Below are 72,089 nucleotides of genomic sequence, written 5' to 3'. Positions count from 1 at the left end.
GCTCAGTCATGTTTGGCTGTTTGTAATACATCACCAACTCCCGGAGTCCACCCAAACCCATGTCCGTTGAGTTGGTGATGCCATCCAGCCATCTCATCCTCTGTCGTCCCCTTCTCCTCCTTCCCTCAATCTTTCCCAGCATCAGGGTCTTCTCCAATGAGTCAGCCCTTTGCATCAGGTGGCCAAAGTACTGGAGCTTCAGCTTCAGCATCAGTCCTTCAGTGAACACCCAGGACTGATCTCCTTTAGGATGGACTGGTTGGATCTCCTTGCAGTCCAAGGGACTCTCAAGAGTCTTCTCCAGCACCACAGTTCAAAAGCATCTGTTCTTCGGCGCTCAGCTTTCTTTATAGTCCAGCTCTCAATGGCTGTCCATTTTTGTACGCCTGAACCGTGAGGACTGCACTGTGATTTCCATTTGTGATCATTCAGATAGAATACCTTCAAGATGATGGAATTCCTCCAGGTAGAATGAAGTGGAAAGAGGGGCAGCGAGAATCACAACCTCTTGAAGAGGACTGGTGGGAAGACAGGATGAGGCAACAAGCCTGCATGAGGCCTAAGAGCAAAGACAGTTAGTCTAACTGTCTTCATGGTGGCCCCTAAAATGGAAAAGCCCAGGGAAGCGATGGATGTGGGGCCCGTGGCAGAGAATAAGCAATAGCTCATCAGACACCACCTTGTCTCTGGGCAACAGAATCATCAGAGATGCAGGGACCCTGGGGACAGGAGCATCTCTGTAGGGATCATGTAGGCAGATGGCAGAGCCCCAGTGTATTGCTTCTCATCCTGCTCACAGCACCGACTGTGTTGCTGTTCACATTGCCTCCTCTGCTTGCTGAACCCCGCGTAGGCAAGGCTCGAGCTAAGAGGCTGAAGAAGACGTGAGGAGTCATAGGAACCATGGGCACGTTTATTCTCTCCTGGCTGATGCAGCAGCCATAACAGTAGACATGCTGTATTCCATCCTCTTGTGTTCACAGAGGGCAGACACAGCTGCGACGCAGCAGTAATGCCACTGCTTCCTAGGTTCCACTCATGTGTGCACACTGCACACAGCCCAGCGACCCAGCGGGAACCCTGCGATGCCCAAGCACAGTGCTATAAATTATCTCAGCTGTTTAAAAAATGTGGGGCAGAGAGTCTGAACATGCCATCTTGGCAAATTTGCTCTCTCCCCACATCCAGGATGGAGGATGGGCAGCTGGTAGATCCTTGTAAAGACAAGTGGCATAAGATCAGATAGAACAGGATTGTTGTTCCAGTCACCAAGTTGTGTCCAGTCCCATGGAATGCAGCACACCACGCTTGTCTGTCCCTCACCATCTCCTGGAGTTTGCTGAGTTCATGTCCACTGAATTGGCGATGCCATCCAACCATCTCATCCTCTGTTGCCCCTTCTGCCCTCAATCCTTCCCAGCATCAGGGTCTTTCCCAATGAGTCATTCTTCCCATCAGGTGGCCAAAGTAATGGAGTTTTAGCTGCAGCATCAGTCCTTCCAATGGGTATTCAGGGTTGATTTCCTTTAAGACTGGTTTGATCTCCTTGCTGTATAAGGAACTCTCAAGAGTCTTCTTCAGCTCCACACTTCAAAAGCATCAGTTCTTTAGCACTCTGCCTTCTTTATGGTCTCTCTCTCACACCTGTATATGACTACTAGCAAGACCATAGTCTTGACTGTATGGACCTTTGTTGGCAAAGTGATGTCTTTGCTTTTTTTAGTACACTGTCTAGGTTTGTCATAGCTTTCCTGCCCAGAAACAATAGTCTTCTAATTCTGTGGCTGCAGTCACCATCTGCAGTGATTTTAGAGCCTAAGAAGGGGAAATCTGTTACTGCTTCCACTTTTCCCCTTCTATTTGTGATGGGACTGGATGCCATAATCCTAGTTTGTTTAATACTGAGTTTTAAGCAGGCTTTTTCAGTCTCCTCTTTCACTCTCATCAAGAGTCTCTTTATTTCCTTTTTGCCTCTTCCATTAAGGTGGTATCATTGGCATATCTTAAGGTGCCCTCTAAGATCTTTGGAGACACTGTTAATGTGATCTACTTTTGGTAGAAGTAAAAGATAAAAATACATCATGACAAGTAAACATTGCCAGACACTGACTGTGACAAGCAGAATTCTATGGAGTGTTTTTTAAAATTTATTTTTATTTATCTGGCTGCACAAGGTCTCAGATGCTGCACACACGATCCTTGATCTTTGTTGAGGCAGGTGAATTCTTAGCTGTGGCTTGTGGGATCTAGTTCTCTGATTAGGAATCAAACCCAGGCACCCTGCATAGGAAGCTCTGAGACTTAGCAACTAGACCGCTACCGAAGTCCCATTAAATATCCTCCCATTTAGAATAAGGCCTCCCTCTGCACAGAGAATTCTGTTGCTTTAAATGAAAGGCAAGCAGGTAGAGAAACAGACCTCTAAGAGATAATTCCATTTGCAAGAGATGGCGTCTAATCTATTTTCATGCCAAAGTGTAAAGGACTTTTCACTTTATTCATCACTTCATTAATCTAATTTCAAAAGGGAAAGCCTGCACTGAAAACAGAGGTTATTCACATTTCAAACAAACTCCTTAGGCATAAAGAGTGAGCAAAGCACTCAACCATTAGACTCGGTTGCTTTTCTACCAGCTGGAGATGAGTACAGTGAAGGTCACGCTATTGAAACTTATATCTGGAGAGATATATGAGGTTGGCATTGAAGAAGGAATTGTTTTGCAGAATGGCAAATAATAGATCTGTTATGCACTGTGTATCACAGTGGAGTTTGGAATAACATGAGCAGTTCAATGGCATCTATTTCCATTTTGTTTTACTTTACAGAATAAATGAAAAAATTCCACGGTAACTGTGAGAAAGAAGTAGAGTCATATATAGCAAACCCCATTCTGCAAAGTAAAGGAGGGTTTGGAACCACTGGAAACATTCCCACCCCAGGAATTTCCAGGACATCTGGTAAGTCAGCAACATTATCACAAACATTATGGACAACCATGTCAGCTCTTGCAACAATGTATTCATTTTCCAAATGTTCCAGCTGAGAAAGCCACATAGAACATTCCCCCCATCTAGCAGATGGCTAACGGCGAAGCCAGTATTTTCTGTGGAAACCAGTTTCTTTTAACATTAGATGTTTTCAGCAGAGAGAACAAATATTCATTTGTTTTTCTATTCTATTCCATCACATCCATAAACAGAATGTATTTCAAACTATTAATTTTAAAAGTGCATAAGAAAGGGAGGTTTTCCTTAGGCATACAGAGCTAAGAGGTTTTTAGATCTTGAAATGCTGGTGGTGGGGTTAAGTCTGAGATGGAAGAATCAGGGAAAACTTGAGCTTTTCTGTATTATTATTATTTTTGTTAATTTTTTGGGGGAAATCTTCTAAAGTATGTGGGTGGAAATGAGTTTGCTTCTGCTTACCTCAGATTTACAACTGATTTGTAGGTTGAAGAGATTATGAATAGGGTTTTATTTTTATAAGAGATGAAACAAAATGAGCAAGGTGCCACTGCCAAGTTTATTTTCAGGAAGAGTTGGGAGAAGCAGCAAACAAAAGATAAAACGTTTGAATAACACTGAGTTACTACATCCAGTTTCTCACAGACTACATTTACTGTACTAGGAAAGTGGGTTGATGTGCCTTAAAATATTCCACCTTCACGTGTTATCGTCAAGCATTCAAGTAAATATATATGGAACACGTTAACATTTGTCACCCATACGTTAACAGGTAGGAACTTATAAATGGATGGTTTCATTTGTTTGTTTTTGTTTTGTTTTCTAAGCCCTTCAGTGGGCTAAGTGGAAATTTCCACTTTTCCAGTAATGAGTGTGTTTACGTCCCTGCTATCTGACTAAAGCCCTTTCATTTTGTAATTAATTTCACGCTGCCATGCAAAAATATTGGCATGTGAAATTACACCTATTTTTATAAGAGGCTCGTTCACTCTTTCCATTAATATTAAAATTACTATATACCTATTATGTATGAGAATATATGCTGGGCTCTGCTGGAGACACGACACATACATGAAAGTTAATGGTGCAAAGATATGCTTAATTTCAGTAACATATCAAAAACACTGACTTCCCTCCTTTAAAGGCATGGGTATCTTAGCTGAAACATCCGTTGGCCAGTTGTCAGTGTTAGGGACCAAATGACGGGCTCTAGGACCTGAGTCATGTTTACCAGAAAGAGACAGGACATACGCTCATCCTGCCTGGCCAATCATGTAACGCCAGCTACTCCTGTAACTGAGACAAAGAACTGCCTGTATATAAGCCGCCATACTCCTTTGTTCAGGGCTCTTGTCGGATTCTGCTGTGCCGGATGAGACTTGGGCCCTAGCGCACTAGAAATAAACTCCCTTCTTGCCCTTGCATTACCGTGGTGGAGTTGCTCTCTCTCTCGGTCGGTTTGGAGATACTGGCTCGGAGCATAACATTTGGGGGCTCGTCCGGGATCTCCGTCCCGCCAGGGAGGACAACTCTCCTGGTAGAAGGGGGTAACCTCGTTAGGAGATAAGAGCTCTGAGCACCGGTGCTAATGTTGCAGAAGCCCTGATTAAGTCTGGGGCCCAGTATCGTACTGGGGAGGCATCTGGGTGTAAAGTGCAGAGGCAAGTCCAGCGTAAGGCTGGGGCCCGGTTTCGTGCTGGGGAGGCAGCTGGCTCTGGTTACTGGATTAAGTCCAGCGTAAGGCCGGGGCCTGGTTTCGTGCTGGGGAGGCAGCTGGCTCTGTGAACATCCTGCAGGTAAGATTGAGTGCATTGTCGGTGGCCACCTTGTGTTTGTTATCTGTTTGTCTATTTGTGGTGTTTGCGCTGCTCTTTGTGTGCTCTGTTGGCTCCCAGTGTACTTCTCTGTGATCATGGGACAAACAACTTCTACTCCTTTATCTCTTATGATTAACCACTTCTCTGATTTCAAGTCTAGAGCTCAGAATCTTTCGTTACTGGTGAAGAAGAGCAAACTGGTGACTTTCTGTTCCACCGAGTGGCCCACCTTTGACGTCGGATGGCCACAAGAGGGAACCTTCAATCCCCAAATTATCCAGGCAGTTAAAGAGAGGGTGCTTACTCCTAGTCCTGCCGGGCACCCAGATCAGACTCCCTACATTCTGGTCTGGCGGGATCTAGTGAGGAACCCGCCAAAATGGCTTAAACCCTTTGTTCTCACTCCTCCTAAACCTCCCCGTCCCTCTTCCCCAACTCCAACCTCGCCAAGCCCACAGGTGCTAGTCATGAAGGCTTCCGAAGAAAAAGAAGAAAAAAAGGATGAGAATCGACCAAAGCCGGTCTTCCAGGAATCTTCTCTGTATCCTAATCTGATAGATCTGGAGACCGAATTGTTCCCACCCCTGTATGCGGATCCACATCCGCCCTTGCTCCCACAGGTTCCACAGGTTTCATCGGGAGAAGCCAGGAGGAGAACCGAACCTTCGGCTCATCCCAGAGAAGGGGGCCCCGCCCAGGGAACTCGGGGAAGAACAAGGGAAATGGCCGGCATAGCGGAAGAAGACCCAGAAGTCCCCTCCTCCACCGTTCATGCGTTTCCGGTCCGGGCGGGGCCAGCCAGAGAGGGTGGAGAGTGGACATACCAGTATTGGCCCTTCTCCACTAGTGATTTGTACAATTGGAAAACCCAGACTCCCTCCTCTGAAAAACCGCAGGGTCTTATTGATCTTTTAGAGTCTATCCTTTTTACTCACAATCCCACTTGGGATGATTGTCAGCAACTGTTACAGGTGCTTTTCATTACAGAGGAGCACGAGCGGATCTTGTCAGAAGCTCGGAAGAATGTGCCAGGGGTGGATGGGAGGCCCACAATACAGCCTAACCTCATTGAGGAGGGGTTCCCCTTGGTGCGACCCAACTGGGACTTCGAATGCGCTGAAGGTAGGGAGCGTCTCCGAGTGTACCGCCAGACTCTTATGGCCGGCCTTAGAGCGCCCGCCAGGAAGCCAACTAATTTGGCCAAAATAAATTCAGTGAGGCAGGAACCAAATGAGAGCCCAGCAGCCTTCCTTGAAAGGATAATGGAAGCTTTTAGACAGTATACCCCTATGGACCCACAGGCAGATGAGTCACGAGGGGCAGTTATGTTAGCATTTGTAAATCAAGCAGCCCCCTATATTAGAAAAAAGTTACAAAAGATAGAGAGGTTAAAAGAACAATCCTTGCAAGATCTAGTGAAGGCAGCTGAGAGAGTTTTTAATCATAGAGAGACCCCAGAAGAGAGAGAGGACCACATTGGAAGAGAAGAAAGATAATTTAGAGCTGAAGAAAACCATAAAAATCAAAAAGAGCTGGCCCAGATATTTTTTGCTGGGGTTGAAAACAAAAACAGGTTTCAGAAAGGGAAAAAATTGGACTCAAAAACTGAAGAAAAAACGACAAGGCGTAAACTTGAGAAAAACCAATGTGCGTTTTGTAAAGAGTTTGGACATTGGAAAGCTAAATGCCCCAAGAAAAATCTAAAAGAGGGGCCCAAGAACCCCAAGAACGAGACTCCCTCTCCAGACAGTCATATCCTCTACTCGGGTGAGGATAGCGACTAGGGGGGTCAGGGCTTGAAGCCCCTCCTCGAGTCCTGGGTAACTATAAATGTGGAGGGAAAACCGGTTGGCTTCATGGTGGACACGGGAGCCCAATACTCAGTCTTAAACCAAAAAGATGGACCCATGTCTAAGAAAAGTAGCTGGGTGCAGGAAGCAACCAGGACTAAATGATATGGATGGACTACAAAACGTCATGTGAACTTGGGGGCCCACCAGGTGACCCATTCTTTTCTGGTGATACCTGAGTGTCCAGCGCCCTTGTTGGGAAGGGATTTACTGTCTAAAGTGAATGCCCAAATTCATTTCGACCACGGACAACTGTCAGTTTTAGATGGGACCGGGCAACCTCTTCAGGTCTTGTCTCTGGCATTAAAAGATGAATACAGACTCTACTTGCCAGAGGCCCCAGTGACAATAAGCCCCGAAGTACAACCATGGGTTCAAAGATACCCTCAGGCCTGGGCTGAAACAGCAGAAATGGGACTAGCCAAACAGAGGCCCCCTATCATTGTGGAACTGAAAGCCAGTGCTTCCCCGGTAAGGGTACGACAGTATCCCATGAGTCAAGAGGCTCGACAAGGAATTACTCCTCATATACAACACCTCATAGATGCTGGGGTCCTGAAAAGGTGCCGGTCCCCATGGAACACTCCCCTGTTGCCTGTGAAAAAGCCTGGGGGAACTGATTTTAGACCGGTTCAAGATCTACGAGAAGTCAACAAACTGGTGAGTGATATTCATCCTATGGTTCCTAACCCTTATACATTGCTAAGCAACTTGCCTCCAAACTACATTTGGTACACTGTTTTAGATTTAAAAGATGCCTTTTTCAGTTTGCCTCTTGCCCCCGCAAGCCAAGAGATCTTTGCCTTCGAATGGCAGGAAGACGGTGGTCAGACCCCTGTGCAGCTGACATGGACTCGCTTACCACAGGGTTTCAAAAACTCGCCCACGTTATTTAATGAGGCCCTGGACGAAGACCTCTGTGAGTATCGGGTTGAACACCCTACCATTGTTTTATTACAATATGTTGATGACCTTATGCCGGCAGCGGCTACAGAGAAAGAGTGCCAAGAGGCAACAGGTGACCTTCTCCAAACCTTGGGGACTTTAGGTTAGAGGGCCAGTGCCAAAAAGGCCCAGATTGCCAAGCAAGAGGTTACATACCTCAGTTATAAGATAAAACAGGGCCAGAGGTGGCTAACACAGGCTATAAAAAAACCATCCTCCAGATCCCTGAGCCGGCTAACCCTAGACAAGTGAGAGAATTTCTGGGAACTGTGGGATATTGCCGGTTATGAATCTTGGGGTTTGCAGAAAAGGCCAGGCCCCTATATGAAGGGACCAAAGAAAACAAGGACTGGAAATGGACTGAGCCAATAAAAGAGGCCTTCCAAGAGCTCAGGCGAGCCTTGCTAGAAGCTCCTGCCCTTGCCCTCCCTAATCCATCTAAGCCTTTCCAATTATTTGCAGATGAAAAGTGGGGGATAGGAAAAGGGGTACTAACACAGAGATGGGGACCATGGAAGCGACCTGTAGCTTACCTTTCCAAGAGACTGGAGCCAGTGGCAGCCGGATGGCCACCTTGCCTCCGTATCATCGCGGCCACCGCGCTGTTAGTCCACAATGCTGATAAACTGACTTATGGACAGAGACTCTTGGTCTACACCCCTCATGCCATAGAGAGAGTTTTAAAGCAACCCCCAGGTAAATGGATTTCTAATGCCCACTTGACTCACTACCAGGCCTTGCTACTTGACACCCCACGGATTCATTTCCAAACACCCTGCACTCTAAATCCGGCCACTCTTTTGCCCAATCCGAAGGAAAATAGTCCCCTCCATGATTGTGATGAGATACTGGCCGGGGTAACAGCAATACGAAAGGACTTAACCGATACTCCACTGGATAACAGTGAGCTAAAATGGTTCACAGATGGCAGGAGTTATGTGAAAGGTGGACAAAGACGGGCAGGAGCCGCAGTAGTAGATGACTCTGGACAGACGATATGGGCAGAGGCCCTTCCCCCGGATACCTCAGCACAAAAGGCAGAGTTAATTGCCCTGATTCAAGCATTAGAGAGAGCCAAAGGAAAAAGAATAACTATTTTTACTGACAGTCGCTGTGCTTTTGGCACGGTACACATCCAGGGCCTGATATATCGGGAACGGGGGTTTTTGACAGCTGAAGGAAAAGAAATTAAAAATTTGCCTGAAATCCGTAGACTTTTAGAGGCTGTACAGATGCCTCGGGCTGTGTCAATAGTACACGTACCTGGACATCAGAAGGATGACAGCCCCACGGCACGAGGGAATCGTGCCGCAGACCTGGCAGCTCGAAAAGTAGCTGATGAAGATTTCATCACCCCTGTGTTGGCGATCGGACTTCCACTTCCAGGTATGGGAACTCTGCCCCCAACCCCTGAGTATTCATCCACAGACCTTGCTTGGATCCAAGAACACACCAACCTTCAAAAAGATAAAGATGGATGGTACCGAGACTCAGACGGCTACTCGATACTCCCTGCTCAGTTGGGACGGCAACTATGTGAGCATTTACACTTGTCTACTCATCTGGGAAAAAAGAAGACTCTGATGCTCTTTCAAACTGCACACCTGCGATTTCCCCGGCACCAGACAACTGTAAAGAACATAGTGCATGCCTGTAAGGCGTGTCAACAGATGAGGCCAGGAAAAGGACAACACGCAGGACTGAGGTGTCGGGGAGAAGGACCAGGGCAACATTGGGAAATAGATTTCACCGAGATAAGGCCAGGCAAGTATGGTTACCGGTACTTGTTAGTGTTGATGGATACCTTCTCAGGGTGGGTAGAAGCTTTTCCTACAAAGGGATAAACCGTGATGATAGTGGCAAAAAAAGATTTTAGAAGAAATAGTTTCCAGGTTTGGCCTGCCAGTGACCATCGGCTCTGATAATGGACCTGCTTTTGTGAGTCAAATAGTTCAGAGCCTTGCTCTAGCCCTGGGGACTAAATGGAAGTTACATTGTGAATACAGTCCACAGAGCTCAGGGCAAGTAGAAAGAATGAATCGGACCCTAAAAGAAACTTTAACTAAATTGGCTATAGAGACTGGCGGGGACTGGGTGACCCTCCTTCCCTTCGCCCTCTTCCGTGCACGTAATACTCCTTATCAACTTAATCTGACCCCATTTGAAATTCTGTATGGGAGACCTCCCCCTATATGTCCAATATTTGAAGGGAAGAAACTACCGCCTCCCACGTTGGGACAATTCCAAGAGGCCTTGATGGCCTTAAGCAAGGTGCACTCTCTTGTCTGGAAACTGCTCCGGGAAATACATGTGGGTCAAAATAAAAAAACTATTCCATCACATGACATTGGCCCAGGAGATTGGGTATGGGTCAAAAGGCACCAAACCAAGGCACTAGAACCCAAATGGAAGGGTCCTTATGTTGTTCTTCTTACCACCCCAACTGCCCTAAAGGTCGACGGTATCGGGCCTTGGGTGCATTGCAACCACGTACGCCCAGCTACTTCAGCAGAGCAGGAAGACGCTAAAAAAGAATGGGAAGCGTCTCTGCACCTGTCCAACCCCCTGAGGCTGAAGCTCCAGCGTCGTCGACAAGACCAAGACAACTTGTCTGGACCATCTTATGGATGACCATGTTACTCTGCTCCAAAGCTGCCAGTGTGAACCCGCACCAACCCGTCAGAATCACCTGGAAACTGCAAAATGGACTAACACGTGAGATGCTTAACTCCACCACCTCAATACATCCACCAAATACTTGGTGGCCAGACTTATACTTTGACCTTAAGCTGGTGGTAAATGTACCCTGGAAGAGGGGCAAGCTCTGGAATCATGCATTCTGGGCATGTCCAGGTGCGCCCAGGCATAACTGGAAGAGCTGTGGGGGGATACAGGACTCTTATTGTAAATCTTGGGACTGCGTAACTTCCAATGATGGGTCGGAGACTCCAGGGTATAGACGGTGGGATGCAGGAAATCGGGACTTGCTTAACTTCTCATTTGTAGGACCCGTGCCTCCATACTCCGATTGGGAAAAAGATCATAACTTTGCCCAAGTAAAAATAAGGTTTAACATTGACAAAGCAAAAAAAGAAAAGGCCTGGGTCAACGGGATATCATGGGGGCTTCAGACCAGAACTGACGGGTTCCCATACCGGGAGTATTATAATGGGATCATTGTTGTGAGTCAAGTTTTAGAACCAGTACAAATGTATAGTATCGGTCCAAACCCCGTTGAACAGGTCCATGCAACTCTCTACCCGACAACCTCCCTACCTACATCCCAGGGACCAACAAAAGATCCAGAGGCGGGCCCCCTTGCTAAACTCGGACAAACAGATCCACTATGGAAATTGGTAAAGGCAGCTTATGCTACCTTAAATCAAACCCATCCTGAGGCAACTAAATCCTGTTGGTTATGTTACAACTTAATTCCCCCTTATTACGAGGCAGTAGGCCTCAACGCCTCTTACGAATTGGCCAACGGCACCGATCCTCCTCAGTGTCAATGGGGAGACTGAAAAGTAGCCCTTACAATGAGAGAGGTATGGGGAAAAGGGTTATGTATGGGCAAGGTATTATCAGAGAGGTCTCCACTGTGTGCGCATGTCGTTGAGCCTACGGACTTGCCCATAGCCAGGTGGCTAATACCACGGATGGGAGGATGGTGGGTCTGTTCACACACAGGGCTGACTCCGTGCTTACACAGCTCAATCTTTGATCCCAAAGAAGAATACTGTGTTATGGTAGCAGTCATGCCAAAAATTCTGTACCGACCAGAGGAAACAATATATGATTACTGGGCCCAAAAATTGACCCTAAATCCTCACGAAAGAACTTACAAAGTCAAGAGGGAACCTCTTACTGCCATAACCATAGCAACTATGTTCGGTCTTGGAATAGCTGGGCCCGGAACAGGAATAACAGCTTTGTCCCTGCAAAGCCAAGGATTTAACTCCCTGAGAGCGGCCATAGATGAGGACATCACCCGTATAGAGCAATCTATTAGTCATTTAGACTCGTCTTTAACTTCCCTATCTGAAGTAGTTCTGCAAGAAGAGGGTTAGATCTGCTCTTTCTGCAACAGGGGGGACTCTGTGCTGCCCTAGGAGAAGAGTGTTGTTTTTATGCTGATCACACAGGAATAGTTAGAGAATCTATGGCCAAAGTAAGACAGGGACTAGCCCAACGTAAACGAAAATGTGAGGCTCAACAAGGATGGTTTGAGTCTTGGTTTCAACAATCCCCTTGGTTGACCACCCTAATCTCCACCTTGCTGGGACCCCTGCTAGTACTTCTACTGATGCTTACCTTTGGCCCATGTATTATCAATAGACTTGTAGCCTTTGTAAAGGAACGCATAAATACAGTACAGCTGTTTGTGCTTCGGCAACAATATCAAACTGTGTCTCAGGACCGAGAGGAAGATTCCTCTATATGATCTAAGGACAGGGGGGAATGTTAGGGACCAAACGACGGTCTAGGACCTGAGTCATGTTTACCAGAAAGAGACAGGACATGCGCTCATCCTGCCTGGCCCATCATGTAACGCCAGCTGCTCCTGTAACTGAGACAAAGAACTGCCTGTTTATAAGCCGCCATACTCCTTTGTTCGGGGCTCTTGTCGGATTCTGCTGTGCTGGATGAGACTTGGGCCCTAGCACGCTAGAAATAAACTCCTTTCTTGCCTTTGCATTACCGTGGTGGACTTGCTCTCTCTCTTGGTCGGTTTGAAGATATGGGCTCGGAGCATAACAGTCAGTAGTCCGGCTTTCTCAAGTCCATACAACTTGGAGTCGAAGATATTGTCCAGGGAGAACTAACAGACAAAGATGTGCTCTTCCTGGAGCAGAAGAAGGATTTCGGTTCAAGGATCAAGAGAACCCTGAATCTGTAAACAGCTCCTTAATCTGTGTGGTGGGTGAACAGTGCCGCCTTTCCTTTCTCAGAGACGCCCGTGTCCCTAACCCCCGTAAGCTATGAATATGGCTTAGCCAAAGGGCTTGCATGTGACCAGGTTAAGGATCTTGAGAGAGAAAGATTACCTGGACCATCTTGGGTGACCTCAGTGTAATCACAAAGATCCTTCGGAAAGGAAACTGTGAGAGTCTGACTCAGTAAAGATGTGATTCTGGAGGAAGAGATTGAAGTGATGTACTTTGAAAGTGAAGGGTACCGTAAACCAAGGCAAGGAGGTAGTGTCTAGAAGTTGAAAAATGCACGGAAAGGTACTCTTCACTGCAGTCTCCAGCGAGGAGCACAGCTGCCCAGCTACCATCTTGGTTTCAGCCCAGTGTGACTCCTGTGATATTTCTAGCCTACAGAACTGTAAGATAATAATCTGTGTTGTGATAAACCAATACATTTACGGTAATTTGTTAAAGCTACAATAGGAAACTGATACAATCAGAAATTCATAAGTACGTATTGTAACTTCTTCTGGAAGGAAGGTGTAAGCCCAAGCAGAACAGAGCTGTGATATAGCAAGAATTTCTCATCCTTCTCAGCCCCGGCAGGGTCATACCCAGCCAGACCAGCATCAGTTCTACACAGGAGGAACCCACGGGCAGCAGGCAACCGGGGTAAAGATGCTTCTTATCTTTCCCTTTACTGCCGCCTTGTATTGATGACATATTTAAGATCATGTAAAACTCAAAATGGAGTAGCTATGGTTCACATATCTGAAAGGGATGGCCATTGTGGATGTGGTTTCAGATCCTTCCTTCCTTCTGAATAGAGCACATTCAAAGAAAAGCGTTTAAAACATAGATGGTTCCAGAAGCTGTAGATACTTTCTGAGCATCCTTCTGTGATTGCCCCTCCTCTGGCACCACCTCAGTGTCTAGAGGCAACACTTTCTGATCATTGTGATGACAATATTCTTGTCATCACAATGTTATCATCAGTGATTATAACCCACAACAACCCTGTCATTTTTTTACCCTGCTTTCAAGGCTTTCCAATGCTCTCTCCAAATGCTCTCATTTCCTCTTATTTTCCTACTTGAACCCTCTTCTATAACTTCCAGTCGATTTATATTACGCTCAACATGTTACGTTATATATATTGCTTCTCCCTTTATATTGGTCCCATCAAATCCCTTCCTCCAAGCCTCCTGTCTCCAACTCACCCTTTTCTTATGGCCTTGGGGGTGGTTTTCTGATGGGCTTGTTTCTTCAGGATTCTGTCTCCCTTGAACTGCTCTAGTCCTTATATCTGTTAGGACCATTTTATTAAAAAAATAAAAAAAATTCCTTTGTTTATTTATTTGTCTGTTCCGGGCCTTGGTTGCGGCATGTGGGAGCTTGGTTGTGGCATGTGGGATGTTTGTTGCAAAGCGCAGGCTCAGTAGTCTCAGTGCAAGGGCTTGGTTGCTCCTGGGTATGTGAGATACTAGTTTCCTTGCCAGGGATTAAACCTGTGTCCCCTGCATTGCAAAGCAGACCCTTAACCACTGGGCCACCAAGGAATTCCCTATTCCACCCATTTTATATGTCCCTCACAGTGTTGTGCAATGTCATTCATTAATAATATAAAGCATTCATGGGTTTGTTACTGTTAATGACATTTTATTCACTATTAATTTGTTCACTCAACACACATCTGTTAAACACACAATGGGGTGGATGTCAGTTCTGTATATATGACAGAAAATAAGATGTACAAAGTCCCCGGCTTCATGGAGCTTACATTCTAGAATTGGAAGACAAATAATTAACAAGTAAAAAAGTAAGTACGTAAGATAATTTTAGTAAATAAGTAGACAAAATATCAAACTGATAAATCCTATGCTGGAAGCAGGGGTGGGAGTAATGGGGAGAATTGAGATGTTTTTACCATTAAGGGTAGCAAACTTCAAGTCAGAGAGCACAGCCAGTGCAAAGGCCCTGAGGCAGAAACAAATGTGAAGTGGAGGAGATGAGGAAAGGGAACAGGGGGAAAGAGGTAAAAGTGGTCGTGGATCAGTCATGTCGTCATTTACTTTTGAATGGTGACTAGTTATGGGAACTGTTAAGTAGTTTTGAATTTTTCTAGATGCCATGGGGAACCACGATGAAGTTTAAAGAATGGGAGGGATGTGCTTTCGTTTACTTATGAGCTTACCTCATCTTGTCCTCTGCTTTTTTTATATACATGTTTTCCCCATAGCTAGAGGGTTCACTTTTTGCAGTTTGAAATGTTTACTCTTGATACTGTATACATTGTTGCAAAATCTCAGTGGATGCCCTTTCAAATCTGTAATTATACTAACACTTTCCCATGTCAAACTTCCTGAGAGTCTCCAGGATACTCAAAAACCCATTCACTCAGTAAAGTTTCAGTTGGACAAGTGAAGTACTTTTGTGCAGTTATTACGTTGTCAACAAACATGACCCACCTTGCAGGCAACTTGAGGAGTGCCAAAGTCCTCGAGAGTTGTTCCATATCTAAAGCGTGCCTTCTTTCCTATTGGGGGTGACTTGATGAGACTTGAATTCCAGCTGACCTTCCGTGCACTCCTCAAAGCAAACTGTGCAGACCTGGGAAGAGGAGCTGAAGTTTGTAATAAACCTGGCAGACACAACCATTGCCTTTCCACTTACATTTCCCAGGGACTTTGTGTAGTTCATCTCCATACGGTATATGCTTCTCAGAATTTGAAACCAGCAAAGAAACTGTCAAGAAGTGAAAATGAGCCCTACCCAAACTTATCAACTTGTACAAAAACTGAGACAGGAACGTGTAAGGTGGGGGGAAGATCTGATAATAATAAAGAGATCTTTTTTTTTTTTTTTTTGACAGCCTAAGAGCATGCATGTAGCCCTGAACATACCATGTGACTGATGCTTAGACTGCTCTTTATTACCTAAACAAGCAACAGTGTGCTTCAAAATCAGAAAGAAAGCTGTGAAATTCTGTGAAATAAGGCAACCCAGGAGCAAGGCATCTGGCTGTTGGCCTCAGGCAGGGTTTCTCAGGGCCTAGGAGAAGGGGCTCTGGTGCTAGCAAGTCGAGATTAGTCATTAGACGGCAGCCCCAAAGCAAGATTGCCTCAGAGGGAAGAAATGATACTCTGACCACCCTCCAGTACTCCTCAATGTTGCTAATGAAACAATTTCCCAAAAAGGGGCACTCCCTTTCAGTACATGCTGTTTTATACTTGCTGAAATGACCTGAAAAAGTCCATATAGATCTATCCTGTTTAAATGGCTCAAATGAGTAGCCAGTCACATGATATTCCTGCTGGATAGATGAACACTTCACTACTCCCATAACTGTCCCCAAAAAGGATCAGAGATGCTTGAAAACAATATCACTTAAAAATGCTCCCCAGAGATGCAGTTTTGGGAGGAAACAGAACAGTTCCAGTCACCTGGGACCTACTCTTCAATTTTAAAATGGACAGATATTGATTAGACTGCTACCATTTTCCCAGCACAGTACCAGGTGCTAGGGGATGTGTGGTGAGCAGGATGGAAAGAGACCCTGCCTTCATAGGGTGGATGTTCCAATTCAGGAGACAGAAAGCACACACAGGACACACAGTCAGTAAGGCCATGCCCACAACATGGATTGTAAAGTTGTCTTGAAGGCTCACGGAGGAAACAAAAAAGAGGCTGAGATTATGAAATAGACAAATGCTCAAAAAATAATGTTTGGGTAGTATGAAAAGTTCTCAGTGAAGAAATGATCTCTGTCTTGGGATGCAAAAGAAAAGAAAAATTTAGTCGTGAAAATACTGAAACAGGAAAGGTGAATGTCTTCTAAAGAAAGGGCCTGGGATGTGCCTTTTGCTAAATGTGTTCCAAGAATGGAAATATACCAGAAAGTGCAAACTGCAGTATGAGGAGGAAAGAGAGACAACCATGGACCCAGGATCTGATCAGGTAGAGGCATCTTAGTCACAGATGTTTAGATTTATTCTGAATGTAGTGTGAAGCCACTGAAAGCCTTTAAGTAGGGGGAGATGGACTCAGACTTGTGTTTTGCAAAGCAGGAGTACTTTCTCTGCATTTTGATATATATATATATGCCAGGAGCCAGTGTGAGGAATCCCGCCCGTGACAAGGTCATGAGGAAGGAAGCTGACATACGCAAGGCGTGCTCAGACTTCAGGGGCCCCTCTGGAAATTCCTAAGCATGTACCCCAACAAAAAATCTGCCGGCTTTTGTGCTCTGCTTCTCCACTTTTCTGATATTCTCTGGAAAAAGTCAATTCAGGGCTTTAGTCTTCTGCATTTGAAAGGGATGTTTCAGTTAAACCCCTTCTGATTGCTCTCTAGCTTGCCTAACAGGTTCCCCGGGACCTCTTACAGCTTGTGAATTGCTTACAGCCCCCCAACCGCGGAAGGCACAAAGCTTAAAAGCATCCTAAAGATACAGAGCCTTTTCTAAACAGTTAAAAATTATATTGGTAGAGGCTTTCACTGTTGACTCAATGACTGCTGCCAGGCCTCCATATTCTTTATCTTTTAGGCACCTGGAAGGATGTTACTCAATGTAAGCAGGATGTAGAAAAAGATACATAGTAGTTTTGATGTTAGCAACGCTAGACTTTTGAGTTAATTGCTTCTCTTTTGCTGTAAATCACTGTACTCCCTCTACTTGTTATAAGTTGCTGTATCTTTGCTGTATAAGAATGTAACTTTATTTAGTGCTTTCTGAGAGTGGCACCAGACCTTGGGAAGATCAACACAAATAAGTCTTCTGGTTGACAAACCCTTATCAGAAAAAAGGCTGTAAAATGTTAATTGGCCCTTTTGGCTGGAGAATGATGTAAATTACCTAAGACTTGTGTATACAATTAGGTATGCAGAGAGAAAAGCCTGGTTTTGATAAGAGTCTGGACTGCTAACACTGCATAACTTTGTGTTACCCATTGATCTCCACGTTTTATCAAAAGTATAAAAGGCCTTCTGAACAATAGGGGCGAGAGCCAGTCGCTGGACTGGTTTCCCCCGTGTCTCTCTCTCTCTTCTTCTCTCCCTTTCCCTCCCTCTGCTCTTTACTTTAATTTCAGGCTGAATTTCCACCTGGGGTGCAGAGGCTCCCCGTCTACTGTCTACTTACTTGCCTGGCTGTTAAGACTCTCGAGAAAGGGAGCCTTAGGCGAGGCACCCTTAGATATTCAAGCAAGCGCCGGTGGCCCAACGTAGATGGTGCAAATTCCTTCTCTGGAATTTCATTGGTCTTCCGCATAATCCAAGCTCTTCAGCCCTCTTCCTCCACTTAATTCTCCTACCACACTATTGTTTCTTAATCTAATCTTATATTAATAAATAAACAAGTCTTTCCACGCCAACGCCGTCCACCTTTCGAATTCCCTGGATCCACCGGGGCTGGACCCCGGCATATATATACACCAGATATATTCATACAGCTTGGAGTCTAGAGAAAGCAGTACTAATTTAACACATTTCAATTTTTTCTTCCTCCCATACCATTCATTCTTATACATTTATTGTGTATACATGTATCCATATTATGTATACATGTGTACACATTATGGCTAGGGCTTCTCAGGTGGGGCTAATGGTAAAGAACCTGCCTGCTGCTGCCGGAGACTTAAGAGATGTGGGTTTGATTCTTACGTTGGAAGGATCCCCTGGAGAAGGACATGGTAACCCACTCCAGTATACTTGCCTGGAAAATCCCTTGGACAGGGGAGCGACCCAGCTTGCATACACTCTACTTACATAGTAACTATTGACACACAAGGAAGATAGAAGGTTGCTGTTTAGGGTGGAAGACCGTACAAAAAATGTAAAATCTTCACACCTGTGATGCATGATCCCCCCAGTCCAAAGTTCAGATATTCCAGGAGTTCAAAGAGAAGCAGGTCTTTGAACCTGGGGAGTCACAAGAGCTGTCCTTTGGCAAGTTGCTTTGCCTTGTTCTCATTTCTCTTCCAGGACTCTAGGTGTTTCAGCATATTTTAAACTTGAGTGCATGGCTACAAAACCTCCATGTAAGTAATGCAGAAGTTAGTATTTTGTGTGTGTGTGGTTAACGGAGGGTAGGTTCAGGGTAACAAAATTCAGATAATTTCATTAAGGGCCAGCCCTTACATTGCAGCATGATCCAGTTAAAACAGTGGAATAAACTAGTGTTTACCTTCAACAACGTTTAGAAATATCTTCACAGGAATGATGTCATCACATGTAACAGAGAGATGTTGAAGTATATAGCATTTAAAGAGTGAAACTATGGGCAAATTTTACAAGGAAGCCTAGGAGGAACCTGGTCTTACTTAAGGGGATTTGGGGTGTTATTTTTGATGACTTAAAATCTCTTTCTGTTACGTCAACTAGAAAACAGCTTTCTGAAAAGCTAATAGATGGGCTACCTGCTATCATCAGGTAAAACATATGTGCCAAGAGCATAAAGACTTATTTTCACCTTCATTCTTATCTTGGCGAAACAGTCCACTGACTGTATCTGCCTTTGTCTGGCCGAGGTTTAGCACTGCTGGAGTAGGCATTAAAGCCAGAAAAAAAGAGAGGGACACTCGAGCGAGTTCCACAGCCACAGGCATAAGCCATTATCTCCACCCTGTGAAAAACTGCCCGATTTCCTCTCTTGATAAAACCAGACGTGAGTTTAAAAACATTACTTGAAAACATACACCGCAAATACCTGAGTCCTTACTTGTCTTTCTTTATCACTCACCAGAGCCTTTGAGAATCAGAAAGGAAAAAAAAAAGAAAAGGTAACTACTTGCAATGAAAAGCACTTAAAGAGGGAAAAATGTTAAGATTTCATTTTTGATGTACCGTTGATAGAAGCGTTATCTCTGGAGGGTTTTATTCAATCATGGGCTCGAGGTGCTGAAACACACAGCGGGTAAGAGAAGGGAACAGGGTTTTACCAAAGCATCGGAGAAAGCCCTGCAGCTGGGTGTTCCGTTGTTGCCTCTGCCCTGGTCCTCTTAGAACCGGTCGTCTGGACTGATCGTCCCTGTCCGCGGAGATGAGCGCTCCCCGAGTGCTGAGTTTGGCCTGAGTGCCCTGGCAGTGCTGACCCCTCTGCCGTCAGTCCGCTGCACCTTCCCAGCCCCATTCCCAGCTGAAGGCCATGCTGCACCCCACACTGCCATCCTGGAAGCTCTCCATCACCCTACAGAACCCCTTGTGCACACCTCACTCTGCACCTTTGTCCCTGACATTCTTAGCACATTCGATGACCCCTTTTGAATTTCACCTTTTTTTCATTAAATCGTCTCCATAACCCTGATAAGATCATTTATTTATTTATTGTTTTGGCTGTGCTGCATCTTAATCGAGGCATGTGGGATCTTCAGTCTTGCTTAAGGTATGCTGGTTGAGTGTCTCAGTAAACTCTTAGATGTGACAGTGAATTCTTAGTTGTGGCGTGTAGGACTTGTTCTGTGACCAGGGCTCAAACCTGGGTCCCATGCGTTGGGAGAGCAGAGCCTTAGCCACTGGACTACAAGCGAAGTCCCTCACATTCCTCTCTTATTCTAGTTGTGTTTCTATCCTCTCTTCCCTTCAAACTCTAATGTTCTTTGAGAAAAATGAATCATTTTATCACTATATCTCTTTTAGAAAGTATCACATCTACAGAACATTTATTGAGCGTATTCTAATTGTACTGTTCTGGGTGCCAGGGAAACAAACAAGGAAACAAAATGCATAGAGTCCTGGTCCTCGTGGCATTTATATTCTGGAAGTAAGAAAATAACAGGAAACAGGAAACATAGACAAACAAAGTAATTGCAAACTGTGATGCATGCTATAGAGCGAATGACCAGGATGATGGGATTAAGAGAGCAGCCCTCCAGGTTGCGGGAACCTGGGGGATGTAAAAGGCCACCCTGGGGAGTGGTCTGAAGTCAATCTGTGTTAAGGGATAAAGTGGTAAGAAATAGACCTGGACAGGTGGGCAGGAGCCATATTGCGGAACCAGGAGCTGGGACTCTCTTTTGAATGCAATGGGAAGCCTCTGGACGATTTTAAGTAAGAATGTGATATTGTGTGATCTATATTTTTTCAAAGATTCTATAGACATTTGTTGAATTAAACTATTCCCTGTAGGACCAGTTCTTACTTACTCCAAGGGTTAATGGTCTTGGTTTTTTCACTTAAAACATTTGCCAAGCCTTCACGGACTCAATGAGTAAGACTGCTGCTGCTGCTAAGTCACTTCAGTCGTGTCCGACTCTGTGCAACCCCATAGATGGCAGCCCACCAGGCTCCCCCATCCCTGGGATTCTCCAGGCAAGAACACTGGAGTGGGTTGCCATTTCCTTTTCCAATGCATGAAAGTGAAAAGTGAAAGTGAAGTCGCTCAGTCGTGTCCAACCCTCAGTGACCCCATGGACAGCAGCCTTCCAGGCTCCTCCGTCCAGGGGTTTTCCAGGCAAGAGTGCTGGAGTGGGGTGCCATTGCCTGCTTCGGAGTAAGACTAGAAAACTGTTTAAAATAAAAGAATACTTAATTCAGAATACTCATGTTCATTGCCTTGACCAGCGAGTCTTAATGGTCTCATTTCCATTAGTATATGAAAAAGATTTCATAAAGCAAAATTCTAGTATAAATAGAAGACTGTGAGGATGGGGTGGTATGTGTCGGGGAGTATGGTACCCCTTTAGATGAATTCAGAGCAAATATCTTAAATTTAGCAAAAAAAAAAAAGAACTTGTCCTTGTAATTAAAATTTATTTTTCCTGGCAGCTAGAATCACTGCTCATAAATACAAGAAAAAATTTTTTTTCATTGTTCTAAGCAGGAATCTGCACATCCCTGATGGTGATTAACATTTCACCGACTTATTCATGGGGTGGGGAATCTCTCCTGGTCTTCCTGTTAGAATGAGTAAGTGAAGTGGTCTGCTTTCCCACAGAGCAGCTAGAAAGAGGGGACAAGAGACATGATAACAACTTTTCTACTCAAGGGTTGGAAAGACTGAAGGGCAGCTTTTGTGTTTGCAAAGATTCAATTCTATTGCTCTTAGAAAACTTTTCTGGTAATAATTCAACTTGGGGTAATTCAATAAGTTTATATTAGTAGCCACCTATTTGTAGCTGGAAATACGGGAAATAATTCACACAATGAAACCCAGCTATAAGGCAAATTGACATCAACCAAATGTTCGTGATTGATCCACCCACTCTTCATAAACAGAGTGGGGTCTGTGGCAGGGAGGGTCTGGCCCGTTTCTAATTTTATTCTCTTATGGGCATTCATCCTCATTAGATTGGAGATAGAGTAAATGTTTCAATTAACTTAAACATATAACTGCTCTAGGATGGATTTCTAGGTTCCAGGTCCTCTGGGAGAAAATGAACTGCTTAATTTAACAACTGTGATTGACAGTGACACTTATCATGCAATGGGTAGTGGAAATTTCTCAGCTCTTTGAAAGTAAGTTTTGGAATGATCATCTCTGTGAGAGGTGAAATTATGCTCTATTAATAGCCTTTAAAGCATTTCATGAAGTAATCCAGTAAAACTGACTTCTACCCAATCTCTGCTAGCCTCATTTTATTGGCAACATGTCATCCGTGGGTTGTTGTTGAGACATTTTTACTGTTTAGCCAGATGGGGCAAAATTTTACATAACTTAAAACATCTGCTCTCATTGCCGTCCAATATGATCATCTATTTATATTTTTGAATTATGTTATTCATTTCCTTTTAAATGATCATGAAAATGTTTTCAGAAGGACACGTTTACATGGTATTTGCCAAAGACATTTAACTTTTTCCTTTTTTCTTGTTTGTCTGCTATTAAGATAAGCCATATTGTGAGTCAAGAATGTAGTGAAATATTTAGATCTCTTTCCGACTTTTGAAATATTTGATTTCATACGTTAACTGTTGTTAATTCTGCTTTCTTATACACACCTGCATATAATAGTTTCAATATTAATATAAAATACAGGAAGCCACTTTAGATTGGATCAATGATCTGACACAAAGTAAAAGTCTTCAAAAAATATTGTGAAAATAATACTGATCTGGAGAGAATGGAAGAAGGGAAATCCATGCAAAATAAGACAAAAGAAATAGAATCATTCCCAGGTGGCTCAAATGCTAAAGAATCTGGCTGCAATTTGAGAGACCAGGGTTCGATCCCTGGGTTGGGAAGATCCCCTGGAGAAGGGAACGGCAGCCCGCTCCAGTATTCTTGCTTGGAAAATCCCATGGACAGAAGAGCCTGGTGGTCTATAGTCCATGGGGTTGCAAAGAGTTGTACATGACTGAGCAACTATTGCTTTCTTTTTCTTTTTTTAGCTTAGACATTAAACTGGCTAATAATAAAAACTACCATTGTATAACTTACAAGGCACTTTTATATATAATAATCAAAATTGGATCCAGATGTTAGTATTATTGTCCCATTTCATGGAAAATGAAACTAAAGCTTAAGGATATTTGGCAACCTACCCAAGGTCACTGTACTTATACCACTGGGGCTTGTACCACAGTCTCTGTTATCAAATCCTTAGAAGGCTCAGGTAACAACACACACACATCCATGATTCCAAGAGGAAGACAACCAACACTTTGTTTTTGGCTGGAACACTGTTTACAAGGCCTGTTCCTCCTGTTAGTCACCTCCAGGGTCATAGTGCCTTTGCTGGTGCAGTGAGTAGAATTATGTTCCCTCCAAAACATGTGACAAGTGTTAACTCCCAGTACTTATGAACATGATCTTGTTTGGACATAGGGTCTTTGTAGGTGAAATTCAGTTAAGGATCGCAAGATGAGCTCAGTCTGGAATTAGGTTGGGCCCTAAATCCAATGACACGTTTCCTTATAAGACACAAAAAAGGAGAAGACGCAGAGACATAGAGTCCAGGTAAAGATGAAGAAGAATATCGAAGTTATGCAGCTGTAAGCCAAGAAACACCACGGATTGCCAACAACCACTAAAAACTAGGAGAGAAACATGGAATGGCTGCCACCTCAGAGCTTCCAGAAGATAATAGCCATGCCAGCAACTTGCTTTTTTACTTCTGTCTCTAGAACAATGTTCATTGCAGCATTGCTTACAATAGTTAGGACGTGGAGCCAGCTTAGACGTGCACTGACAGATGAGTGCTGCAGACGCACAGAGGCCTTGGTGCATGGGTACAACGTAATATTACTCAGCCATAAAAAGCAGTGAATTTGAATCCACTCTAGTGAGGTGGATGAAACTAGAGCTTGTTTAACAGAGTGAAGTAAGTCAGAGAGAGAAAAACAAATAGAGTATATAAATACATATATATATATATATATAAAATCTAGAAAAATGATGCTGGTGAGCCTATTCGGAGGGCAGGAATAGAGACATAAACACAGAGAGCAGGCTTGTAGACGCAGCGGGAGGAGGAGAGGGTGGGATTAATCGAAACAGTAGCGCTGAAATATACATGTGTATATTTCAGGTGTAAAATAGATATTGGTAAAAAAAAATTACCATTTGTAAAATAGATATCTAGTGGGAAGTTGCCGTATAACACAGGGACCCCAATCTGGTGCTCTGCAGCAACCTACAGGGGTGGGCTGGGGTGGGAGGTGGAAGGGAAGTTCAATAGGGAGGAGGCATATGTATATTTATGGCTGATACACACTGTTATATAGCATAAACCAACACAACATTGTAAAACAATTATCTTCCAGTTATTAATTTAAAAAAAGAAAGAACTGTGAAAGAACACATTTCTGTTGTTTTAAGCCACTAAGTTTGTGTGATTTTTTTCATGCAGCCCTTGGACACAAAAACAGTTGGGTCTTCTTCTACAAATCATAGGAAGAATAGGATGCGAAAGTCATAATTTTGGCTGTTTGTTGGCTATAGAAAGCAGGAAAATGAACTACCACTAGGGCTTGTACCACAGTCTCTGTTATCAAATCCTTAGAAGGTCCAGCTAACAACCCACACACATCCATGATTCCAAGAGGAAGACAACCAACACTTTGTTTTTGGCTGGAACACTGTTTACAAGGCCTGTTCCTCCTGTTAGTCACCTCCAGGGTCATAGTGCCTGGAGATGAATGAAAAATACCAGCAGATTGAAATTAAAAAGCGAAGCTGTTAGTGAGGCAGGGAGCCTTCTTCTCCAGTGCTCCAAGGAGCCAGGCTTCTAGAGACTACTTGCCTGTTTTCCCTGGCCTACAGGTTTTGAAATAGGAATGAATGTGATGGGGGAGATGACGATACTAGGAAATCCACCAATTAATCAGGTGGCTCTAGAAAAGTCAGATAACGCTCATCTTCATCTATAAAGTTGGTGCAGTGGGGTATCCCGCCGGCTTTGAAATTGGATGATTGATTTTCACACCCTCTGGCCTGCTAGTTGGCACTGCCATTCATCCAGAAGTTAAGAAACCTAAGCTTTGGGACCAAGATCCCTGGTGCAAATCTTACCCCTTTCACTTGGTTAACAACTTTCAATTTGTGTGTGTGTGTGATGGTGATAGGATTAGATGATAATTATATAATAATGATTATTATGCTTATGTAGAAAGTTACTGGGTGGTTTAAATGGGGAAAATGCATGTAAAATGTAGTTTTGGCACACAATAGGTGCTCAACAGTGATTTTTATCCCTTACTCCATTAAACTTTAACTTTTGTTACTACTTCAGGACCAGTGTATCATCACATTAACTCAATCTTGTTGTCCTTTCTTGTGACTGGCAAGCAAGTTTTTCAAGCTCTTTTAAAAAAATTATCCTTTTCTAAAAAATTTTTTTTTAATCCTTTAATGATCTTTCTGGCTCTGTCTTTATCGTTTTCCTTGTTACCAACAGACAAGATGTGTGTTGAATTCTCTTTAGTTTTAAGAGAATAGGTTGAATATTTTTTTTTGTTTCAAATTATACTCTCACCATACCCTACAAACCCACCCGCACTGTCTTTGAAAATCTCTGAACTAATATTGTAATTGTTCAGTCACTCACGTGTGTCTGACTCTTTGCAGCACTCCAGGCTTCCCTGTCCTTCACTATCTCCCAGCATTCGCTCAAACTCTGATTGTAACTTACTGGAAACAATGCCCTGCTGCTGTCTGACAAATGCTTACAACTGGCATTTCTAACTGACTTTGCAGGTGCGAAGTGAAAGTAAAAGTCATTCGGTCATGTCCGACTCTTGGCGACCCCATGGACTATACAGTGATGGAATTCTCCAGGCCAGAATACTGGAGTGGGTAGCCTTTTCCTTCACCAGGGGATCTTCCCAACCCGGGGATCAAACCCAGGTCTCCCACGTTGCAGGTGGATTCTTTACCAGCTGAGCCACCAGGGAAGCCCAAGAACACTGAAGTGGGTAGCCTGTCCCTTCTCCAGTGGATCTTCCTGACCCAGGAATCGAACTGGGATCTCCTGCACTGCAGACGGATTCTTTACCAACTGAAGCTATCAGGGAAGCCCTGGAGGAGAACTCTTTTGGAGGAGAGCTTTTTAGATGAGATAACCTGCCGCATGGGGATGGCATGGCAACCCACTTCAGTATTCTTGCCAGGAGAATCTCATGGAGAGAGGAGCCTGGAGGGCTCCCAGGCTGTAGTCCATGGGGTCACAAAGGATCGGACACGACTGAGCGATTCTGTTGTTGTTCAAGCAGCTAGAATTACCCACTTGCATAAACTCAGGCCTGCCTAAGAGTAATACTGTACAAACAAACCAGGAACTCATGGTGACAATGTATAACACACCTTCAAAAGCCTGGCTGAACTATGAAGTTCAGTCCTCATTGGTATTTCCCAGTTAAAAGAAAAAATTTTTCAGAAGCCAGTGAACCTTTTTAAAATTTTTTGTTTTGTGTGTTTTTTTTTTTTAAATTTTATTTTATCTTATTATTATTATTTTTTTTAAATAGTAATCTTTTTTTTTTAATTTTAAAATCTTTAATTCTTACATGTGTTCCCAAACATGAACCCCCCTCTCACCTCCCTCCCCATAACATCTCTGTGGGTCATCCCCATGCACCAGCCCCAAACATGCTGTATCCTGCATCAGACATAGATTAGCGATTCAATTCTTACATGATAGTATACATGATAGAAGGCTTACAGTGCTGTGTTAGTTTCTGCTGTGCAGCAATGTGACTCGGGTATAAGTATACATATATTCCATCCCTCTTGAGCCTCCTTCCCACACCCTCAATCCCACCCCTCTTGGTGATTTATAAATAGCACCAAGCTGAGCTTCTTGCCCTGTGCAGCAGCTTCCCACTAGCTGTCTATTTCACAGGCCTGCCATCTATGGGGTCGCACAGAGTCGGACGCGACTGAAGCGACTTAGCAGCAGCAGCAGCAGCAACATACCTATGACGGTGCTCCTTCCTCAGTTTGTCTCACCCTCTCCTTCCCTTGCTGTGTTCACAAGTTTGTTCTCTATGTCTGTGTCTTTATTCCCGCCCTCGGATAAGTTCATCAGTTCCATTTTTCTAGATTCCATATAGATGCATTAATACACAGCATTTGTTTTTCTCTTTTTGTCTTATTTCACTCTCTGTGACAGACTTCAGGTTCATCCACATCACTACAGATGACCCCATTCCGTTCCTTTTTATGGCTGAGTAATATTCCTTTCTATAGATGGACCACACTTCTCTATCCATTCATCTGTTGATGGACGTCTAGGTTGCTTCCATGTCCTGGATATTGTAAATAGTGCTTCCTCACAGGGGCACTGCTGGGGTACACTGGGGATACATGTGTCTTTTTGAATTATGATTTTCTTAGGGTATATACCTAGTAGTGGGATTTCTGGGCTATATGGTAGTTTTATTCCTCATTTCTTAAGGAGCTTCCATACTCTTCTCCATAGTGATTGTATCAGTTTGCTTTCCTACCAATAATGCAGTAGGGTTCCCTTTTCTTGACATCCCCTCCGACATTTATTGTGCTTAGATTTTTAAATGATAGCCATTCTGACTGATGTGAGGTGATACCTCACTGTAGTCTTGATTTGTATTTCTCTAATAATGAGCGATGTTGAACATCTTTTCATGTGTTTGTTGACCATCTGTATGTCTTCTTTGGAGAAATGTCTGTTTAGGTCTTTGGCCCATTTTTTGCAAGGGTTGTTTGTTTTTCTAATATGGAGCTTCATGAGCTGTTTGTATGTTTTGGAGATGAATCCTTTGTCAGTTGCTTCATTTGCAGTTATTTTCTCCCATTCTCAGAGAGATGTCTTTTCATCTTGTGTTCTTTGCTGTGCAAAAGTTTTTAATTTTAATTAGGTTCCATTTGTTTATCTTTGTTCTTATTTCCATTACTCTAGGAGGTGGGTCAGAGAGGATCTTGCTGTGATTTATATTGGGGAGTGTTCTGCCCATGTTTTCCTCTGAGAGTTTTATAGTGTCTGGCCTTGCATTTTGGTCTATAATCCATTTTGACCTTACTTTTGTGTCTGGTGTTAACAAGCATTCCAATTTCATTTTTTCACGTGTAGTTGTCCAGTTTCCCTAGCACCACTTATTGAACAGGTTGCCTCTTCTCCATTGTTTATGCTTGCTTCCTTTGTCAAAGGTAAGTTGCTCATAGGCGTTTGGGTTTATCTGTGGGCTTCTCCAGGTTATCCTGTTCCGTTGATCAATATTTCTGATTTTGTGCCAAAACTGTACTGTCTTGATGACTGTAGCTTTGTAGTATAATCTAAAGTTAGTGAGGTCAATTCCTCCAGCTCTGTTTTCCTTTCTCAAGACTACTTTGGCTATTTGGGGTCTTTTGTATTTTCATACAAATTGTGAATTTTTTGGTCTTAGTTCTATGAAAGTGCCAGTGGTAATTTGATAAGGATTGCATTGAATCTGTAGATTGCTTTCAGTAGTATAGTCATTTCATAGTATTGATTCTTTCAATCCAAGAACATGGTATATCTCTCCATCTGTTTGTGTTGGCTTTGATTTCTTTCATCAGTGTCTCATAGTTTTCTGCATAGATCTTTTGCCTCTTTAGGTAGGTTTTTTCCCCTAGATATTTTACTCTTCTTGTTGCAATGGTGAATGAGCCTGTTTCCTTACTTTCTCTTTCTGATTTTTCATTATTAGTATATAAGAATGCAAGGCATTTTTGTATATTAATTTTGTATCCTGTGACTTTACTAAATTCATTGATTAGCTCTAATACTTTTCTGATGACAAATATTTTGTTTCACTTCTTAGGGTGGGAAAGCTGGTCAAATACACTGTCCTGTGCAGGGTTTATGAAAACCCTATAGTGTGTGATGGAACCAGAGGGGAAGGAAATTAGGGCTTTCATAAGCAATCTACAGATCCAAAGCTTCTCTATGATTCCCAGCATTCTCCCCCCACTCTCTGCCTCCCCTAATCCACTCCTTTACAGTCCTCACTGACCTCTCTCAAGTCCAGCTATACACATTCCCTTCTGGAGAAGGTTGGTTTTGCCAATGCCAAAATTCTGTTTCTTTGGCTAGGATAAAGGGTGAGAATTTCCAGTTTAAAAGGTTATTTTTAGACCTATCACAATATTAATTACTAAACTTTTAACTCTACTTTCAGATTATTATAACATTTCCTCTTACATTTTTTATGAGCTTCTCATAACACATTACTGCTTTTAGAAGGCTGAGACTTCAGAGTGGTACCTGGCTTGCTTGAGGGAAGTGCAGAGGGGAAGTTTGAATGGAATGATTTAACTCTTAGTTCCGTGTTTCTCTCTCTTGTTCATTCATATCCATCGATCTACCCTCATCTCTCTCCATCCATCTCTCCATCCACCCACCTATCCAATCTCATTGCTTTAGTGTACCCATACTTCAGTGAGTAGATGTGACTCAAGTTCTAAGAACAGAATGCAGGATGAAGTCGTCTTAAATGCTTGGCATCTTCCCAGCTACATGGTGCTGTGTGATGTGTGCCAATCCTCATTCTACCACCACTGAAGCTGCCGATACCTCCTAAAGGGTCATTACAACCAACTGGAAACTGTAAGAAGGGAGAACCACAATGGGAGTAACATGGATAAAGAGAGAATTTTATGGGGTGGATGTGTTATAAAATTTTATTCTCACTTATTCCTAACTCTGCCTTTACTGAATAATGTCTGACTCAAATGTAATGTAATAAAAATAAAATGAAATAATTACTTTCATAGTCCACAGGAGGAAATCAAGAGCACTTGGAAAAGGGAGATTTTCTAAGACTCAAAGCCATCAAAATAAGCATACATTATATCAGATTTTTGTATCGACTAATCATTCTGTTCAAAGACTTCTCTTGGGTAGGAATAATGAAGTTTAGGATTCATTAAGCCTTCTTGCAAGGCCAGCAGGGTCAGATTTTTATTCAATTCTCATTGTAATCCTCATCCCCGTTATCATACTGAAAATTATTTTCAAAACACATGCTTTGTTAAACTTGAATTAAATAGAACCAATAAGATCACTTTTCCTATATTAGAGACCACAGAACTTTTTCTGTAAGAAGCCTGAGAGTAAATACTTTAGGCTTTGAGGACTATGTAATCTCTGTCACAACTGTTTAACTCTGCCTTGGCAGCTCAAAAGCCCCAATGGACACAAATGAATAGGTGTGGTAGTGTTCCAAATAACAATTTTCAAAGACAGGATGTAAGATGGATTTGGTCTACAGGCTATGGTTTGATGACTCCTTTCTTGTATCAAACAGAGAAGATAGGAGGTGGACCGTGATGCTGAGAAAAACTGTGTTTTTGATGAACATGAAATGTAAGACATATCTGTATGACTTCCTGGACACAGCTCCATGAACCTACCCTATTAATTAATATATATAAATGCCACTCAATGGACATGAGTTTGAGCAAGCTCCGAGAGATGGTGAAGGAGAGGGAAGCCTAGTGTGCTGCAGTCCATGGGGTCACAAAGAGTCAGACACGACTTAGCTACTGAACAACAACAATAACAGTAACAAAAACACTTCTAGCTCACGTTCCCCTCTCTGTGATTTCAGAAATCTATTTATTCTTCCATAGCAAAGAAACAAAATCCCAGTTCTTCTCAAGGCTTGGCTTGCCCTATGGGGGAATGGAAACAATTGCAATTGGAAAAGCAAATATTCTCCCTTATCAAAGTTTTAAAATAGAAAGCAGAGAAATAAAAACTTCATTAGTAGCCAGAACTGAGCCTTGGAGAGGCTCATTGGTTTTGAAAGCACCAAATAGGTGAAAAAATGAATGCATCAATCTTTCAGAATCAATGCATCTCACTGCAAATAGAGCTAACTTTCCGTTTCAACCCCGTTCTCCTTTCATCCACCACGGAGACACCAAAAATCAGATCCTCCCTGGGATAAACTACATTCGAGTGCCAAGCAAGGATTCTTGGTATATAGATTCTTAGCAAAATGACATCCATGCTGTGAACTTTAGAAAATGCAACATATGATCCATGGAGAAACCTACTAAATAGATGGGAAGCAAGCAGCTGGGAGCTGTCTTTTTTCAACACCTGACCTCCGGAGATGCTTAATAAAATAGACTACAAAGTATTACTGTCTCATCAGTGCCAAGAGGCGTGTGTGGAGAGATAAATAAAGCTATTTTCCAAAATGGGGACTATTCTGGTATGCTGGTATTGAAATGACAGTTTCATTATGGGATAGGAGATGGGCAGGAAAACACCAGACAGGTAGCTGCCCCGGTGCCCACCACCAGTAGATGGTCTATAATGAGATTCAAAATTAGATTGCTGAACCTCGAAGACAAAGTGCTTCACATCTGTGAGATGTTCAGCTTGACTTTATAATGAGTTCACCGAGCAGAATGAACCACACTTGAAATCAAATACTTTGCATTCAGGATGAAATAAGTGGGGATCAATCATAGTCAGGGAAGTAGCATTTGCTTAGAATGTAATGATATACTGAGCTTAAAAAAAAGAGAGGAAAATGAAAGAGCATAAAAGAGTCAGTTCATGGGTGACATGGGTGATGCCAGTGGGCAATATTTGCATGGGCAGAGCTTCACATATAAGCCTCTGCACATGGTAACTGAGGAGGGTTGGGGACGGTGAGAAGTATGAAAAGTTCACACTATCTACCAAAAAAACCAACATGTTTCATTACCAAACACATGTATCCAAGTGCACAGTGAGCCCAAACGAACCAAAACATTGGAGTTTGGAGCCGAGAAAGGTTTACTGCAGGGCCATGCAAGGAGACAGATAGCTCATGCTCCCCCAAACTTTGAGCTCGCTGAAACATTTTCACAAACCACTTTTAATGGCAAGGTGAAGGAGGAGGGTGGTTAGTTGTTGCACACTTCTTGGTGTTGGAATCCTGTGTTCTTACAGCTGTCCATGTAGGTCACGGACAAGATGTTTCTGTAAATTTTCAACAAGAAAAATACTATTCTCTGTTCTGCAACTTTTTATCTCTATGTGACTGGACTCTTAAAAGTGAGAGCCTTGAGAAGGATCTAGCTTGTTTATTTCAGGCTGTAGGCAACATTCATTTATAAAAGGTGCAGAGCCTGCATGACTACGCACAGGCAACAGAGCACAAAGGTTAAAGCGAAAAAGGACAGATCTAAGGTGGAGTCAGATTTGTTTTTCCTAATTATACACATGCCCAGGTTGTTGTTTAGTCGCTAAGTCAGGTCCGACTCTTTTGCAACCTGCCAGGCTCCTCTGTCCATGGGATTCTCCAGGCAAGAATACCGGAGTGGGTTGCCATGCCCTCCTCCAGGGGATCTTCCCCACCCAGGGATTGAGCCCGCGGTGTCTCCTGCATGGCAGGAAGGGTTTTTACCCACCGAGCACACAAGCCCAGGAAGCAGCCCTAAACACTACCATGTTAGGAAGCATCTTCTGAGTGTGCTCTTCTCAGAGGCTTTTGTCTAGTGACGGTCTTGAGCTCCCAAACATATCAGTCCTGGTAACGAAGCTATTTTGTTTTCCTGCTGGTTAGATTCTAGAGAAAGCCAGGCAGAGCCTACCTGTGGATGGCATGAAAGGGTTGACAAATGCCTGAAACCAAAGTCAGAGGCACCTTCAGCCCTTCCAAGGGCTGAAGAACCACAAAGAAATGCAGAGGGCCCCAGGGAGACTGCCTCCTTCACCACACAGGCGGCTCACTCCTCAAACTCCTAAAACATGAGTGTCTGCAACACTCTGCAGGATGGCGTGGCCTTCACTCCCACAATCCGGGACCTCTGATCCCAGCCATCCTGCCATGATTAGTCCACCTGCCAGGGCCAGGCGTCCCCCAAGGTAGAGGTCAGCTGCTGAAAATCCTCAGGTGTGGATCCATCTCTCCTCTTGCAGAGCCTGGATCCTTACCTGCACTGCTGTCTGGCAGGGTGATGTCACTGGAGGCCTCATTAACAGCAGACAGGACAGAGGCATCGTATGACTTCTGGCCTTTCCACAGGATTTGAAGTTTATATTACAGAAAGAAGGAAAAGAACAGATGTCACGACTTGTCTTTTCCTTTTTTCATCCCAGAGCTGTCACTCACAGGGATCCAAACAGAGTGAAAACAGCCCAAAGGAAGCCTGGCGAGTCGCCTGTCCTGGGAGGGCATGCTGGGGTGTCGCAGTCATTGTGTTAACCAGAGAGGACAGTGACCCAATGTCCTTCCATCCTGCTTTCTCTTTCAAGATTCTCCTTCGACTTGACACAGGCTTTTGGCTGCCGAGATCCATCCAGATCCCAGCAGGCTCCTTCCTGGGCCAGTACTAGACGTGGCCTGGCTGCTCGCCTTAGGCTGTCTTCAAGAATCCTTGCAGAGTCACAGGGGAGCAAGTGAGTGCATTTCATCCCCTCTGCTCCTAGCTGTGTCTGCTAATGAAAGCTTTCTGCTCTGGGCGGGGGTGGGGGGGGACGCGGTCGGGGATAGGCTGTCCCATCCGCGCTCTCTGGCTTCCCAGTAAGATTACAGAGCAGAGGGGAGACACATTTTGGACAGCATCCTCTGGCTGATGCAACGATTCCTTCTCTAGCCTCACTCTGCAATGCCACGCAGAGTTTCTCATCAGACAGAACTAGAAACGAGTTATGAGCTGGAGGAGTTTTAGGGTCAAATAAGATGGGGGTAAGTAGCATACAGTAATTGTGTCAGTCGCTCGGTAGTGTCCGACTCTCTGTGACCCCATGGACTGTAGCCGGCCAGACTCCTCTGTCCAGGGGATTCTCCAGGCAGTGGATGGCCATTTCCTTCTCCAGGGGATCTTCCAGACCCAGGGATCAAACTTGCATCTCCTGCGTTGCAGGCAGATTCTTTACCATGAGCCACCAGGGAAGCCCTGGGCAGCAAATAGCAAAGTGAAACAAGGCCCGTGTGTGTCTCCAGGAAAGACGTGTTTCCCAAACTGCCTGATCAATGAGCGTATTCTAGGGCATTGCCCAAGATTGCTATTCTGTGAGGAAAATGAAGGGTTAAACAGTGAGCATGATCATTGCTGTGTATTACATGTCCACGAGGAAGTCCTGTACTTACAACACGTACCAATAGCCATTGCTGTCAGGGAAACCAGAAGAGTGTGGTCTCTCATTAAGACAAGTACAGATTGATCCAGGGATTCAAGGGCAAATCATCAAAAGAAGTGCTGCTGTTTTGTTGTTTGTCTCTCTCTCTTTTAAATGTACTCACCTCCAGTTCATTGAATTTCAACCACCCTCCCTTATTCTCAGACTCTCTTAGGAAAACCCCGTGCACTTTTCTGAGTTGAATCTCATTCTGCTATTCTCGCCCATCTTCTTGTTCCCAGGGGAAAAGACATGGCTGGAATTCTTGTGTGACTCATAAAGCCTTTAGAAAAAGAGATAATGAGGCAGAGACCAACAGAGACTCCAAGGCTTTCCAGCATAAATGTGACACAACAGCTCTGTCATCTCCAAAGAAATCCTGTCATTAGTATGCCGGAGATGGGCGTCCTTGTTGGAGTGGTCAGGCAGGTGGGCAGCGTTTACCGGGTACCTGCAGCTTTGCAGACAACGGTCCCCATCCCAGGAGGGAATCATGTGCGAGCAAGGAACTCTAGTTAACATAAGAGGGACAGAACAAAACAAAGTATCAAAAACGCTCTCTCAAGCACGTGTGTAATTGCATACATTGCTGCCTGAGTGCTGAGTATGGCGACTACAATGACACGAGCGACTCGAGATCTGGGGCCAGGAGGATTGTCTTGACAGGCCTCATGGGGTTAGGAGAGATGACCCTTGAGTGATACGACAAATATCAATTGACTAGAGGGTGGCGCAGTGGTAAGGAATCTGCCTGCAGCGCAGGAGATGCAGGTTCCATCCCTGGAGGATGAAGATCATTTGGAGGAGGAAATGACAACCTGTTCTAGTATTCTTGCCTGGAAAATTCCATGAACAGAGGAGCCTGGGAGGCTACTGTCCATGGGGTCTCAGGAGTCAGACACAGCTGAGCAAACATGCACTCAGGAGAAAAAACACCTGAACAAAGATGGTCAGGGGCTGGAGCTGTGAGGGAACCAAGCTCCAGGAAGGCCTTACCCCTCCAACCTGTTCATGCTCCTGTCCTTCTTTGGCCAGAGCCCTGCCCACATAAGATGTATGGCATCTTGGAATGGGCTTTCTGATCACTGAGTGCCAAAGAACTTGAAGCTTTAGGAACCAAAGATGCCCTTGATTTACTTAACACTGGTGCATCACCACATCCTCCGTCTTATGAACGGATACTAGAATTAAGTATTTGCCTTGCCCTTGCCAACATAAGTGCCAATCAGATCGGGTCAGTATGTTAATATCCTCTCAGGCCCTTTAAACTTGACAATGCAGTTCAGATGCCACATCAGTTCAGTTCAGTTCAGTAGCTCAGTCGTGTCCGACTCTTTGTGACCCCATGAATCACAGCACACCAGGCCTCCCTGTCCATCACCAACTGCCGGAGTTCACTCAAACTCATGTCCATTGAGTTGATGATGCCATCCGGCCATCTCATCCTCTGTCATCCCCTTCTCCTCCTGCCCCCAATCCCTCCCAGCATCAGGGTCTTTTCCAATGAGTCAACTCTTCGCATGAGGTGGCCAAAGTACTGGAGTTTCAGCTTCAGCATCAGTCCTTCCAATGAACATCCCGGCTGACAAATGAAAGCCAGTGGCGATGAAGTCGTTCAGGGCAGCTGTCCCCATTTATGTGATGCACTGGCCATCATCCTCCCGGCTCTGTGCTCCTGCTTTTATCCATTTTTGTCTTTGGAAAGTCTTTGGGCTCCTTTAGGGTGTCTGGTTGCAACCCCTCAGTTCCTAGCTCACTGCCGCTTCCTGGCTTTCCTGTTGCCCACATATTAAGGCAGAAGGTGGGGGAACACTGTCATTGGCCAGAGCGATCCTCCTCTCTGCTTTCACACTCTTCTACCCCACCAACCTTCCCAAATGCTTCATCAGGGGAGGATTCTGATAGACATCCCAGCCAGTAAAATGCTCACACAGACTGAGGGAAACTGAACACTGAAAATAACTTTCCATGAATGATGAAGTAGATTTTACAAATTTCAATACCGATAGAATGGGAAGGGGCAGGGCTAGCGGATTTCATTACCTTTCAATAATTCCAGGAGTCCTCCATCCGTGGGGTGATTCCTCCCTCATCAGGGGATATTTGACAATGTCTTGAGACTTTTATGATCGTCACAACTGGATTGGGTGGAGGCAGGGGGTTGCTCCCCACGCTGACAGATAGAGGCCAGGGATGCCCCCAACAGCCTTCAATGCGCAAAACTCATCAGGACTAAAATGCCAGTTGTGTCTGGATGAGAAACCTTGACTTACCCTAAGCGTGAGAAAGTCATTCATTTAGGTACTGTTTATCTAGGAAGAGAAAGATATGTTTTCCTTGGCGAGACAAAAGGATGCAATTATATTGGAAGCACATTTTTATTCTTGAATCCGCCCTTTACTCACTTTCTAAGAAACGATCTCTACCAGGGATCAGCAAACATTGTGTGTGCACAGTAGTGAGTGCTTTTGGCTTGGTGGAGGACAAGAGATGAAATTGAAGATACTTGCACAGCAAGTGTCAGACTTTACTTTTCTGGGCTCCAAAATCACTGCAGATGGTGATTGCAGCCAGGAAATTAAAAGGTGCTTACTCCTTGGAAGGAAAGTTATGACCAACCTAGACAGCATATTCAAAAGCAGAGACATTACTTTGCCAACAAAGGTCTGTCTAGTCAAGGCTATGGCTTTTCCAGTGGTCATGTATGCATGTGAGAGTTGGACTATAAAGAAAGGTGAGTGCTGAAGGATGCTTTTGAACTGTGGTGTTGGAGAAGACTCTTGAGAGTCCCTTGGACTGCAAGGAGATCCAACCAGTCCATCCTAAAGGAAATCAGTCCTGAATACTCCTTGGAAGGACTGATGTTGAAGCTGAAACTCCCATACTTTGGCTACCTCATGCGAAGAGCGGACTCATTTGAAAAGACCCTGATGCTAGGAAAGACTGAAGGCAGGAGGAGAAGGGCGCGACAGAGGATGAGGTGGTTGGATGGCCTCACTGACTCAACGGACATGAGTTTGAGTAAACTCCAGGAGCTGGTGATGGACAGGGAGGCCTGGCGTGCTGCGGTCCTTGGCGTCACAAAGAGTCGGACACAACTGAGCGACTGAATTGACTGACACAGCAAGAGAGAACCTCCCCATTGCTCCCCACCAGAGAGGCTTGACAGTGGTGGCCTTGGGTAGAGGGTAAGCTTAGCCATTGCCTACAGGAAGAACCCACCTCCAGAGGGGTGGTATGTGGGGCAGGTGACTCCTGAACCAAGATGGTGCTGCTGGATGGTAACAGCAAAGACCATAATATTCAGATGGCAGCATGTGCTTGTCCTGGGTGATCCTGAGGCTCAGTTGCTACTGGGGAGGCAGGTGCCAGGGCTGGGGCAGGGGCCCCAGGGCAGATGCCTGAAGTTTAGTGTCAGCCTACAGTGCTGGCTGCCTCAAGGGGTACCCAGAGGGGTACAGAAATGGGAGAATCTGGCTTGCGGGCTATAGTTGGTGAACGCTTTACCTGTATCACTGTGGCCCTTCTACTTCACCACCTTCATTTTTCTCTGAAAGGATTATTTAATCTCCATTGGAAGGAAATTTCTAGAGGTTTTGAAAATTTTTAGCAACAGCAGAGTTTTTAATTCATTGGATTTCATTTAATTGGATAAATTCCTGAAAGGAAAAGCTTCAAGAAACCCTGTTTGGAATTAGAACCCAAATGGTCTGATTGCAGAGCACAGAGCACTCCCTGCAGCCCTCTCCCACTTCCAGGAGAGAGGTGGTGTTCAACAACACAATTTTTTCCTCCTTTCCTTCTTTCAGCTTCAGTTGTACAAAATCAGTTTACTGTTTGTTTTATGTCACATTCTCCACATTGCCATGCATGAATAATTTGTTACTTTAAATAATGTAATAACACCCTCAAATGCCACTCAAAACATGAATTAAGACTTTGGCAATAATCTAAGTCTAAAATTACAGTCCATCTATTTATTTCTTTTCCCTTGCTCCCCAGAAGTTACCAACATTATACTTTTCTTTTTATATACACTTACTGCTATGATATTTGTTCCTAAAAAGTATATATTTCTATTTTAGATTATTTTCACTTCAAAAATGCTAGCATGGTATACATAAACTTTGGGGATACATTATTGCTAAGATCTACAAAGGTCCATCTAGTCAAGGCTATGGTTTTTCCAGTAGTCATGCATGGATGGAGAGTTGGACTATAAAGAAAGCTGAGCACCAAAAAACTGATGCTTTCAAACTGTGATGCTGGAGAAGACTCTTGAGAGTCCCTTGGACTGCAAGGAGATGCAACCAGTCCATCCTAAAGGAGATCAGTCCTGGGTGTTCATTGGAGGGACTGATGCTAAAGCTGAAGCTCCAGTACTCTGGCCACCTGATGCAAACAGCTGATTCATTGGAAAAGTCCCTGATTCTGGGAAAGATTGAAGGCAGAAGGAGAAGGGGATGACAGAGGATGAGGTGGTTGGATGGCATCACCGACTCAATGGACATGGGTTTTGCTGAACTCCGGGAGTTGGTGATGGGCAGGGAGGCCTGGCGTGCTGCGGTTCATGGGGTCACGAAGAATTTGGACACAATTTAGTGACTGAACAAAAATAAAAAAGAAAAGAAAGGAAACGTTAATATCTTGGAGAATGGAAAGTGAAGGTCTGGAGGATAGATGTTTTCCTACCCTTTTCTTTACATGGGTTTTTCTTCCTTATGATAAAGTCCTTCTTAATTATTTAAACTTTAACCTGGCCTAAGGTTGAGAACAATAGATACTTTAACTTTTAAATTCCTATTTCTAAAGTTATAGCTTTCTATCTATTTATGAATAAAGGTCTCTCGTATCTGAGTTTGGTCTTCATTATGTTGATGGAATATTTGATTGTAAAAGAGTCTGTAGACCCTTTCTCCTCTCCCCTCATCATTCCTGACCTGCACTATGACTTAGGATTACAGCAGAGAAGTCTACACTGATTTGCAAAGAAAGTAGTTGGAATTAGAGGAATCTCTCTCTTTTTTTCTCCAATCGAAGTATAGTTGATTTACATTGTACTGATTTCACATGCACAGCAAAGTGATTCGGATATACGTCTATGTATGCTCTTTTTCTGACTGATGCTGAAGCTGAAGCTCCAATACTTTGGCCACCTGATGCCAAGAGCTGACTCATTAGAAAAGACCCTGATGCTGGGAAAGGTTGAAGGCAGGAGGAGAAGGGGACGACAGAGGATGAGATGGTTGGATGGTATCACCAACTCAACGGACATGGGTGTGAGTAGACTCCGGGAGTTGGTGATGGACAGGGAGGCCTGGCGTGCTGCGGTCCATGGGGTTGCAAAGAGTGACCAAATGAGTGACTGAACAACAGCAACAGCAAATATCCCCCTTCAGTGTATTTTCTATTATAGTTTATTATAAGGTATTGAATAGTTCCCTATGCGCTACAGTAGGTCCCTGCTGTTTACCTATATTATATATATATAGTTAACTTATTATTTTATATATAGGAAGTCCTGTTAATTCCAAACTCCTGATTTATTCCTCTCCCCAAGAGGACAATCTTTTGAGAGCTCTAAAAGAAGGTGATGTCCCAGGACCCAGAAAATGAGGGAAAGAGAATGGAGAGGAGAGAGAGATCTTCAGGAAAAGGGGCCAGAGTGAAACAGATGGGCAGTAAGATATTTCTGTGGCGCATGACTGGTCACTGGACACGAAACACAGCACATTGTTGGGCCCCTGGAGGCACGAACCTGGAGAGACTTACACCAAGAGGAACATCAAGGCTGCAGGCATTGCTTCAACCCTGCTGTCCCTGGGATGCCTAGGACTAGAGCTCTTTTGTTTATTCAGGAAAGGAAAATGTTATTCAGGACGACTAGAGTTCTTGAAGACATTCATGTGGGAGATATTTGGATTACATTTAGAATTGCAATAGGTATTTGGGATGGCATATAATGGATTGAGTATTGTTCAGAATACTACATAAATCTAGGGTAGTCTTGAGAGGCGTGAATCTATAGGTGTAATGATATCAGCATCACACCAATTACCTTCTGTTCCAAAAAATGCATTTTTTTGCTTTCAATTATTTTAGAAATACATTCTGAAGTATTAAATAGAATTGAGAGGAGGTGACCAGAAAGGACTAATTTAATCCAATGACAAGTACAATGGAAAATATATTCTTAAGAGTACTCATTTTTTTGGATACTGGAAACTCCACATCCAGACAAAAGAGAGACATTCATTGAACTTTTATGTTTGTGTCAATTAGAATAAGTTTGGCTGCATGTGTCTAAAATCCTCAAATAGCAAGGGCAGAATTAACACAGAGATTGGTTTTCCTCTCACAGAGATAAGCAGCCATGGGCTGGTATGGTACCACAATTAACTGTTCATCAGAAACCCAGTTTCTTTATACCCACTTTTTTTCATTATTCCCAAAATATTTCTCCTACTTCATGACCCAAGATGGCTCCTAAGATCCAGCTGGTATGTTCTCATTTCAGAATGTATGACGAAAAAAATGGGAAAGGGGCTTTTCTCTTTAAGAATATGCCTAGAATGCTTGCCTTTCACTTTTGTTTATATGCAGCCTAATAAAATGTAGGCTAGGGAACTGTTGCTTTACTCAGGGGAATCACGTGCCCCACCTTAAAAATCAGAGATTGGATGAAAATGTATAGTCTCTTGGTGTATGTCTCATATGGTTTTAACTCCGAGGCTTTATTACTTAATGGAAATAACACTGACAAGGAACAACCAAATGGTGAGCAAAATGGACAGATCTTTAGAACCTGGCCAGCATCCAGTGAACGGTTTTAGAATAGTAGCCAAACGGATGCTAGTTGTTGCTACGTTTTAGGTAGGACTTCACCAGTCCTTGACATTTAAAGCTATATCACCCTGGGGACAAAATGTTCTTCATTGAAAGGAGGGAGAGAAAGAGAGAGAGAGGGAGACAGAGAGAGAAGGGGAGGGAGGAAAGAAAAGGGAATGAGAAAGAGAGAGAGGAGACATATTTAAAGAACAAGACACATTTCTTTCATTAAAATATTGATTTTTCATTTTAAGTTGGAGCCAAGTATCAATATAGGTAAAATTGGTAGTTCCCAGAACTGATGAGAATTCACTGAGCTTAACAAAATGAATGCATGGCGTGATCTTACTGCAACATATTTAGAGAGAAAAGAGAGTATTGATCAACTCACTTTAGGGCACCGTCTATAAGTGACTATTGCTTGTAACCACCTTAATGCCAACAGTTTATGTCTGCTATATTTTGCTCATTGTAAGGGAATTCAAACTTTCCTGGTTTTGAGAAATGGTCTAATATTAGGGCTGTCAAAAGGGTATATTTTAATATGTAATATATGAATTCTGGGTTGTTGTCTTGCTTAGTTGCTAAATCATAGCTTAGTCTTATATAAGAAAAGTACAGCGTCCTCTCCTCCGTTATACTCTTAAGTACACTTTTAAGCACAGAGTGAAAGAGAATGTTGTTATAAAAATCATCTCATTGTTATACCCTTGGTACCAAAGGGTAAAATCCAACCTTCCTAAAAGTAGAATGAGTCCTAGGATATCTTCACCATTTTTCCTCCTTCAGCTTACTTTTAACAATGGTGTTCTTGTTCAGTCACTATGTCGTGTCTGACTCTTTGTGACCTCATGGACTGCAGCACCTTAGGCTCCTCTGTCCTCCACTATCTCACGGAATTTGCTCAAAGTCATGTCCGTTGAGTCGGTGATGCTATCTAATCACCATATCCTCTGCCACCACCTTCTCCTTTAACCTTCATTCTTTCCCAGCATCAGGGTCTTTTCCAACGAGTTGCCTCTTCTCGTCAGGTAGCCAAAGTACTGAAGGTTCAATTTCAACATCGGTCCTTCCAATGAGTATTCAGGACTGATCTCCTTTAGGATGGACTGGTTTAAACTCTTTTCAGTCCAAGAGACTCTCAAGAGTCTTCTCTAGCACCACATTTTGAAACTACCCATTCTTTTGCACTCAAGCCTTTTTATGGTCCAGCTCTCACATCCATACATGACTACTGGAAAAACCATGACTTTGACTATATGGACCTTTGTTGGAAAAGTGATGTCTCTGCTTTTTATACACTGTCTAGGTTTGTCATAGCTTGTCTTCCAAGTACTAAGTGTCTTTTAATTCCATGGCTGCAGTCACCATCTGCAGTGATTTTGGACCCCAAGGAAATAAAATCTGTCACTACTTCCATTTTATCCCTTTCTATTCGCTATGAAGTGATGACATCAGATGCTGTGATCTTAGTTTTTTTTTTTTTTTAATGTTGAATTTCAAGCCAGCTTTTTCATTCTCCTCTTTCACCCTCATCAAGAGGCTCTTTAGTTCCTCTTCACTTTCAGCCATTGGAGTGGGATCATCTGCATATCTGAAGTTGTTGGTATTTCTCCCAGCAATCTTGATTCTGGCTTATGATTCATCCAGCCTGGCATTTTGCATGAAAGTGAAAGTGAAGTCACTCAGTCGTGTCCAACTCTTTGCGATCCCATGGACTGTAGCCTAGCAGGCTCCTCTCTCCATGGGATTCTCCAGGCAAGAGTACTGGAGTGGGTTGCCATTTCCTTCTCCAGGGGATCTTCCCGACCAAGGGATCAAACCCGGGTCTCCCGCATTCCAGGCAGACACTTTAACCTCTTAGCCACCAGGAAAGCCATCCAAGGGTATATTTTAATATGTAATATATGAATTTTGGGTTGTTTAGCAAAGCATTTTGCATGATGTTAAATAAATTAAATGATGCATATAACTTCAACAAGCAGGGTGACAATATACAGCCTTGTTGTACTCCTTTCCCAATTTTGAACCAGTCAATTTTCCCATGTCTGGTCTAACTGTTGCTTTGTGACCCAGATACAGGTTTCTCAGGAGACAGGTAAGGTGGTCTGGTACTCCCATATCCTTAAGAATTCTCCTTAGTCGCCTGTGATCCAGAGTCAAAGGCTTTAGTGAAGTCCATGAAGGAGAAGTAGATGTTTTCCTGGAACTCTGTTGCTTTCTCCATGATCCAGTGAATGTTGGCAATTTGATCTCTGATTCCTTTTCTAAACCTCTTGAGCTTCTGGAAGTTCTCAATGCACTGCTGAAGCAGTGCAGACCAGCAGCACTGCTGAAGTGCCGCTGAAGCCTGGCTTGAAGGATTTTGAACATAACCTTGCTAGCACGTGAAATGAGTGCAACTGTGTGGTAGTTTGAACATTCCTTGGCATTTCCCTTCTTTGGAATCGGAATAAAAATGGACTTTTTCAGTCCTATGGCCACTGCTGAGTTTTTCAAATTTGCTCACATATTGAGTACAGCATTTTAACAGCATCATCTTTTAAGATTGGAAATAACTCAGCTGGAATTCCATCACCTTCACTAGCTTTATTCATAGCAATGCTTCCTAAGGCCCACTTGACTTCATGTTCCAGGATGTCTGGCTCCATTTGAGTGACCACGCCATGATGGTTATCCAGGACATTCAGACAGTTTTTTTGTACAGTTATTATGTGTATTCTTGGCAACTCTTCTTAATCCCTTCTGTTAGGGCCTTACCACTTATGTCTTGATCATGGTCCACTGGAGGAGGAAATGGAAATCCACTCTAGCATTCTTGCCTAAAGAATCCCATGGACAGTACTAAAAAACTAAAGGATATTACACTGCAAGATGAACCCCCAGGTCAGAAGGTGTTCAATATGATACTGGGGAACAGCAGAGGGCAATTACTAATAGCTCCAGAAAGAATGGAGTGGGTGGGCCAAAGCAGAAATGGCACTTAGTTGTGGATGTGTCTCGTGGTAAAAGGAAAATTTAATGCTGTAAAGAACAATATTGCATAGGAACCTGGAATGTTAGGTCCATGTGCACGCGTGCATGCTCAGTCGCACAGTCGTGTCTGAGTCTTTGCAACCCTATGGACTGTAGCCTGCCAGGCTCCTCCGTGAGATTCTCCAAGTAAGAATACTGGAGTGGGTTGCCATTTCCTCCTCCAAGGGTTCTTCCCAACCCAGGGATTAAACCTGAATCTCCTGTGTTCCCTGTACTGGCAGGTGGATTCTTTACCACTGAGTCACCTGGGAAGGCCCTGTTAGGTCCATGAATCAAGGTAAATTGGATGTGGTCAACCATGAGATGGCAAGAGTGAAAATCTACGTCTTAGGCATCAGTGAACTAAAATGGATGGGAATGCTTGAATTTAATTCAGATGACCAATTATATCTACTACTGTGGGCAAGAATGCCTTAGAGGAAATGGAGTAGCCCTCATAGACAACAAAAGTCTGAAATCTAGTACTTGGGTGCAACCAAAAAAAACACAGAATGATTTTGATTTGTTTCCAAAGAAAACAATTCTACATCACAGTAATCCAAGTCTATGTCCCAACCACTGACGCCCAAAAAGCTGAAGTTGACAATTTCTATGAAGGCCTACAAGACCTTCTAGAACTAACACCAAAAACAAGATATCCTTTTCATCAAAGGGGATTAGAATGCAAAAGCAGAAAGTCAAGAGTTACCTGGAGTAACAGGCAAGTTTGGCCTTGGAGTACAAAATGAAGCAGGGCAAAGACTAACAGAACTTTATCGAGGGAACACACTGGTCATAGCAAACACCTTTTTCCTACAACCCAAGAAATGACTCTATCCCCAAATCAGATTAATTATGGTCTTTGCAGCCAAAGATGGAGAAGTTGTATACAGTCAGCAAAAACAAGACCTGGAGCTGACTATGGTTCAGATCATCAGCTCCTTATTGCAAAATTCAAGCTTAAGCTGAAGAAAGTGGAGAAAACCACTAGGCCATTCAAGTATGACCTAAATCAAATTCTTTATGATTATACAGTGGAAGTGAGAAGTAGATTCAGATGGTTAGACCTGGTAGACAGAGTGCCTGAAGAACTATAGAAGGAGGTTTCTAACATTGCACAGGGGCAGTGACCAAAATCATCCCAAAGAAAAAGAAATGCAAAAAGGCAAGATGGGCATCTGAGGAGGCTTTACAAATAGCTGAGGAAAGGAGAGAAGGGAAAGTCAAGAGGGGGAGGGAAATATATACCCAACTACCTGCAGAATTCCAGAGAACAGCTAGGAGAGATAAGGAGGCCTTCCTAGATGAACAATGTACAGACATAGGAAAAAACAATAGAATGTGAAAGACCAGAGATCTCTTTAAGAAAACTGGAGATATCAAGAGAATGTTTCCTGAAGAACGGGCACAACAAAGGAGCTTTTATTGTTTTGAAGCACAATTCATGAAAAAATTGCCTGTAGCTACAACAGTGTCTAAAAAGCATTCATGCTTTAATTGCTTCACATATAACATTTAGTAATTACTGAGTTGACACACTTCATTTATCTAAATTTACCCACCTGTAATGAAAGCTACCTACATAATTTTCTAGTATGAATGACAAACACAGAGTTATAGCATCAGTCTACTTATTTTGGAGTGGCTCTCAAAGAAATCTACATCTAGGTTATATGTATCTTGAAACATCAGGCCATAAAGTGGTTCTTATATCTATTTGGAGTTATTGAAGATTAGAAAAAAATAGAATTTGCCTTATTGTGTTAATTTCTGCAGGAAAGAATTAGCAGAAAATCTATAATAATGGTTATACGTGGACCTTATCTCAGGTTATACTGGTTTCTGTTCAGTTGATTTTGCAGAACTGTGAAATGTTAGATTCAGATAATAAATTCCAGGTTTCCAAATGCTTACAAGAGGAGTGCAATATATTCTAGAGCTCTTTTTCCTTATAAAGAGCTTTTTTTTCTTTTTAAAGCTCTTTTTCTTTGTCCAAAATTCTAGAGCTCTTTTAAATGCTGTTGTGGAGAACAGCATTTAAACGAATTGGCTAACAATTGACTCAGGTTTGAAGGATACCAATAGTGATCTTTTATAATACATTCAAAGAATTTTCATTAGTAGGCCAAGTGCCAAATGTATGCTGAAGATACCAGTACTATAGGAAGTGGGTGCTTTTGTGTGGCTAGAAAGACTGAAGATCGAGAGACCTTCTTTGCAGGATCGCAGTGGATGGATGACTCCGATACAGATGAATGAAGAAGACAGAGAACAACTTTCTTAAGGATCCAATGAGATAGTGAGAGCTTGAAGGTAGAAATGAGCAAAACGTGTCCTGATATCTGGAAAAAGTAGAACATTCATCCTAGGGGATGGTAAAAATGGGACTGACTGATTTGGTCAGAAACTCATAGATCCTGAATATGACCCACTAAGCTATGGATAAAATTCCAAATGTTTGATCCAGAAAAGATATAATAAATGCAGTGTTTGGGATGATTAAGCTTCAAGTGTTGAGGGCTTGGTGACAGGAGGTACCAGCAGGCTGTAAGGTTATGGTGGCATCCAAATTTGCAGAAGGCAAGATCACCTGGACTTATTGTTAAATCTATAGTTTCTAGAACAGTGTCTGGCACAGAGTAGGAGCTCAATAAATATTCACTAAATTGAATTGAATTTTTACCAGTCTGGAGTCTGCCCTAATATGAGTATTATTTGTTCATGATTTATGAGTGATTTTCATCACAGATACTGTGTTTCAATAAGAATGTCTAGAGGGCCACTAAATCTTTCAAGATTCAAATGAAGGTCTGGAAGATCCCCTGGAGAAGGATATAGCAATGCACTCCAGTACTACTGCCTGGAAAATCCCATGGTCAAAGGAGCCTGGTAGGCTACAGTCCATGGGGTCGCAAAGAGTTGGACACGACTGAGCAACTTCACTTTCCAAGCCAAAGAAAAGCAAACATTATATGATATGGCTTATATGTAAAATCTTTAAAAATGACAGAAATGAATCCACAGACACAAGAGAAAAAAGAACTTACCAAAGGAGAGAGGCAGGGGAGGGGTACAATAGGAGTTTGAGGTTAACATTTACATGCCATTATATATAAAATAATTAACCAGCAAGGACATACTTTATAGCAGGGGGAACTGTACTCAATATCTGAAAAATTATGTATATATATACATATGCATGCATATGGTTTGCTATACACCTGAAACTAATACAACCTTGCAAATCAACTATACTTCAATAAAAAATTAAGTCACTTATGCATAAAAGAGATTCCAGTGAAAATAGTTGTAGTGGCAGAACTGATTCATCCATCATGTATTCCTTCATTCATTAACAAATACTGAGCATCTACGATGTGATTAGAACTCTTTGGGTTGCCGGGAGCAGAGAGGTGAATGAGACAGGCAAGGTCTCCGAGCTCCCAGTACAGCACTTTGCAGTGTTCTATACACTGTTGTGATTTTTGGGGGTGGGGACATACATGGCATGTGGGCTCTTAGTTCCCTGACCAAGGATCAGACCAACACCTTCTGAATTGGAAGCACAGAGTCGTAACCACTGAATTGCCAAGGAGGTCCCTGTTCTAGTGAATTGTTGAACCTGATTGGGGCTGTGGGAACCTCTGGATTTACAGTCTGTCAACCAGAAATATGGGTGACCTGGAGATTCTGAAACGGTGGCTGTTGTCCGAAGGAGGGTACTCTTGTGGAGGATGGAGCCCTCCGTGTATGGTGTCTGTACCAACTCCAGATAGTCAGTGTTAGAAAAGAATTGAACAGAGGCACACCCAGCTGGGGATGGAAACAAACTACAAATGATGTTGGATGTTCCTAAGTGTTGGCTTAGTTTCATTTTAAGACAGCTTCCAAATGGTGAAGAGAATGTGAATAATTTGGATCCAAAGTTGATGATTCTCTCTCAAATTATGTCATGAAAAGGGCTACCTAATACATCTTCATTCACGGCCCTCCCTTTGGAGGTGGCTTTTAGGAGAGGACGGAGTGTCAGTTAGATTGGAGATATAAGGACAGTCAGAAAAGGGAGAGTAAGGAGGGGTCAGAGGGCTGCTAAGGCTGGATCAGCCTTCCTGCAAGCTCACTACTTTTAGCCATTTCCCCTAATGGGCCACTCAGTAGGAGTGGGCATCCTGTTGAATTGAAGTGGTAAGGAGGATATAATCTTTGCTGACACTATTATTACTAATAACGTTCATGTTTCTCACATATAAGCTTCCCAATGTCTTTTGTTTAGTTATATTCGTATTTTTTATTGATGTATATTTGACTTACAATGTTCTGTTAATTACTGCCATATAGATAGAGTCAAGAGATTCAGTTTATATGCATATGTATGTTTTTAAAAATATCTTTTTAATATTCTTTTCCATTATGGTCTGTCCTAGAATATTGAATATGGTTGTGCTATACAGTAGGACTTTGCTGTTCGTCCATTCTGTATGTAATAGCTGACAACTGCTAGTCCCAAACTCCCCATCCAGCCCTCTCCCACGTCTTCCCCTTGGCAACCGGCAGTCTGTCCTCCATGCCTGTGAGTCTGTCTCTGCCTCGTAGGCAGGTTCAGGTGTGTCATATTTTAGATTTCATGTATGAGTGATATCAGATGGTATTAGGCTTTCTCTTCCTGACTTACTTCACTTAGAATGATAATCTCCAGTTGCATTCGCCGTCTGTTATATGGTGCAGCATGATTCCTCCGATTGCATTCCAAAGGTAGATTATTATTTTCTGCACTTTTACAAATGAAAACATTGATATCTGGAGAGGTGAAGAGAGCTGCCTATGATTTTAAAGGCTAGAAAGACACAGACAAATAAAACTTTTGTCCTTTAACAAGACATCCAGGTATCCTCTGCTGGTCCAATGCTTGTCTTTAAATTTCACGGCCATCATTTGCTTAGTTTGTTTTGCTTTTCCCACCCCAATTTACTTGAATCATAACAAAACTCTAAGACTTTATTCAACAGACCTATGAATGAGTCCTGAAGGTGATATGATTTATAACTCCACCTTGGGAGCAGTGCCCTGTTTCTCCTCATCCATTCGAGTCCACCCCAGAAGGGCCTGAAATAATAGGAAGCCTGTGACTTGAACATCCAGGGAACAAGCAATGAAACAGGATTTTTTCAACCCCAGAAGGCATTTTATCAGATATATGTACCGAAATACAATGTCTCTAGTCTGTAAATAGGGATTCTTTGAGAACTGGCATAATTAAGTCTCTTTTAAAAGAATGATTCCTCTAGAAAGCATTTTTTTTTAACCCTGTAAAATGTCCTTCAGTGAACATCTAAAGGAATATCAGTGTACTGAACTTATGAATTTGTATGAGGTATTTTGAAACTGAGTGAGATTTTGCCAAGTGTCAGGGCCTCTGTAGACTCACGTTGGCCACGATCATGGTTGACTTCTCTTTGTTAGAAGATGGAAGACACCTGTAATGTCCTCAGCTATTTTGATTAAAAGTCACAACAATTTCCCTTTGAATAACATCACTTTAAAAATATCTTGATGGTGAATTTTTCTTATCTTTAAAGCTCTTTGCTGCTGACATGAGGAACTTGGAAATGGTTTCCTTACAGCAGAAATTTACTTAACATTAAACATACTGAGTAAAGCAAATTTACTGCTTTTCTTTAGAAATAAACACAGAAGCAAATGGAATGTGCTAATGTGCTCCCAATTAGCACATTCATTAAGGACTATTTTGAACGCAGTAATGAACTTTTTGCTTCTGATTGAAGACAGAATTCACAATGATAAATTAGTGAGTATCTCTGCTGCAAGTTACCAAATTATAGGGCTGAGTGAATACTACTAATAAGATCACTCACCACCCACATGAAAATGAGAAATATGAATCTAAGAAACTTGAAAAATATCCTTCACACAAGAGAAGATCTTTCTTTGGGGAAATAGTAGGTAAAATTTCATTTTGAACATTAGTGGGTTTTGTCTGGTTGACTTGTCTGCCCAGTAGTTTGGGTATGAGGCATTAGCTTGCCTGTATTCAGACGAGGATGGCTTATATTAAACCTAAAGTAAAATGAGGAAATCTCTTCTTTCTGGTTTACAGGTGCTATTCAATGTTGTAGGAATGACTAAGCTTTTGGCACGTTCATCGTGTAAATGTAAGCTGGTTGGAAGAAACAACTTCAGTGGAGATCTCAATAGCAGTGGAAGACCAGCCGCTGCTACATATGACCTTCAACTCTGCTGCCGGTGGAAGGGATGGAGGGAACTGAAGTAGGTGATGAGGATGTTGAGAGCGGTGGTGACAATGAGGATAGTTACCTGCAGTTCCTTCCACTTGTTGAGTTCTTGCTCAATCTAACAATGTAAATTACCTTGCATAAATTTACAGTGTGAGAAAAGTAACACTCTTGTTTCTGCAGAGGAGGAAATGGAATGTATCAGATTATTTTTATAGCATTCAGTGCGCTCGTCTTCATTTAGATCCTCTCTCTACCTTCCACAACCCTGGAAGGCCTCTCCTCTCCATCCTTCTGTGTGTCCTTTTGTGTGGCTACTTCACTGCCATAACTGTCTACTCTCCAACTTAGTTTGCCAACTTTACTTTAGTTCAGTAGTTTTGCAAAATACTACAGTTGCATATTCCCTCCTCTCACTCAAAGTTCTTCAAAGTTAGAGAATGCCTTATACTGCTTTTGAACAATCCCAAGACTCTCTAGAACAGTGCTCTTCTTAGACTAGAAATCCAATAATCACTGTTGGTAGGGAGATAAGAATCTACCATGTCTTTAATACTTCTGAAAAATGAGATTCCTTGGCTTCCCTTGGTAGCACATCCCCAGGTCTATCAGCATCAGGAAATTTGCCCTTGGTTGTTATGTGAATACCTCCTGCCATTTCCCCTCTTCACTGACTCTTTCAAACATTCTCTGTGTGATGGCCCTTCATACACGAAAGTTTGTTTCATGTCTTCCTTCAACTGCTCCTCAAGACAAACAAGGGGTCTTCAAATGATCATTATAGATTAAAAAAAAAAAGTTTTCCCTTTAATTATGTTCAAAAGAATTTACATCAGAGAAAGCATAAGAAACTAAAGAAGGTAAACTAAGCTATTTTTCTAGTTGTTTTTTTCTTTTTATTTGTTCTTATAGAAAAATGATGGCAGCTTAGGTCCTCTAAAATGGTTGAAATGATAACTTTTGACAGTTGTGACTTGGTTGCAAGGCTTTATGAGCTTGGGTTTGCTCAAAGTTACACGTATAGCTCTTCCTTTCTTTTTTTTCTGTAGAAATTTAGGTGATCGTTTTTTTTTTCTAACAAAATTTTTTATTAAAAGTCTATGAGAATTTTTCTCTTTTTGATTAAAGAGGAAGAGGGTGGATAAGTCAGGAAGGTGCCAAACCATTTATAGTCAGAAATATTGATCTTTTTAGTCTGTTTATAGGTGCATTTCCCCCCTAAGAATATAGAATTTATGCTTATAAAGCTGGGTTTTTTCATGGCAGTAGACTAAGGTATTGGTGCTTTTAATAGATATGTTTCAGGATTTTCCCTGAACAGACCCAGCCCCTAATCCCTGTTTTAAGTGTTCCCTTCAGTGTCATATTGCAAAATTAATCTTTCCATTTGCTTCACTCCGCAACGTTTAATACTGCTTGACTTCACATAAAGCACCATGACATGAGCTTTAAATAAAAGCCGGCTAGAGCTCAGTTGTGTGTATATTGTGTTTGGGATTAAGAAACTAAATTTGACAGGTAATGGAGTCGGATTTAGCCGCTCCATGATGCTAAACTGTGAGGTGTCATGTCAATCATCTGTCCAGGAAATATAAGCTATAAAGGAAAGTGAGATGTATTTCAGATGCCTAATCACACAAGCAAAAGGTTAGCTCCTCAAGGATGGGGAGTTTTCAGACTGCTACCTTCATCTCTCATGGGGACTCTGGGAGTTAAGGCCATCATACAAATAGGCTTATTTGCTTCAGGATTAGATAGGTTTCCTAGGAGACTGATAAAGAAATCACTGCCATAAATGGCCAGTCCCTCACATTAAATAAAGGGGAAACAAAACTTTAAAGCAGTGAGGGAATGGATGTGGGGTGTTTAGAGACTTTCCTACATATTGAATAGAAAAAAGCCATGTCAGAGACACAAAAGAAGCAGATTTTGAACTATTTCTTGCTAAGTTAGTTACCCTTCACATTAAATACTTGCTCTTATCCCTGATGACCAGGAAGTTTTGAACTCAATTTTATATGCAATCAAAATAAAACTTGATCAATCTACTTTTTGGACAAATTTTATTCTGCCTCTGAGCCATCATGCTGTTTTTTTCAGCTATTCTAACTGTCCTATTTTTATCGTAATTCTTTTTATTAAGGGCAGTAAGATGCAATTAATAAATAAAAAAATAAAATGTCCTCTACAAATAAAGATTATGTACCCATCTATCTAGTCTGAAGGATGACACAAAGAGTGCTTGGAAGTGAATTGCTAAAGTGTATGATTACACATTTAGTCCAGAGTCTCAGCTTGACGTGCAGAGCTTTTACTGTGTAGTTCCCATTAATGCTGATTGTCCAATTTAGTGCTTCATTAATGAGCCATAGACCACTTGTACATTTCTGACTTACAGAATCAACCCCATTTAAAGTTTTATCCTCCTGGAAATGTCTTCACCTGACAAGCTGATAATAAATATGTTGCATTCTTCCATCCACTTAACCCTCTGCCGTGCAAATCTTGGCTCTCGTCCATTGGCATTCTCTTTTCTTCAATGTATGTAACTTTATAGCGATCATAATTATAAGAGGAGGCATTTAACGGCACTTATTGTGGGCTAAATTTAGGTTTGGGCATCATTTACTGATAGCTTATGGTGTGCCAGGTGCTGTTTCCCACAATCTACATGTATTGACTCATTTAATTTCACGTAACACTGTGATGTTGCTACTCTTACCATCCTCATTTTACTGATAGAGTAACTAAGGCAGGCTACTTAAACTTGCTTCTGGTTATAGATCTGAAGTATGGGAGCTAGAATTTAAACAGGGGAGATCTAGCTTTAGACTTTGATTTCCAAAGTTCGATCTTACAGACTAATTATATATTCATTCTCAGGAAACAGAAAGAGTTTTACAAAGAAACTGATGAATTAACCTACAATATCCAAAGCAATTGCATCATAATCAACTTTTACATAAAACTTTTGCTTTTTATTTTCTTGGTAGAACTCTGAGCAACTATACTCAAAATTATTCTGTTAGGTCTAAGGCAGCATTCTGTGTGCTTTGCCTTTTATTCAGAAAAGTGACAGCTTGCAGAGAAATCCTGACCAAACTGTGAATAGAATAATTGAAATTTTTGCCATGGGACATCATAATATTGTCATTTGAGTCAATACACTTTGAGAGTAGTTAATAAATGATGAATATGCAAATATCACTTGCAGTGGCATCAATCAAGTAAATAGAATTAGTAAAAATATATAAAAATTGGTAGGACATTTGAGAACTTGACTTTGATAAGAGAAAAAGACAGAGAACTGTTTCCTGCCTGAAACTGGAAGAAGTAATTATATCTGGAATGCGCTTTTGCCCAATGCTGCCCATCAAAATCATACTCATTCTTCAAAGTCTGTATCTTCAGAGAAGCTTTCCTGATTCCTCTAACCCTCTACAGAATTTTGGATTTAGAATTTTGGATTTCTTTGACATTGCCTCTAAAACAGCACCTTGTATGTTAGATTTTTATATATTTTGCTCACATATTCTTTTGTAGATTCTCTGAGGACAGGGATTATATCTTCCCTATTTTTGTGCATGTTTATAGGCAATCAACAAATATATCCCAATTGATTGACAGACAGTTTCAGGTGGTCCCAATAATTTTCTACTTTTGAACTGAGTCATTAGTACTTTGGAGAACCAATTTGTAAATCAAACGCATTCCATGGGTTATACAAAGTGGATCAATCTTAAAATTATTGGAGAACATTAAAATAAAACAATAATCACATACAGACAGCTTAATAAGGAGAGTTGTTTCATTTCGCAAGGCAAGTTGAATAAACAAATTTTCAGTAAATCATCAGAAATCATCCCTTGCAAAATGCAGAATAAGAATATTTTCCTGATGAATTACAGATCCTTATAGCAACTAACTTAAAATATAATTGGTTTCACATTATCTAATACAAACTTGGAATTATAGTATATTATGAGGAATGAAGGAAAGTGACTTGATGACAATGCCGACAAAAGTCATTTTTATTAATGGTATTTACTATAATGAAAGCTCAAAGATGCTTCCCTGGTGGGTCAGGTAAAGAATCTGCCTGCAATGCAGGAGACTCAGGAGATGCCAGTTTGATCCCCAGGCCAGGAAGATCCCCTAGAGAAGGGATGGCTACCCACTCCAGTATTCTTGCTTGGAGAACTCCTTGGACAGAAGAGCCTGGTGGGCTAGAGTCCATGGGTTCACAAAGAGTCAGACACAACTGAGTGAACAACACTTTCACTTTCACTACAATGAAAACTGGAGGGTGAGACCATGTCAGAAATACCTTTTAATTGTTTGAAAGTGAGGTCGATGTTATGTAATAGAAATAAACAGAAAGACAAACCCTGAAATCTCAAATATATTAAAAATTATACATCCTCTTTTACTAGTCAATTCTTTTTGTTTGGATTATTGCTTTAATGAAACACCTTCAGATCACCAGTTTGGCTTTCCACAGCCTTTGATACTGTTTGTGGATGTCTGGATTTAATGCTTAATTGTTTCATTTCCACTTTATATTTGTATCCTATTGATCAATATTCTTTAGGTTAATATCCTGATTTATCGATAATTGTCTTGTAAGAATGGATACTGTAGATCAATTAACAAAATCTGTGCATTCTCAAGTGTACAGATAAGTGCTGAATTTTGTGAACTTGCAAAGCTAAGAATTAATTAGAGTCTTACTAGAAAGTTTTCCTCTTACCCATAGTGATGCTTGAGTCCTAGAAAGAAAGAGTTGACCAGGCGGATAGATCCCATTTGTTTACACCTCATTCTCTTAACTCACTTATGTGGCTTATTAGGTCATGTGGACACATGAGATTGTGAACTGTATACTAAATGGATAAAATCAGCTAGGCCTGTTTCGCCCTATATAGCCCTGTGGTAGATGGTGTCAGTTTCCAATTATTTCCCCATCGCTTCTATAAGAAGATTAAACCTCTCCACTCTACTGACATCAGTCTTTGCCGTGTGAATTGGTCTGATCAATGAGCGCTTTAACAGCCATTGCTTAGTTCTGCGGTTGTGCTTTCCCCTCTGGCATAGAATAGCATGTGTGAGATGCGGTTGCTCTTCATCCTGGATCCCAGAAGGGAACCATAATCTGAGTAGTTTTGTAAAACACTGAGATTCGAGAGCTCTTTGTTCCTGCATCTTAAAGTAATGAAATCTAATACTAGCACCCTTCCTGTAAAATTCATTTGACATTTATTGTAATCTCAGTTGGGAAAGGAGTATGTCCAGGCTGTATATGTCAGCCTGCTTATTTAACTTATATGCAGAGTATGTCATGTGAAATGCTGGGCTGGATGAAGCAGAAGCTGGAATCAAGATTGCCAGGAGAAATATCAATAACCTCAGATAATTCAGATGACATCACTCTTATGATGAAAGTGAAAGAGGAGAGTGAAAAGTTCAGTTCAGTTCAGTCACTCAGTTGTGTCCGACTCTTTGCGACCCCATGAATCGCAACACGCCAGGCCTCCCTGTCCATCACCAACTCTCGGAGTCCACCCAAAGCCATGTCTATCAAGTTGGTGATGCCATCCAACCATCTCATCCTCTGTCATCCCTTCTCCTCCTGCCCTCAATCTTTCCCAGCATCGGGGTCTTTTCCAATGAGTCAGCTCTTTGCATGAGGTGGCCAAAGTATTGGAGCTTCAGCTTCAACACCAATCCTTTAAATGAACACCCAGGGCTGATCTCCTTTAGGATGGTCTGATTGGATCTCCTTGCAGTCCAAGGGACTCTCAAGAGTCTCCTCCAACACCACAGTTTGAAACCATCAATTCTTCGGCGCTCAGCTTTCTTTATAGTCCAACTTTCACATCCATAAATGACCACTGTAAAAAAGCTGGCTTAAAACTCAACTCAGTTCAGAAAACTAAGATCATGGCATCAGGTCTCATCACTTCATGGCAAATAGATGGGGAAACAGTGGAAACAGTGGCAGACTTTGTTTTCTTAGGCTCCAAAATCACTGCAGATGGTGACTGCAGCCATGATATTAAAAGACACTTGCTCCTTGGAAGAAAAGCTGTGACAAACCTAGACAGCATAGTAAAAAGCAGAGACATTACTTTGCCAACAAAGGTCTGTCTAATCAAAGCTGTGTTTTTTCCAGTAGTCATGTATGGATGTGAGACTTGGACCGTAAAGAAGGTTGAGTGCTAAAGAACTGATGCTTTAGAACTGCGGGGTTGGAGAAGACTCTTGAGAGTCCCTTGGACTGCAAAGAGATCAAACCAATCAATCCTAAAAGAAATAAATCCTAGATATTCATTGGAAGGACTGATGCTGAAGCTGAAGCTTCAATACTTTGGCCACCTGATGTGAAGAGTAGACTCATTAGAAAAGACCCTGATACTGGGAAACATTGAAGGTAGAAGGAGAAGGGAATAACAGAGGATGAGATGGTTGGATGGCATCACCAACTCAATGGACATGAGTCTGAGCAAGCTCTGGTAGATGGTGAAGAACAGGGAAGCCTGGCATGCTGCGTTCCGTGGGGTCATAAAGAATTGGACATGACTGAGTGACTGAACAATAAATAATCTCAAGCAATTTTCAAAAATTCTTTACATCTTCAGTAGTTGTGCTTAATTTTCAAAATGTCTCACCTGGTTCATAGAGAAGAAAAAAGGTCTTCAGGACATTCATTCTTAGATTTTTATGTATCATGATAGCTTTACTTGAATTGAGATCTTGCTACATTAATTATGGCCTTACCAGCTCCCAGAGCAGGTAACAAAAGGGAGAAGGGACACAGGATGTGGTATCTCCTTTGGTGAACAGATAGGAATGCCTGGTTACTAGGGTGACTACAAATCTTATTTGAGAAGAGTTAGTGCTTTGCTAAAGCTAAGAGGAGAGGTCAAACACTGAAGCAGAGATGGGACAAATTTGTGAGTAGCCACAATGAAAACCTTTCCTTCTGGAGAAACTCTTATGTATTAGACTAAATGATGCTTGAGGACATGCATAAGTTGAGGACATGCATTCCAGGAAGAGCAAAGGTATACCTGACCTGGCATCTTTGTTGCTAAACCTGTGAGCACCGCTTAAAGGGGCATAAGCTCTGGCAGGTTGAGATGGAAATGTTTAAGAGTTCTACTGTCATGCAACATGATGTAGGGAGAGCTGGCAGTCATCAAGTGGCCAGGAAAAAACACATGCCAGCATGCTGTGAACCACACGGGCAGAGGATGAGGGAAGCCCTCCTCCCTGCCAGCGAGGAGTGATGAGATGAGATGTGCCCTGTGTGATGCTTTCAGCAGATACACAGAAGCCAGCAGTGTGTGTGCTGCAAAGTATCCCAGGAGACTTTCACACAACGATCTTCCTGTACAAAAGCACTCCTTACCCAAGCGCTTCTACTCTTCATGGATCTTTGGGGTTCTATATTTTATATGTAATAGAACAATGATCACTAAATGACCTTGAATTGTAATGCTTTTTGGTTTTTGCTATATTTAGCAAACATAGATCCAAATTTGAGAGTGGATTCCAAATAAGAGATCTGTTAATGGAGCGTAAAGCGTAGTCGCTCAGTCATGTCCGACTCTTTGTGACCCCATGGACTGTAGTCTGCCAGGCTCCTCTGTCCATGGGATTTTCCAGGCAAGTGTACAGGAGTGGGCTGCCATTTCCTTCTCCACTGTTAATGGAGAGGGGATTCCAGAATTTCGGGGATTATGGCTAAAGGAGACACTTTCCCTGCTCACACGCTCTACACAAACCAACCAACCTTTGATCTTTTTATCAATAATATCTCTTACTGAAAAGTTACACTTAATTTCTAGAATTCTTCAGTGAGATAGTTGATATTACTGAGATCCTACACAGCGATAAGCCAGTGTCTCTGGGAATTATACTGAAATAATGAAATTTAGACCATCTTGTGAAATCTGCTCAAACGTCATATTGCACTGACCTTAGCTGTGATAGTACACATTTTCTTTCATCTTCAACCAGGAGATGGAGCCCTAGTTGGCTCTCTCTGTGTGAGAATGCTCTTTTCATAAACAGAAAGGATTCCATCCTTGGCCAAACTTCTTGTCACAATTCTTTCATAATGCCTCATTTTGGGGGGATATAGTTTTGGAAACAAGACATATGCACCAATACTCTCATGAGATTTGTGTGTGTGTGCTTTAATATATATCCAGCCGGGCCATAATAGTCACTCTCCCTTGGGCAGGTAGTTGCCAGATACCACTTCCAAGTCTGGGTAAACTGTTTGAGTCCTCTGAAGACACTCTCTGAATATCGTTTTGCTTTTACTCAAACCCAGCTAATTTTCACACTCTTCATTGCTATTCTTCCAAACATTTCTCTCGTCAGAGAGAGATGTGTGTTTCTCTCATTGCAAGAAAGCAATTCTTCAAAGACAGAGCACATGCTCAATGCATCTCAACCAAAGTCTGTCTCTTAAATATAACAGACAACATATGTGTTCTATGAGCTCATATTTGTGCCTTTATTTCTGATCCCTTTTAATTACACCATTAATATTATCTTTTTATTTTAATATTAAAGGAGCCTCCTATTAAAACGGGTTTCAGCTGTTGACAGCTGGATAGCCAGTGCTTGATAAATGACTTCAGCAAAGATAGAACCAATGTGAACAATTTCTGAAGCTGTAATGGAAGTTAACATAAGTCATGTAGAATTATTTGGAAATACCTGACAAAGGGTCACAGTTTTTCTCAATGAATGAGAGATGCGTTCCGGAAGAAGTAGAAATCTCTAAAGGTCACCCTTGCATTTGTATATTGCAGTAGGAGATGGAGAAAAGCACAATATTGATGCTATTAAAATTTATATTGGTTACGTGATTTGCACAGAACACATTGTTTTTTTGAGTTGAAAATCTCTGGGGATTAAGTCTGATGGCAGGAAGGATGTGTAACTTAGAGACAGAAATGTACACTTCCTCCCTAAGGTGGAAGGAGCGGAATAAAGAATGTTTTCTGAAGTGACTTTTGCATTCATATGCTTAGGAGGCAGGAAAAAACCAAAAAAACAAACAACCACCACTCCAATTTTTTGTCTGGTTCATTAATCATATTAGCAATGTTCAGGGGAAACACAAACAGAAATAAAACATAATTCCAGCTGGCACAGTGCAGCATGTTGGGTTTTTAGAATATGACATAAGACTCAATAAAATACACTATAATTAATTTCTAAGAAAGAAGAAGCATTAAAAGGTCTATAAAATTCAGTGTTTTATTGCTCTGAGTTCATTTTAAAGAAAATAAAGTTGCAAAAACATATAGGGGTGCAAAAACATATAGGGGTACAAAAAGATTTGAAATTTATAAAAGTATATTAGGTAGCTAACACTATTATCAAATTATTCAGAAATTAGAAGTAGTTACTTAAAAGAAAATATGTATTGCATTTATATAATTATGCAATTATATTGTATATATTATATATTATTACATAGATTGTATAATAATCTATTTTATGAGTCATGGCTTGGTTATCAGCTTAATGTGGCTTACTGCTAAATCTATATGTCTAATCTGTCTTTTCTTTTAAGACTCAGGTTCATGCCCCCAACTATTACTACACAGTGTCATGACTATTTCTCTCATTTCAAAGAACAACTCTCTATATTTTTGACATTGCAAATCGACAGTCTTTCCTAATTTCCTATCACTGGAAATGACCAGGCATTCCCCTAGTTTGGTACCTTGAAGATATCTTTGACTGATGACTTGTCTTCAGCTGAATCTCACAAATCAGTCACTGAATCTTTTCAGTTCTACCTGCAAATATTTCTTTGCCCCCTTTCTCTTTCTTCTCTAACTACTATTCTCTTTAATAGCTTCATACTATTACCGAAGCTTCTAAACTGATTTTTCTGATTCTCCTCTTTCTTGCCCTTGTCCACTTTCCCATTGTCTGCTATTAAATCTTATTAAAACATTAATGTCATAAAAAATCTCCTCTGGATATATTGGGAGTTTGGGATTGACATGTACACATTGCTATATTTAAAATAGGTAACTAACGAGGACCTACTGTAAACAAATAATACTATAATGATGAATCATAAATAACATTATAAGCATGCACAAAAATACATTTATTAAGCTTTCATTTATTAAGCTATTTATAGCTTTCTGAGATTGTATATGGAAGACATTTGATAATGGATAATTGAACGTTTGGGGAATACTTGGGGAGAATAATGTAACATGAGTGATTAAGAGCACAGGCTTAGGAGTCAAAACTACCCAGATCTCATTTTTGGCTTTCCTTTGGAAAATCTAAACTTTAGTTTGTGCATCTATAAAATTGTTATAATAATAGTATTATTATTGGCATGTAACATATACAAGTAAAATTTATTGTAATTTGTTATTATATTTTCTTAGATAATCTATAATGTTTACAAACAAAAAAGAGTAGTTATTAAGAGATAAATGATTGGAAACAGGTCAACATATATGTTGGTCAACTTACATTTCATCCATGGCTATTACAAATGAAAAATAAATGACTGAGAGCAAAATTAGAAAATTTGAATGGAAATAATTTTTAATGATATTTTTGACTTATCAAAACACATTATAAAGGGACTATGGCTTTAATAGGGATAGCCTTGTTTTTATGCATTCTATTCATTCCATACAAATTAATTCATTTCAATTCAAATATAGTCATTGATTACCAAATTTGCGTAAAGCATTGTAAACAGTGTCTGTCTTCAGGGAGCTTGTAATTAAGCAAATTGTGTTAAATAACAATGCTGATCAGTGTATGAGGTGAAAAGCTGGGTGCTGTGAGAGAATATATGATGAGGATCTCCATAATCTGTGGGATCTTAGATGGCTTTACAGAGAAAGCAAAATTTAGGTTGAAAATCGAGGATGAGAAGACTTTATTAGGAGATGGGAAAGAGTGATTCTGGAAGAGAGAACCATATATGCCAAGTGTCATGAGTGGGAAAGAGTTGAAATTCCTTGAAATTCCCAGGGGCTGACAGCTGTGCTGGGACGACAGGGGAAGGGGGAGGGAGACTGAGATAGGCAGGAAGGGATGGGGGCAGGCCTGGAGAGACACCACCATGTGATCCAAACTCAGGATTCGGACTTGGTTCTCTGAGCAGCTAGAACACACTGAAGAAATTTTAAGCAGAAGAAAGATTAGACTCTCATTTCAGTTCAGTGTTTGCCAAATGAATGGATGGATGCTACGTCATCTTAGATAAGTCCATACATTTTAGTTTTTTTATCTTTAAAATGGAGGTAAAGATGACAAATCACGAAAATCTTCCAGGGAGAAGATGGAATAATTACTGGAAATATTAGTAAACAAAAATTGAGAGAGCATGAAAGAATAAGAGATGGAGACATAAAGAGAGAGAATGAGAATGTATGCAAAGTAATGCTATAAAACCCGACCATGACCCCCAAATATTCGAAGTTCTCATGTATAACATGTCTCCTGTCTTCTGCATTGCAGGCAGATTCTTTACCCACTGAGCCACCTGGGAAGCCCCCAATACTGTAATAGGAGAGAACAAATCTGACTCCATATTGGATCTGTTTCATTTACTTTAACCTTTGTGTGGTATTGCTTTTGCTACAAGTTAAGAAAGTTGCCTATATCCTGAAATATACAGGACAACCCATTCTCAACGGTCTGCCCTTTAAAGGTATAACTCTTTCCCGTTCATATAAAGATGGAAAGTTGAAGAACAGAGAATAACATTTGTCTTGTTGGAGGTTTACAGGGACATCATGACTTGACGTATGTGGACAGAAGCAAGAACAAAGGATTCAGACACAAGAAGTTTGCAACAAGCAATCACTTCCCCTCCCCTTTTGATATATAAGAAGCCTGAATTCTAACTCAGATAAAATAGCTATTTGGGACACTATTCCACCATCTTCTCAGTCAGCAGGCTTTCTGGATAAAATCTCCATTCCTAGCCCCAGAAATCTGTCTTTAGATTTATTGGCCTGTACATGTGGTGAGCAGTATGTGTTTGGACTCAGTAACAACACCATACTGCTGGACTCCTGAGATCAGGGATGAGAAAAGGAATATAAAAATTTGTGAACAATGAATAAGAAGACAGGGATCAAAGTTTACCAGTTACGGAAACTAAAAATGGGAATTTTTTTGTATTATTACTTCAACAGGTTTTAGATTTCTGACTTATGTAATTTCAGTTTACAGAGTGAGAGGAAAATACATTTAAAGGAGAAATTATTTCTTTATTCATTTTTTTTTTTTTTTTGAATGGATACCTCTTGAAACTCAAACCAGGACCTCTGTAGAGTCTGGTCTGCTGAAAGGCCTATTCAGAAAAAGTTTTTTTGTAGAACATTAACTTTATGTCTAGATTTTAAATCAGAAACTCAAGACTATAAGGAAGGACAATAAAAATATATTTATTCTGGGTCTCTGACCTGCAGTAAAGACAGCACCTAATTGTTTTGGTCAGATGAGTCTCCCTGTCCAGTTATAAAAGGTCTACTGAGCAAGACCCATTCTGTTGAAAGAATTTTTGAGATGAACAACCCAGTCAGAAGAAAGCACTAAAGCCAAAGTTTAGAATAATTAAGGATACAAACCTTGGTCTATAGAAGCAGGAAAGACCCCAAGACAACAACGTCAAAGGTCATGCTGATACATTGACTTGTCCTGAAAAGACTGTAATGGATTTGACTGGAATAATCCAAGATGTGTTTATCGAGCACCCATTAGGTGACTGGCATTTTTCCAAACAAACCTTCCAGGTGGTGGAAGACTGGTCGTTTTCTACAGAGAGAAATTGATTTCCTACCTAATATCAACTTTATGGGGAGCAAGCTATTTATTTTATTTATGGCTTGAACTCAGTTCCCTGCTGTAATAATTCAAATTCTGTAGGTACAGACTTCCTTCTTATTTAGATATTGACTAGAAAGGGAGCCAGCTTAGAGTTGGCCCTGCAGCTACTTGCAGGGCGTTTAGATTTATGCTAATGAATGGGGCTGAAGCTTTCAAGGATTTGCTTTCATTACTAAATCCTCAGGATAGTACTTTCCAACACTGTTGTTTGGGCTTTGAAATAAGAGTGGAAGTCTATATGCTCCATGCTGAAGGCTACTTATTAGGCTCACAACAAAACTAAATCAAGAAACACTTAATGGAAAAGTTTGGTTTCCTAATAAGATTCTGTATCTGAGTAAACAGAAAGTCAAGCAAAAATATCCAGGAAATTCAGGAAGCAGAGTCATTGAAAGATGAACCCATGGTCATCAGATTATGGAATCAGAGGATTCAGTTTAAACTCAACTACATTGGAAACTTTGAAAATGTTCTAATTATTAGCAATTGAGTTAAATAGTCCAAGTTGCAAGATTTCAAAAAGCACAATCTCAGAAGAATTTTGATATTTTTCTGAAGTAAGAAACTTACCAGAGCCTTTACCTTAATCATTCTCGGAGCTTATATGTTCTCTTTACTGGCAGCAGGAAGCCAGAGACCTTTGTACAAATCAATTCTCAATGGGGACAGACACACTGCTGAACTACAGCAAAGTTATGGACAAATCCACTGGAAATAAATCACAGCAGAATTCAAGAGAAACTACCATATTGGGTACATGATTGGCATGCCACCTGAACCATCAAGTCCTTCAGAAATGTAAATACGAGTATCATTGTGGTGAAAAACAAGTATCTCTTTTTTAAGACATAAGGTTGGTTTGGGACTTTTTAAAATGAATTTAGAATTATATAAACAAGGTCAAAACTGTATCAGTCTGGTCACTGAATTGTTATGAAACTATTAATACTATTCTTTTTTTCCTGCTTATGAAATCTCATTTACCTTAATGTTTTAATTCCTTCTTCATGAGCTGTATGTAATAGCAACCTATTAAATTTGTTTGCATGTTTGTAAAATATGTGAGAATTTTTCAACCTCTTAAATTTTAGATCGGCTGTTAATACATTTAACTTACTCTTATTTTCTTAATGGACTCTTTTCAAGAGATGGTTATATCATGTTTTCTTTTAGCTCCATCCTTTACACATTTACACTCAATTAGAACATGGGCAACATCAAAGTTGATTCTTCTTTGTAATTCTCTACAGTACAGGAGACCCAGGTTTGATCCTTGGGTCGGGAAGATCCCCTGGAGAAAGAAATGGCAACCCACTCCAGTATTCTTGCCTGGAAAATCCCATGGACAGAGGGGCCTGGTGGGCTACAGTCCATGGGGTCACAAGAGTCGGACACAACTTAGCAACTAAACCACCAATATCATTCTTGAATTTTAATAACTCTCTTATCCATCTTATGGACTGGTAGGTTATTTAATTTTATCACTGACTTTGGCTTGACCAACAAACTTCAACAATCTAGAGAAGGCAACAGAAGACCTTTTCCATTTGAATGTTGAACTTTAGATACTACGTGTTTGTTCAAAGATTTCTTTAAAACCTTTTAAAATCCTAGCAGGTCCACAGAAAACCATGGCAACAACTTAACTAATAAGTGATTATGGAATGTCTATTACATTTACTCCTAACAGAAAGGCTGAGGAAGGAGTCAACTTAAACTTTAAAAAAAAAAATATTTGATTTTGAATTTCTTTGTTAAAAGTGATGAGTGAAAGGAATGCAGTCATCTCCTCTGCCCCAAGATTTTACCACATCAGATAAGAAATGACAGAAACACGTAGCTCCTAAGAGGGTAGTCATAGTAGCAGTGTCCAACTCTTTGTGACAACATGGACTATAGACCACCAGGCTCCTCTGTCCATGGGATTCTCCAGGCAAGAATACTGGAGTGGGTAGCCATGCCCTCCTCCAGGGGATCTTCCTGACCCAGGGACTGAACCCAGGCATCCTACATTGCAGGCAGATTCTTTACCATCTGAGCCACCAAAGAAGCCCCAAATTATAAGCATACATTTTCAATTTTCATAATTTATGACTCATATAACAGTGGTCAGCAAACATTTTCTTAAAAGGCCTAGGTAATAAATATTTTAGGCTTTGTAAACCATGTGGTCTCCACCACATCTCTGCCCTGGAGCAGGAAAGCAGCCGTAGATCAAATGCCAATGATGAGCTCAGCTGTGTTCTAATAAAACTTTCTTTACAGAAACAGACATTGAGTTGGATGTGGCCTATGGTTACTCCTTTGCAGATCTCTGTGGTAGAATATCATATATCCTACTTAGAACTGAAAAAATCAAACATTTCTCTTGAATAGTTTCTACTGGATCAGGTTTAGGAAGCATCCAGATTAACCATTAATAAGTGGTTCAAGTCTTGCTTTCACCACAACCTCAATTTGCTTCATTTGTAAATATCTCTCTTCCTTAACCTATATGAGATGTGATAATATGTCTGCAGGACACAGAATAACAGAGTGACAAGAAAATGTGTTGAAGGGTGAAAATGCTTAAGTTGCTTTGCCAAGTTTGCTCAACATGTATTAGTTCTCTGCAACATTTGGTTTTCATATTTTCATGGGAGCATTTACCATGATGTCTTATAAATCGTGATTTAACTGTCTTCTTTGGAATATGGGCTCTTCAAGGGCAAGTTCTATGTATGTCTGTCTTTATATCACTAGAACCTTATGCAATGTCTTCCTCACTCACTATTCTTTAAATGAATGATCATGTAACTCACCATCTACCCTGTAAAGCTTACGATTTTTTTCTAGGAGCTGTCCAGGTATATTCCAGGCATTTTCCATCTCTGTCTTCCTTTTCTGAGTTTTAAAATAGTTTCTGAAGTTACTGGCTGGAATTCATCCCATTTGAATAAGTGTCTTAAACAGTAATTTAAAAGATGATCTAACTTGGGACAAGATAGTGAAGGACAGGGAAGCTTGGCACAGTGCAGTCAAATGGGGTTGGATACGACCTAGTGACTGAACAACAGCTTGGGACATAATGAAATGTTGACTAAGAACGACTCTTCTCATGCCAGGACAATTGAATACAATGTTCTAAATGTTTAACTTAAATAAAAATGTATATAACAAAATGCAAAAAATATATATAGCATATTTTTATGCTACAGTCTGTAGGATTGCAAAGAGTTGGACACATGACTGAAGCCACTTAGCCTGCCTATTGAGTTCACCAGATGTAGCGACTGCTCCATCAGGAACCCCTTGGATCCTTCTGATCTCTTGATTTCCATATGCTTTAGCTTCCAGTAACTCACATCAGTAGGCGACTCTCTTCGGAGGACTGTCTTCAAAATTCTAGAGCACTTTTGCCTGCTCTTGGCAAGAGCTGCAAAGGCCTGGGAACTTTCGTCCCTCTTGAGGTGGCCCCAAGCAGGTGATTAACTGGTATAGAAGCACAGAAACCCAGCAGGCTTGCCCTGAGAGGAGACAGACTCTAAGGCATAATGTACACTCCGGAGCTTCCTTTGGGATCAGATAGAGGCTTGGACTTGGCCTAAAATCATACCCTCCCTTGACTGTCGCCAACCACTGCCCTACTCCCTCTACTCCGTCACTATTTCTCCAAGGAACCTTTTCTTACACATGCAGGCAAAATCTTCATCTCAGAGACTGTTCTGGGAAACTCAAAGATATCCAGCTAAAGAAATACTTCTACTTGGTCTTCTTTGTCTTTTTTCCCTTCCTCCCCGCATCCTTTCCTTTCTCACCCCTGCCTCTCTTCCTCAGGCTGACTCTGCATCCCTCATTGATATTTTCTGGGCCACACACCCTTCGTGACCTCTGCCATTTGGGGTTGAAATGGTCTTTCAGCACCTTAGCAGCAGGAAGGGTTTTACTGCCGCTGTTTCTTTGGCAGCAAGAGTGTGGCTTCTGTGCTGAGTTCAACCCAAAAAGTGCTTCCCTACTGGGTAGAAGCCATGGATTGTACGACACTCCCTGTTTCACTCTATTAAATATCTGCTCTGGCTGTGCAGCAGCTCTGAGTTTCAATTTTTTTTACCCCCTAAGTATACATTCTTATTTAAGTGTAACACACATGCTGAAAAGTGCACAAATCATGGAAAACAGGGCTGAAAAATGAATGTTACAAAGTAAACAGACCCATATAACTACTAAGCAGGTCAAGAAATAGAATATTACTTGCATCCTAGAAGCCAGCACCTTACTCTCTCTGTCTGTATGAAGTGAAGTGAAAGTTGCTCAGTCATGTCTGACTCTTTTTGACCCCGTGGACAGAGGAGCTCACAAGGCTCCTCTGTCCATGGGATTCTCCAGGCAAGAATACTGGTGTGGGAAGCCATTCCCTTCTCCAGGGGATCTTCCTGACCCGGGGATCGAATCTGGGTCTCCTACACTGCAGACAGATTCTTTACCTGGCTGATACAAGCCCTTAAATTTAACTGCTGTTCTATAAAATTGCATCAGTAATTGTATAGTAAGGAATTCATCTTGCCTGAAGAGGGATCTGGACTCTGTTTTTCAGTACTAGGAGGTGATCTCTAGGCCCTGAATGTCCATCCCGAGAGCAGTGTCTTCATTTGCGTGGGAGCTTTGGTCACTAGAAAGTCTAACCATGTGACTTACAATGGGAGCTTTGAGAGTTGTCCCGTCATATTTGATCTCTGGAGAAACTGGGGAGGAAAGGTATTAGCCCAGACCATTGGTGATGGACAGGGAAGCCTGGTGTGCTGTGATTCATGGGGTTGCAAAGAGTCGGACACAAGTGAGCGACTGAGCTGAACTGAACAGGAGGGGCTAAGACTAAAGGTCAACCATACAGGCAATATACAGTCAAGTCTCAATAAAAATTCTGGACACCAGTGGTACCAGGAAGCTTCCCTTGTTGGTAATAGGTATCGTGACACACCCAATCCAGGAGAGGAAATTTCTGTGGACAAAGAAGCTTCCCACTGGGAACCCTTCCAGATTCCTCCCTATACTTCCCTTCCTTTGATGACTATAATTAGTGCACTTTTATTACAGTAAAACTGTAATCATAAGTAGAGTGTTTCTGAATTCCATGAGTCTTGCTAGCAAATTATAGAACCCGAGAGTAACTGGTAGAGACTCTGGCGGAGACTTGAGCTTCCTGGTGGCTCAGTCAGCGAAGAATCCAGCTGCAAAGCAGGAGGCCACCTGCAACGCAGGAGGCACGGTTTCAAGCTCTGGGGCAGAAAGATCCCCAAGAGAAGGAAATGGCAACCCACGCCTGGATTCTTGTCTGGGAAATCCCATGGAGAGGGTAGTCTGGCGGGCTACAGTCCATGGGGTTGCAAGAGTTGGGCACGACAGAGCAACTAAACCACCTGGAATTAGCAGCCAGTGAGTCTGAAGTGAAGGGGGGCCCAGAGACTCTGCACTTGTGGCTGACCCTTGAAGTGACAGCAGTCTTGTGGGGACTCTGCCTTGTACCTGTGCAGTTTGCTAGCTTATTATATGTTTGGATTGATTTTTGAACTTCACAGAAGTGGAATCACACAACAGGTGAGTTTTTATTTTCTGTTTTTCTTTATTTTTAAAGGACATTCTTAGTCTATGTTATATGTAGCTGTAATTTATACCATATTTTATATAGTAATTTCACTATAGGAATGCACTTTAAAATTTTTATGTCTATTTATTTTACTGGTTATAGATATTTGGATTGTTTCTAATTTGAGGTTTTTGGAAAAATATCATTATGCTGGGTATGTGTCTTTTGGTGGATGTAAAGTGCTGCACTCAATATGCCAGCAAATTTGGAAAACTCAGCAGTGGCCACAGGACTGGAAAAGGTCAGTTTTCATTCCAATCTCAAAGAACGGCAATGCCAAAGAATGCTCAAACTACTGCACAATTGCACTCATCTCACATGCTAGTAAAGGAATGCTCAAAATTCTCCAAGCCAGGCTTCAGCAATACATGAACCATGAAATTCCTGATGTTCAAGCTGGTTTTAGAAAAGGCAGAGGAACCAGAAATCAAATTGCCAACATCTGCTGGATCGTGGAAAAAGCAAGAGAGTTCCAGAAAAACATCTATTTCTGCTTTATTGACTATGCCAAAGCCTTTGACTGTGTGGATCACAATAAACTGGAAAATTCTGAGAGAGATGGGAATACCAGATCACCTGAACTGCCCCTTGAGAAATATGCATGCAGGTTAGGAAGCAACAGTTAGAACTGGACATGGAACAACAGACTGGGTTCCAAATAGGAAAAGGAGTACGTCAAGGCTGTATATTGTCACCCTGCTTATTTAACTTATATGCAGAGTACATCATGAGAAACACTGGACTGAAAGAAACACAAGCTGGAATCAAGATTGCTGGGAGAAATATCAATAACCTCAGATATGCAGATGACACCACCCTTATGGCAGAAAGTGAAGAGGAACTAAAAAGCCTCTTGATGAAAGTGAAAGAGAAGAGTGAAAAGGTTGGCTTAAAGCTCAACATTCAGAAAACGAAGATCATGGTATCCGGTCCCATCACTTCATGGGAAATAGATGGGCAAACAGCGGAAACAGTGACAGGCTTTATTTTTTGGGCTCCAAAATCACTGCAGATGGTGACTGCAGCCATGAAATTAAAAGATGCTTACTCCTTGGAAGAAAAGTTATGACTAACCTAGATAGCATATTCAAAAGCAGAGACATTACTTTGCCAACACAGGTCCGTCTAGTCAAGGCTATGGTTTTTCCAGTGGTCATGTATGGATGTGAGAGTTGGACTGTGAAGAAGGCTGAGTGCTGAAGAATTGATGCTTTTGAACTGTGGTGTTGGAGAAGACTCTTGAGAGTCCCTTGGACTGCAGGGAGATCCAACCAGTCCATTCTGAAGGCAATCAACCCTGGGATTTGCTTGGAAGGAATGATGCTAAAGCTGAAACTCCAGTACTTTGGACACCTCATGAGAAGAGTTGACTCATTGGAAAAGACTCTGATGCTGGGAGGGATTGGGGGCAGGAAGAGAAGGGGACGACAGAGGATGAGATGGCTGGATGGTATCACCAGCTCGATGGACGTGAGTCTGAGTGAACTCCAGGAGTTGGTGATGGACAGGGAGGCCTGGCATGCTGCGATTCATGGGGTCGCAAAGAGTCAGACACGACTGAGCGACTGAACCAATTGAACTGAACTGAAACACTCATTTGGGCTTCCCAGGTGGCTCAGTGTTAAAGAATTCACCTGCCAGTGCAAGAGATGTGGGTTCAATCCCTGTGTCTGGAAGAGCCCCTGGAGAAGGAAATGGAAACCCACTCCCATGGGCAGAGGAGCCTGGTGGATGACCGTCCATTGGTTTGCAAAGAATCGGACATGACTGATAACCACCACCAACCACTCATTTATCTTGTGCTCCTACCAAAGAGCGTGAATGCTGAATCAGAACAGATTTGTGGTGCCAATTTTAAGGAATCCCACCCAGGATTTTCCAAATAATTTGTTTCAGTTTCCACTCCCGCCAGCATGTGATGAGAGTTCTGGTACCTCCATATTCTTGTCAACACTTGGCATTGGCCTCTCCTAAATTTTAGGTCATTTTACAGAACAGGAATACACTCAAAACTGCATGAAAGAAATGAGAACACCGTCTTTTGTTCAAGTGTAACAATTCAAACAACATGTGCACAGGAGTGGCAGTGAAATGGCTTGTTGCCTGGGAAAGGTGGGCTGGCAAAGAGGGGACATTTCCTTGGAAACTCACCATGGAGAACTGAGTGATTTGCAAATACAATTTCCTTGGCGGTCTATACCTGACCAAATGTGAAGATGCCACTCAGATATATTATAGCTCACAGGAGATTAGCAGGGAAGCTCTCTGGTACTGATTTTTTTTTTGCAAGTGTATAATATTGTACACTGTAGATTCAAGCTGTAATAAATATAGAATTACATAAATAATAATCTACATTTATAGTTGCATTATAAGACATAATTATATTGGGCAGTTCCCTGATAGCTCAGCTGGTGAAGAATCTGCATGCAATGTGGGAGGCCTGGGTTCTACCCCTGGGTTGGGAAGATTCCCTGGAGAAGGGAAAGGCTACCCACTCCAGTATTATGGCCTGGAGAAATCCATGGACTGTGTAGTCTACAGGGTCACAAAGAGTCAGACACATAAATAATCATCTACTTTTATAGTTGCATTATAAGACATAATTATATGATAAAATATAATTATATCATGTATAAATATTATTTTCTCTTTTCTTTTGTCTGCATTTAAAAATTTTTTAGCCCTTTAGTCTTGTCTCTTGGCATTCCTGGTATTTTTTTAAATCAAATGTTGAAACTAGTGAACAAACATTTCAGAAACTCTAGCTGCTATTTTTCTCCAGAGAGTATTTAATTTCCGTTAAAATTAAATACTATTAGAGTAGGGGCAGGTCACCTTGCTCCAATCAGGAATTGCAGTAATTTGGGGTAGGGTTAGCCTTTGTGAGCACCTGTCTATTTCCTGCTTACCCTTTTTCCTAGGCTTAGACGTCACTGCTTTTAATTGAAAACCTGGGTGCTCACCAGGGCCTCTTATTAATGGTGGATTCTGACCTCCAGTTTCTATCCCCCAGCCTTGTGAGTCTTCTGAAAATGCTCTAGGTTAGCTTTTTAGCCCACAGACTGATCCATCTGCTTGGTTCAGTGGCCCTTACTATTCACAAATTAGGGATTTGCAATGTCCTCACTTCCCTGAGGTTATCTTTTCTTTCTAGTCTTGGCTCCTCCATTACTGGTTGTTTTAACACGGGAATCCTATTTTTTTCCCCCCTAGCCTAAAGGAAAGACTGAAACTCTGAACCACTGCCTTCTGCTTAGAAGCCTTGTCTCTGTACTAAGAAAACAGTATAAAGGAGAAAAAGTGGCTGAGAATTTGGGTTCCGCTCAATGAAGCTCCTTTCATGGGATCTCAGCAAATTTTGACTTGTCTGCCTCTCTGCTCATTGAATGCCCTCAAAGAATGGTTTGGATTTGTTTTGTATGTTATTCAGCTTGTCTAGTGGTTCCCAGTGGAAGAATTGATTGGATACAGTCTACTCTG

This window comes from Budorcas taxicolor, chromosome 12 (genome assembly GCF_023091745.1).
Source record: "Budorcas taxicolor isolate Tak-1 chromosome 12, Takin1.1, whole genome shotgun sequence".
Lineage (NCBI taxonomy): Eukaryota > Metazoa > Chordata > Mammalia > Artiodactyla > Bovidae > Budorcas > Budorcas taxicolor.
This window is presented reverse-complemented; position numbering follows the sequence as displayed.